Source organism: Cupressus sempervirens, chromosome 9 (assembly GCF_028749045.1).
Source record: "Cupressus sempervirens isolate cs-2001-9-10 chromosome 9, ASM2874904v1, whole genome shotgun sequence".
NCBI classification, from domain to species: domain Eukaryota; kingdom Viridiplantae; phylum Streptophyta; class Pinopsida; order Cupressales; family Cupressaceae; genus Cupressus; species Cupressus sempervirens.
This window is the reverse complement of record NC_143126.1, coordinates 819,466,173-819,538,261: the sequence shown is the minus strand read 5'-3', so window position 1 is coordinate 819,538,261 and position 72,089 is coordinate 819,466,173. Positions and strand designations below refer to the sequence as shown.

The 72,089-nt window shown below is 35.3% G+C and overlaps 1 pseudogene; it reads right to left on the bottom strand.

The window, feature by feature from the left end:
- Positions 1-17,628: 17,628 nt before the first annotated feature.
- LOC149541208 (DEAD-box ATP-dependent RNA helicase 15-like) lies at positions 17,629-49,733 on the bottom strand (annotated as a pseudogene).
- Between the last annotated feature and the right edge of the window lie 22,356 nt (positions 49,734-72,089).

Genomic DNA, 72,089 nt, shown 5'->3' with positions numbered 1-72,089 from the left:
GTATTAGAAAGTGATATTTCAACTTGGGTGGCAATGGATAGGAAAGCCCTAGGTGATATATGTTTGGGGGTAGATGATAAGATCATGTATCAAATCAAGAAGTGTTCTACATCTAAGGAAGTTGGGCATACCCTCGAAAACCTTTATGGTAAAGTTTCTGAAGAGGACGTGTTCAAAATTGAAGATGAGCTTGTATCCTTAGATCCTAAGTCATATGACTCCATATAAGATTTCATCATCAAGGTGAATGAGCTAAGGACGAAGCTTACTAATTGTGGGAGTTCTATCAAAGATGACAGATTGATTTATCTCATACATAACAAGCTGCCATCGGAGTATTCCACATTTGTATTTTCTTTTTAACACCTCAAAGACTACCTTAGGATCTACCTACAAGAAAGTCACTTTTGATGAATATATTAAACTGTTGGATGATGAAGAAAATAAGTTGAAATCAATGGGGATTTTCAAATCACCTTAGTCTAAAGCATTGGTGGCCAACAATGAGGGTTCTCAAAATTCAGCTGGACAATCTTCAAATAAAGGAAAGGGTAAGAAGAAATGGAAGAACAAATCAGAGGATGTAGAAAATACAACACCACAATCCAATCAACAAGGCAAGTCCTCGAATTCCAACAAGAAAGGGGACAACAATAAGAAGAAGAAGAAGTGTGCTTATTGCAAGAAATCGAGACATGAAGAGCATGAGTGTTATCTTAAGAAGATTGATGAGTTGACCAACATCATGAGGAAACATAATGTTCCATTGCCTAATGCTTACAAGGAGAAAGGGTCTTCTTCAAATTCAAAGGGTAAAGGGAAAGCACTCATGGAAAACTCAAACTCTTCAAAGGAATGGATATTTGATTCAGGTGCCTCATATCATATGGGTTCTTCAAAGGAGCATTTCTCTTCAATGAAGCATTCCAAGATACCACACATCTTCATGGGAAATGATAGCAAAATGGAAGTTGAAAAAAAAATGTGGAAATGGCAAATGGAGAGTTTCAAGGTGTTCTCTATGTTCCAAACCTAAGTTCCAATCTCCTATCAATCTACCAAATCACTCACCTAGGAGATGGACATAGAGTTGAGTTCCTTCCAAACTCAGTAAAAGTGCACAGTCTTAAAGACAATTCCTTGGTTGCAATGGGAAAAGTGAATCATAAAAAAAGGTTGTACTCTTTCTCCCATTTTGTGCCCAAGTCTCCTTTAAAGGCCTTGTTATCACAATCTAATTCAAACATGCAATTATGGCATGAGCGATATGGTCATCTTGACTTCCACTATCTTCAGTAACTTTTCACAAACCAAATGGTAAAAGGTCTACCTCAAATTAAATTTTCCAAGGGTGAATGTTCAACAGATTTAGTGGATATGCATCCAGAAGGGAAGTTACAAAGAGGGAAGTCTTCAAGAGCACCAGGTGTTCTACAAATGGTTCACATGGTATTAGTAGGTCCTTTTGCATTCAGCCAGGGTCGCTACATACTTACCTTTTTTGATGACTTTTCTAGGTTCACTTGGGTCTACTTTCTTCATAACAAGAATGAAGTGTTGGACAAGTTTCTAGACTTCAAGACTCATATAGAACGGAAATCTAGGAAAGCCATCAAAGTTCTCCAAAGGGATAATGGAAGCATGTATGTGAACAAAAGACTTATGGACTTTTACAAACTCAAGGGAATTGATCTTCAGACTCTACCAACATTCAGTCCGCATAAGACAGATGTTGTAGCATTGAGGATTTGAACTCTTAAGTCTATGGCAAGTTGCATGATACATGCAAATTCTCTAGATCCATCATTAGAAGTCGAAGCAATCTATAGTGCCACTCACATTCTTAATCATTCTCCTCATCCAACCTTAGATGGAAAAACTCCTTTTGAGGCATGGTGTGGCAGAAAACCTATTGTGACACACTTCAGAGTCTTCGGTTGTCCTGCATGGGCAAAGATATCTTCCAAGGGATGCAAGACACAGTCATCTTGGCCTTGTACTTTCATTGGTTATGAAGATAGTGTGAAAGAATACAGACTCTTGGATCTTGAGACACATCAAATATTTATGGAGAAGGATGTATACTTTGAGGAAAGTTCACCCAGTTTGTCTTCTACTCCTCTCCACACATCATACAGTGTGGAAACTGATAGTGACACCAATGATAGCGCTTCAATAGATTCAGACATGTGGGTTCTATCTATAGTTCCAGTGAGAGGTCACTCTGTCAGTGCAGTCTGCATGCATACATAGCCACAGTGATAGGTCTAGAATAACAAGGTACATCTAGTCATCCAGGTATAGGTTCAGTGACAGATTTGGGGGACAATATTAATGATCTGCCTCTTCTTCTTGATGCAGAATTACCTTCTGCAGTTGTCACAAGGGCTCCATCTAACTCTCTTGTTCATTCTCTACATGATTGATCCTCACAGGTTGAAGTGATTGTGGATACTTATGATCAATAGTTGCAATAGGATTCTTCATCAGTTGCAGAGACAAACAGTTCTTTGGGACAGGTTCTTTTGTCAGTTGAGCAGGTTTCAGAGACATCACTTATCCATGGGATTCTTCCCACACATAGCAGAAGCATCTCATTTGTACCCTTGGCATTGTTTCTTCCTAAGGGGAGGAACACCATTCTGTAGTCTTGGATCAGCTTCTTCATCAAAGCAGTCACTGTTTGATATTCTTCTTTTGGGGGGGGAGCCTATCATGTCTCTCTACCTCTTCTCGTCATTCTCTTATATATATATTGGATGTATGTCGTAATGGGGGGGTCATGATTACTCCATCCATCCATGCATCCCTATTCATCTCTCTTTTTGGGGGAGGGTTTTTCCCACGTGGTTTTCCCTCTTTCCCTGCTTTATGAGAGATTGCATATCATTATGTACATGGGTACCTAACATGGCCTAGTAGTCAGTGTAGACACCTAAAAATCCTTTAGAAAATAAAGTATTTTTATTTTCTGAAAAATTCTCGATGACATCATCATTTATTAATTAATTAATTATTTAATTAATTAATTAATTAATTATTTAATTAATTAATTAATTAATTATTTAATTAATTAATTAATTAATTTTTATGCCATTAAATCCTTTTATCTTAATTAAAAATATTTAATTAAGGAATCCCTCCCAAAAATGTTTAAATCTTATTTAAACATTATTTCCTTATTTATTAATTATTTAATTAATAAATTGACCAAAAATCCTAAAATAAATAAAAATTTTATTTTTTTCCCAAAAGTTGGCCAATTTCCTTATGACCAATAACCTCTTCCAAAATCTTCTAATCCTTCTTTAATTTTGATTAAAGGCTAATCCCATCATTTCCTACCCCTAATCCCAACTCAAAATATTTAATTAAGATTAAATATTAATCCTCATGTTTATTAAAAAAGTTTTAATAAATATCTCCTCAACCCAAACCCTTGAAATAAATAAAACTTTATTTATTTCCTAAAAATCTAATTTATCCTCATCCTAAGAAGTTCTAGACTCTTCTAGAAAGTCTTCATCCTCATCCTAGGAAATTCTAGACTATTCTAGAAAGTCTTTATCCTCATCCAAAATCTAGACTCTTCTAGAAGATGTCTTTAAACCTAATCCTAATCCCCTCCTAACCTTGTCACATTCCCTAAACATGGGTTAAGACTTACTAACCCAAGCCAAAGTTAACAAATATCTCCTCCTTCACCCACTCTCATTAAATGCCATCCACTTGCCTATCCCTAAGCTAATCCTAAACCATCCTAATCCATCCTCTAATCATTTGCACAAGCCTAAGCAAGCTTAAAACCTTCCTAATCAAGTCCAAGTCGAATTTGCTCTCATCACCCTCAAAATATCTCAACCATAAAACTTTATGAAGTCCACTAGGTCATAAATGACTCTTACAAGCCCTTTTATTGCTCTTACAAGTCATTATGAGGGTCTTTATGAAGATTTTATCTCTTGAGCCTCCTTTGTTGACTCATCATTGCCCTTTCCTCCATCCTCTCACCATGTGACATGTGTCACTCCTTGATTGGCTATAAGGAAGCACAATCCATGTGCTCTCCTCTCATGCAATCTGAGCCCTCCATAAGCTTTTTCACATCCTTGCATCCTAGCCCTTGATCCCTCAAGCCCTTTGCCTATTTAAGGAATCCTCTCCCAAGTCATTTGAACACAATCCATGAAGTAAAGTTATAATGCTATTTTGAGAGCCAAATCCATACTAAAGCCATCTATCCACACCAAAAATCTACAATCATCCATTGAAGCCCTTTTTGAAGCATAAAGCTTGAGCATACATCCTATCGATTTAGACAAAGCTACTCAACAAGAGAGCTTCTCATTGAGAGAGCCCATTAATGGCTCATATTCTCAATTGAGAGTTCATCTTAGTCTATCTTGAAGTTTATGAATTTTGTTTAGTTTGTAGAAGCTTTATTTAAATTTGGTTTCTATTAGCATACTAACATTACTCATATACATTTTGGCACGCCCGGTGGGACCCCGCATGGGTCATCTTCATTAGCTTTTTTAGTCAAGTTTTGTATGTCATTTGCTGATTTTGGCTAATTTTTCTTGTCTTTGTGATTGGTAGGATTGTATAAATTGGTTTTGTAGGTCCACATGAGCATGAAGAAGACAAAGGAACTCATAATCTATCTCATAGTGTTTGCAGATTTTTCAAGCTTATAGGTGGACAAAGCACTTGCAATTCTTCTTCCTCTTCTTGTCTATATTCTTCTTATTCCATCTACTTCTTCTTCTTCTTCTTGTGGGAGATCTTGGCCATTTTTTTTTTTAAGGAAGAAAAATCATACACACTTCTTTTTAGTGCTTAAAATGAACCCCCAAATCATACTTAAATCCATTAAAAAATTAAAAATTTGCAAAAAAGAAAAAATCTTTTAACAAAGTGAAACTAAACCAATCTAATCATTTGCATCCTTGCAACATCAAGGTTTTAGATGCATTCATGCAAAGTTAGGAACACTTCATTTTTGGAAATTTAAAAAGAACTTCAAGTTTCCATTTCAAAAGGTTCAAAATCAACACTAAGTGCACACTAAAATCTAAATCAAACTCAAAGCATCAATCAAGGATAAAATGAACCTCATTTGCAAATATGTTAAAGTTCTTTTAAAAATCTCATGAAAACTAAGAGTCCTAAATGGTTGCCAAAAATTGTCCTAAAAGCTTTGTTATTTGTTCCAAACAAATGTCTTGTTGCAAAATCTTGAATGTTTCTTAGGTTTTTCATGCATCAAAACAATCTAGGAATATCATTTTTGGGCTTAAAACATGCAAACTAGAACACAAAATCTTGAATGAAAAGAAAAGTCCAAAGAGTCATTTTCACTTTTGAGTCCAAAACAATCTTGAATGATCTAAGGTTAAAACAAAGCACTTCAAAGTTCTTAAAACAACACACAAAATCTCAATCTTGAATGCTCAAAGGAAAAAACTTGAATGTTTAATCACTTGTCTTTGAATGCATGTTGCTAAAATCACTCTTGAATGCCATGGATTAAAATCAAATTTTCCTTGAATGCACATTAATCTCGCTCACACTTCATTTGGACATAAAAATTGGACAAATCTTGACGTGGAGGGCCTCCGGGCGCGCGCTTGAAATTGAATCTCACACACCTTTGTTTTGGGCTTAAAATAAACTCACACTCAATCTTGAATGCCTTAAAGAAAATTAATCGATACTTGATGTGGAGGGCCTCTGGGCGTGCGAGTTTGCTTTTTTTGACCCTAACTCTTCTTAATGTTTGCATTCTTCGATTGATTTACTTTTGTTGGCGCTTCAAGTTGGAATAAACATTGTATCTTAAACATGAGTGCTTGCAAAGTCTAGATCAAAAAACTTAAGCGTCAGTTGGTAAAAGAACAAGCGTGTTTTTTAGCCCAAGATCATCCAAGTCTTCTCTCCCCTTGTCGTCTTTCGAGACCATCTTGGGTGCATAAGATTAGGATCCAAAATCTTGTCTTAGCTTTTTAGGAGGCCTGCTTGGGGATTTCATCACCCCTTGGGACGACCTCAACTCCAGCGTTTCGGCGGAGTATAAAAATTGGGAGGTGAATCCAAAGACACCTCTCTTGGAATCAAGATTTTGTCACTCAGGCTAAGCCTCAAGGAACTTTATACCCTTGAGAAGTGAAAGAGGAGAAGTGGGTTACCGCTCCTCTCGGCTGTGTGACATCTTTTTGGTTTCATCTACGGATTTGGGCCTCACGTACCTTGTGTATATCGAGGACTCCCTAGCAAAACCAAATTTCATCCTTGTAGAAAGCTTCCTAGGATGTTGGTGTGTTTGACATGCTTGCTGAAAACTTTTGTCTGCTTGTTTGTTCATAGCTTTTGAATGAATGTTTGCCAATTTTGGTCAAAATCCCAGAAAAGTAGAAATCTCCCAGCTCAAGGCATACTTAGCGTAGTCACTGCCTTATCAAAAAATTATCCAAGCTCCCCCACTGCAACCAAATCTATCTAGTTCTTTGCCTTAGAACAATCCCAAATCCAAAGTCCATCCAAATCATTCCCCTAGCCAGCTAGCAACCCAATCCAAAATCACACCCAAGCCTTTAGAGAGTTGTTGTCATTCTGCTAGAATTTGCTATCTAATCAATCCGACCAATCCACCAACCTCACCAAGGTTATCCCTTTGACAGAGCTTTGTCTAGGGTAATCTAGCTTTGTCACTTGCATCCCTCATCACCTTGAGCTAAAGGTTGGGATCCACAAGTGGTCAATCTCGTGTCATGCCCATAGGATCATTAGTCTATCCTCAAGTTGACACAGCCACCACCAAATCCAGCACATAGGAAAGCAAAACTCTCACTTTTTGACAGCATACCCTTGAAGTCTTCCACCCACAAGACAGCCAAAAAACTCTAGTCAATCCTCCTTAGGTCTGTCATGTAGCTTTGACTCTCCCTAGGAAATCTTTCATCAGCCAATTCAAAATCTAGGCTTAATCCAAATCCAACCATGAGCTTCCGTGTTCATCCATATGCAAGACCCCATCCCCATCAAACTCATCATCAAAGCATGAAGTACCAATCCTATCATGATGTGTTTGGTCGCATTGTCCTTGCTCCCGCCACCTCCTATTCCAATGATGATGAAAATCTTGTTGACTATGACGGGTATATTGAAAGCCTTAGAAACATTCCCCCAAGCATCCCCCAAAATCCAAGAGTTATTCCAAACTATCTAGTCATGCCATCCGACATTCCAGCTTTCCCTCCATCACCCCATCAACCAAGCTTCCAATCTTCCACCCCCATCACACCAGCTATTCCTGTCAATCCACCTCCACCTTCGACACATGAGTCTCCAAGGAATCTCCTAGAGGAAATACAAGAAAAGTCGCCTCCAACAGTCGATAAGCCATGTCATCTAATCCAATCATGTGAAGTAGTCAGTGATGAAGCTTCCCCATCTATAATATCACCTCCATCTCCCATAGCTATCATCCCCATACCATCCATCAAATTGCTTAAAATCCTTCCACTTCCCGCAAGCATCAAAATCCCACCACCTGTCAAATCCCTCCAAATCCTATCCACATCGCCTCCAAGCATTTCCCAAATCTCTCGTAATGACCCTTATGCATCCATCTTCTACTCACCCATCTCCACTACTAAATCTCCCATCTATCCATCCGCTGTCTTTGAAGAATCCATCCCTTCACCTCCTATTGCACCATCCACTCCAAACCAATCCTATCAAGATCCTGCCCAAAAGCATGTTGACATCCCCCAAAGCATAAATGAAGATATCATCGTACCATGTCTTCCATCCATAGTGCAGTCACCATCTCCTCCATCTCCAAAACCTCAAGCCATATCTCCTCCACTACAAGATATCTTGTCATCCCACCAGCTACATCAAGATCCTATCCTTCCATCTCCCCCGCTCCATGCTTCCATCTTACCACCTATCCAAGCTATTCCACCATCTATAATCTACCCTCTTGGTTCACTTACATTCATCCACGGTGGCCCTCTCTCAGCAGAAGAATTAAGAACAGTATCTCCCCATTGCAATACACCTAATAAATCACTTCTACCATTTTCTGCAAGCAAAAAGTTTCCTCAGCTTGTTAAAATGCTCAATCGATGGCATTATCAAGGTCAAGGTTTAGGACCACAAGAGCAAGGAATTAGAGAGCCTATTATTGCACAAAAAAATCTAGGATTTCATGGTCTTGGATATGTACACAAAGGCTCACCATCTAAAGGTGTTGGTACACCACACCCCCAAACCAAGCCTATCTCCAAGCCCACAATGCCAGCCTCCCATCACTCCTTCAAGAAATCTTATGTCATCCCCCCTCCACCATCTTTGCAACCCAAAACAACCTACCATATCCCCCCTTCATCCGCTAAATCCATTTTGGGTCCCTATGTCCCAAAATCTACCATCCTCCATCCTCCTATCAACCATCATAAAAATCCTATTCCATCCATTTCTATGCAAGATCAACAAAGGCACATATCAGGGCACATCATCCATCATCATCCCCCTACATGCTCTTTCATATCCTCTCCATCTCACAAAGCTTCTCCTAACCATCTTCCCAAAGCTTACCACAGCAATGTGAAAGCCAACTTCAAAATGCATAAAGCTAAAAATCCACATCCGAGGCAATCATATGTCTATTCTAAAAGACATACTCCAAAAAGGCAAAATCCAATCAAAGAATGCAAAACAATGCAACAGCCTATGAAAAGAAAATCCAAAACCATGTGGATCCCCAAGAAAAAAGTTGAAACCCAATGCATAATGGCATCCACCATTGCTAATCCCCCATCTAGTGACTCATGTCCCCCATCTCCTAACTCCATCTTGGGTGCCTATATCCCCGAGCACGCTTCCAAAAATCCTCCATCACGCCCGCATCTACCATATATCCCCCATATGCTCTTTTCACACCCGTCCCAACATGTGCCAATGTTGCTCTTGCAAGCATCCCCATCTCATGCTCCTTTCCAACCTTTTCATCCCTCCATCTCCTACCATCAATCCCATCTAATCCAATCTATTGCATAAATCACACATCCGGTGTACCAACAACTAGCAACAAAATTGAACATTCCAACAGACAGTGAAAAATCCCAAAAAAGCCAAAAATAGCTGAAGAAAGCCAAAATCATTCCAGCTAAGTCCAAAGTCAAAAAGTCAAAAAAAAAAATATAAAGAAAAATAAAGCATCCACTGGTGAAAACTTGGCAATTCAAGCGCCTTGGACAAGTACCATGATGAAAACTTGGCAAACAAGCGTCATGCGTAATCCCACCATCCCTAGCTTAGCCTATCACCCTCATGCTTTTGGTCATCTCTTGACATCCAACTCCATCTTCCAATCTATCCACCTATCCTCCATCCTCCAGCTTCCATCTCACACCATCCACTAATCTCATGTAGTTTCAGCCAATCATCTCAGCTATCATCCATCTCCCTAGCCCCTTTAGCTTTTTCCATCCTAGCTTCAATCCTATCACATCCATCATAAGACCTCCTTCCGCATGTTACCTTCTGATTGGGGGCAGTATATTCCTTGGAGATCTTGTCTTGTCCATCCTCCCTTGTCATTGGTATCTAGCTCTAGGCTATCCTCATGCAAACCCAATGTCATCTCTTTATATCCATCATAATCCTAGCTATCTACCATCCTATCCAACCATCTCATCCTGCTCCTCTAGTTATCCTTGGTCACAAAATCTCTCATCATCATTGGATGCATCCTACCAAATCCATATCTTTCGCTATCACCCCACCCTTAGCTTTCGCATCTTGCACAACATCAAACCATCCCGCTATCCTATCATCCTGAGCTTTTGCCTGCTTGTAACTATCTTGGTCTGTTAGCTTGTACCATATCTTGATTAGCTCACTTGTAAATATCTTGGTTTGTCAGCTTGTACATCCTCTTTAGCTTAGTACCATTGTATCTATCCAGCGTTCATGTCAGTTCATCCTGGATCAGCATCTTGCACCCATTGCACATCTTGGTTAGCTATTCCAATGCATCCTTTAGCTAGATTTCCTGTCACCAAAGTGTTATCTTTCTTAGTTCAGCTTGCCAGACGCATCACTCATCCAAATCCACCAGCTTAGGTGCTCTCCGATAGGTCCTTGCAGGATATAGCTTTCCTCATGTCTGATCTTGGTCCGTTAGTACCTCGTCCTACCCATCTCATTGGCAAATGGTTCTCTTTTGGATTTTCACTTTCTTTTGATTTGGGATCTTCCCTTTTGGGTCTTGAAGTATCTTTTCCAAGCAATCTCCTTGTTCCCTCCTCAAGGTTGCCACAATCTTCCATATCATGGTATGCTGCGAATGGGGCAATTAGAGTGTAAGGTCTTGATCAGGTCTTTTGCTTATTTTCTTTTTCTGCTTGTGGGTTACCTAGTGTCGTTTCCACGCTGCTTCCTCTGGGATTCATGTGTGATATTGGGGCAATCCTTGTGTGTTTTTTTTGAGTCAGTTTGTCAGTCCTCTGGATGGTTGGTAAAAAGGCCTTGATGTTCTTGGTAACCCTGGCAATTAACCAATAGTCCTATAGAAAATCTAGTGCTCAACTACATGGTGGTACTTCTCTTTAAAGTATCCCCCCGCTCAAAAAGCTTCAATGGTTTTCCTTCATCTCCATTATCCCCCATCCATATCCAGCATTTGTCTCTCCTACCCCAGCTTATGCATCAGTATCTCTTTGAATCACTCATCACTCTTAGCTTTAGGGATCCACAATCCTAGTCTTAGGGATCCACCAATCCAAATCAATCCACCAAGCCTCATCTTTTGAGATCCACAATCCTAGTCCTAGGGATCTCCGAAACCCATCTTCCACCAATCTGACTCTTTGAAATCCTGTTGCATCAGCTTTATAATCCCCTCATCCATCTCCCTATCCTGGATTCCTTTTTATAGCGCTCTGCTCCTTCATCCTCCACCTTCCCTAAAGTCTTAAGCTTGCTTCCTCTTCTGCATCTGATTCTCCTTTATCATTCTCCCATAGTGAGAGTTTGAGCTAATTCAACCCCTTCTCTTTGCCAATCTGAGTTTCCTTGCTCATCCCAGATTCTTGTATTTTTCAAGAAGCCACCAAGCCTCGCTTTCTCTCCCCGCTGCCTTCTTGAGGGGGCATCTCATAGTCCATTCTCTCCTCTTCTGCTCTAGCCTTGGGCATCTTATTTTCTTATCTTTGATGTCATGCCACTTGCGGCATCACATCAAAGAGGGGCAAAATGTAGACACCTAAAAATCCTTTAGAAAATAAAGTATTTTTATTTTCTGAAAAATTCTCGATGACATCATCATTTATTAATTAATTAATTATTTAATTAATTAATTAATTAATTATTATGCCATTAAATCCTTTTATCTTAATTAAAAATATTTAATTAAGGAATCCCTCCCAAAAATGTTTAAATCTTATTTAAACATTATTTCCTTATTTATTAATTATTTAATTAATAAATTGACCAAAAATCCTAAAATAAATAAAAAATTTATTTTTTTCCCAAAAGTTGGCCAATTTCCTTATGACCAATAACCTCTTCCAAAATCTTCTAATCCTTCTTTAATTTTGATTAAAGGTTAATCCCATCATTTCCTACCCCTAATCCCAACTCAAAATATTTAATTAAGATTAAATATTAATCCTCATGTTTATTAAAAAAGTTTTAATAAATATCTCCTCAACCCAAACCCTTGAAATAAATAAAACTTTATTTATTTCCTAAAAATCTAATTTATCCTCATCCTAAGAAGTTCTAGACTCTTCTAGAAAGTCTTCATCCTCATCCTAGGAAATTCTAGACTATTCTAGAAAGTCTTTATCCTCATCCAAAATCTAGACTCTTCTAGAAGATGTCTTTAAACCTAATCCTAATCCCCTCCTAACCTTGTCACATTCCCTAAACATGGGTTAAAACTTACTAACCCAAGCCAAAGTTAACAAATATCTCCTCCTTCACCCACTCTCATTAAATGCCATCCACTTGCCTATCCCTAAGCTAATCCTAAACCATCCTAATCCATCCTCTAATCATTTGCACAAGCCTAAGCAAGCTTAAAACCTTCCTAATCAAGTCCAAGTCGAATTTGCTCTCATCACCCTCAAAATATCTCAACCATAAAACTTTATGAAGTCCACTAGGTCATAAATGACTCTTACAAGCCCTTTTATTGCTCTTACAAGTCATTATGAGGGTCTTTATGAAGATTTTATCTCTTGAGCCTCCTTTGTTGACTCATCATTGCCCTTTCCTCCATCCTCTCACCATGTGACATGTGTCACTCCTTGATTGGCTATAAGGAAGCACAATCCATGTGCTCTCCTCTCATGCAATCTGAGCCCTCCATAAGCTTTTTCACATCCTTGCATCCTAGCCCTTGATCCCTCAAGCCCTTTGCCTATTTAAGGAATCCTCTCCCAATTCATTTGAACACAATCCATGAAGTAAAGTTATAATGCTATTTTGAGAGCCAAATCCATACTAAAGCCATCTATCCACACCAAAAATCTACAATCATCCATTGAAGCCCTTTTTGAAGCATAAAGCTTGAGCATACATCCTATCTATTTAGACAAAGCTACTCAATAAGAGAGCTTCTTATTGAGAGAGCCCATTAATGGCTCATATTTTCAATTAAGAGCTCATCTTAGTCTATCTTGAAGTTTATGAATTTTGTTTAGTTTGTAGAAGCTTTATTTAAATTTGGTTTCTATTAGCATACTAACATTTTCTCATATACAGTCAGGACCCATTATGCATATCATCTTAGATTTTGTAAGCTTAAGGGCATTCCCCTAAGTTACACTTAAGGGAGGGTGTTGGTGTAAATAAGTATTTACTTATTACACTTACCTAAGTTTACTTAGGTTAATGCATTATTTAATTATTTTGCATTATTTTATTATTTATTTAGGTGAGATACTTAAGAGTTTGTGTACTCTCATTGATGTATGCAACTCTAATTATGCACATGGTGTCTACAACATAGGAGTATGCATCATTCACTGAGTTGTCATGATGACAACACAATTATCCACACTCCTTATTTAGCACATGTTGTCTACACCACTGATTTGTGTGCTACACCATTGTAGGCTTATCCTCACATCATCGCACTTAATTTCATGCTTAATGGAGGATAACCCATATCTGGTGGACATGTTCTTGGTTGTATGACTTATCATGATGTTGACTTCTATGCATTCTAGAAGCTCTCCTGAGGCTTTTATATACAGGCACTCCTAGTGTACTCTCAAGCTAGCATATTGAATGAATATCGTCATTCTGATCATACTTTCTCTATTTTTGGTCTACTATGTGCTTGTGTTTGAGTTCCTTGGTCTTGAGTGAATTATGGCCTAAGCCAAATTCTTACAATAGTATCAACATCAATAACCAAAGAATTATCCTTTGCTTGGACATTTGAACTAATTGACAAGCAATCATCTGCATTTCAACCTTTAGCTAATTGTAGCCTTTCTAAAATTTAGTTTTCTCTAAAACTTCCTATTTGAGTCCAAGCATCTTCTATACTATACGTATTTTACCATAGGTGGCGTATGTTCTCATTGGCATTCAAAAAAATTTGTTTAGCAACATGTGTATCATTACTTGTTGTAGTCATTTCTTTGAGGTCTTTATGAACTTTAATTCATATAGACTCCTTTTTATTTGTTCTATCTTTTATTTGACCTTCATTCTCTTAATATCAATAATATCAATTTCATTGTATATCATTTTTCTTCTCCAATAAATTTAAGGCTATTTTTTATTATTTCTTTGACCATTTTGCTACTTTTCCATAGGACTATTATTTGTAGATCTTTCCAGTAATATTCTTATTGCTCTTTGAATTAAGGTCAAAACAATTATCTATTGTGTTCAATGGCTGAGTTGAACTTTTTATCATAGATTTGAAAGAAGAAATCAAGACTCTTACATGTTCTTTAAGTTGATCTTTATTATGTTTATTTTTCTTAATTTGTACTACCAGTTTAGTTGTTAAAACTTGGAAATTGTGAATATCCCCTTCATGTGAAGAAGGATTGAGATCAACTTTGGTGATATTTGAAATGTCTAAGAAGCAATTCCTTCCATTTTCTAAATGCACGAAAAATGAGGTTAAAGACAACTCCAAGAAACTTTAGAAAATAGTCTATTTTATCTGGCAAAAAATAGTCAAACCCTTTAATGAGCAGCTGGCCTAAAGTTTCAAGCAATTAGCCTAGAAATTAATCACCCTATTTTTTGGGCAAAAATTAGATTAAAAAATTACAGATGTTTCCATGAAAAAATCTGCCAAAATCATAGTTCCACGAGGCTTGGGAGATAGGGGGACATAGGGATGGGAGGGCCAAGGGCTTTAATTTGTTGATGGTGAGGGGACAGTGAGGGGATGACATAGGAGAAATGATGGAGGGGGTGGCATGATATAAAAATTGAGGTGAATTGAAATTTTCAAGGCACAATCTGCAATATGACATCTCTGCAATGCCCAATGAAAGACAAACTAATTTTTTGATGTTAAAGGTTGCCTTAGTATGTAATGGCATGTGCTACATAGCAAGTGACTTCAGGGGTGTCAATAGAGGTGGCAAAGGTGGTGGTTTTGCACTTATCTATCAATCTAAAACAACCAGCTTCACATTCCCATGAGTGTTGGAATGAGACTAGAGTATTAATATCTTTTTCTTTAAAAAAATATAGAAAAAAAGTAAAATATATAGATCTCTTAACAAACTTGAAGGATGCCTAACACAAGTATAAATATTCCAAATCCTCTATGTGCATGGACATTGGAATCCAATTTATTGTACGATGCTACTCCAAGAACTATGCCTACCACCCTGAAGATGAATCCAAAGACCTAAATACCAACATGCAGATAGTACCAAGCTAGATCCTATTGTTGAAAGTAGCGTGCTATGGTTGCACACAACAATGATTCCATTTATGTTGAAACCTTGCTGTCATGGAAGATCTTCACGTGCATCCTCATGGTGGTTGATTCACGACCCTCCAATAGAAAGGATGCTAATGCCAATATTTGAAATTTGGAAAATTTGTCTTTCTTGAACACCAGCACTAATTCTATTGGAAGGTCGCTAGGAGTTTTCATTATTAAATCTCCCATTAGCCACGATAGGTTCATAACAAATTGCTAGAGCACCAAGTAGCCACCTAATGCTAGACAAGGGCTCACCATTAGATCAACTTCAAAATCGCTGAATAGACACGCTATACAATGGCAACTACTACCAAGCCTCTTCCAAAATTGCGTTGGTCCAAGAAGATGATCTAAGAGAGAGTCCACAAGCTGGCATTCATTAGGGGATTCACTCGCTCTATTTTTATTTTTTAAACCTCATAGTTTGGTCAAAATTTTGACCATCTCATGGTTTTCCACCAACAATTGGTCAAAATTTTGAACAACCCATTGAAAGTTTTCGGCCAAGAATTGGTGGAAATTTCGACCAATTCTTAAAAATTTTCTACCAATATTTGGTCAAAATCTTCACTAATTCTTGAAAGTTTTCAACCAAAAATTGGTAGACATTTCAACCAATTCTTGAAATTTTTTCTACCAATGGTCAAAATTTCCACTAATTCTTGAAATTTTTTGACCAAAAATTGGTTGAAACTTCGACGAATTCTTGAAATTTTTCTACCCATATTTTGTCAAAATTTTGACCAATTCTTGAAAGTTTTCGATCAATATTTGGACAAAATTTAAACCAAAAATGGCAAATCAGAGTTAGCAAAGACAAAAAAAAAATTGACGAATGTATTCATCAAAATTTCAACCAACCTACAAGTTTTTCAAAATTTCCATGAGAAAAATTGCCACAAACTACTTGGTCAAAATTTTGACCAAAATTCATCAAAAATTGAGTTCAAATTTACTAGTGTGTATGAACAATATGACAATAGTTATAGAGGAATTATCAGTACAGGTAATTGACAGAGCAGAATAGAGCATGGTAGTAAAATAAATTGTATGACTTAAGGAATTATTTTGGAAATAAAATAATTACTTAACTATGATGGGTCGACATCTTAGCGTGTGGAAGCTTCAAGGCTGACTAATCAAAAGTTTTGATAATTTGCAAGGTATAAGTAAAGATCATATCTTGTGCAGCTAGGAAGAAGTGAATATGTGATGTGAACTATTGTGAATGAAGTTTATGTTATATGTGATCTTTATATGATGCATGATCTGGTCACTAGTAAATTTGGACTCAATTTTTGACGAATTTTGGTCAAAATTTTGACCAAGTAATTTGTGCCAATTTTTCTCGTCAAAATTTTTACCAACTTGTAGGTTGGTCAAAATTTTGACAAATACATTTGTCAAAAAGTCTGTCTCTGGTCACTTTGATTTGCCATTTTTGGTTCAAATTTTGACCAAATATTGGTAGAAAAAATTCAAGAATTGATCAAAATTTCCACCAATTTTTGGTTGAAAACTTTCAAGAATTGGTCAAAATTTCCACCAATTTTTGGTCGAAAACTTTCAAGAATTGGTCAAAATTTTGACCAAATATTAGTAGAAAAATTTCAAGAATTGGTCAAATTTTTGACCAATTGTTGGTGGAAAATCATGACGAGATGGTCAAAGTTTCAATCAAACTATGAGGTTTAAAAAAAAATAGAGCAGCTAAATCCCCAACGAATTCCTACCTATGGACTCTCTCTTAGATCATCTTCTTGGACCAGTGAGGCTTGGTAGTGGTTGCCATTGTATAGTACATCTGTTCAACAATTTTGAAGTTGATCCAATGGTGAGCCCTCATCTAGCATCAAGGTTTCACATGAAGATCTTCCATGACAACAAGGTTTCAACATAATTGGAATCTCAATCCTTCTTCACATGAAGGGGATATTCACAATTTTTGAGTTTTAGCAACTAAACTGGTAGTAAAAAAAATTTCAAAAACATACTAAAGATCAACTTAAAGAACATGTAAGAGTCTTGATTTCTTCTCTCAAATATATGATGTCGTATTTCTTTCTTAATGTTGGTTTTCTTTGTAGCAATGAATCGCCAAGAGAATGACCTTCAATGAGAGACCTGGCTAGGACATTGAAGAACCTCAAGGAATCATTGATAGGAGGTCCAACTGCTTCTAATTTAACACCAACTATATCAAAGCTCCTAGGCAATACCAATGCCACGAAACCATTGGCCTCTACTAGTCAAGGTTCTTCATTTTACCTTATGACTTCCTTGAAACCTTTGTACAGAGTTAATCTACATGAAAACTCACATATTAAAATTCTATTTCTAAAACTATCACAAGAAACACATTAGTATTTGTTAAACATAATTAAATCAAATGCTTAAGAGAAATTTTCATGAACCATCAAGAATTTTAAAAAGCACAATCCTTTTTATCCCAAATATTGTCATAAATAATGTATATATGACAACTGCAAAAAGCTTTATTTATGAACGAAGTAGCTAGCAATGTGAGATGACAGAATTATACAAATTAAATTCAATTGCATATCCCAGATTAAAGAGCAAAGGGAATTGTTACATTAAGTACCATGGTAGATTCAAAAATAAAAACACCATCAAACATACCTTTATTCTTGTGGCATTCCAGAATGAATGTAGATTGATGGAAAGTTGCACTCCACAAGAAGCTTGTTCAGCTCTATAGCTCTATTAACAGTGTTGAAAAATATCACAACTTGATTGAAGTCCAGTGCATCAAATAGATCATTCAGCATCTGATTCTTCTCCAGCTCACTCAATTTGATGTAGTGTTGGAAGAATCTCAAGACATAAATACCAGACACAACAAAAGAGAGAATGGTTTGCTATTTTATCAGACATTATTAAACTCAAATAAATTCAATACCTAAACTAAACCATGAAGTGTCAATTTTGCCTCATCATCAATGTATATCTCCATAGGCTATAAACGGAAACAAATGTGTGTAACATTAGGTGGTGTGATCACCATCAAGAGCCAATAATGCCACAACAATCCCCTCATTGATCCAAGGAGTACATGTTGAATGAAAAGTACTGAAAAGGTTCAACTAGCGGCTTTGTGGTCCAATATACCATCCCTAAATTTTGAATTTAATACTTTGCTATATCATTGAATTAATTATTTGTATTTTTGTTACAAAACCAATAACAGAGGCCACATGTAACCCATGTCTCCACCATGTACAATGAACGAAAGTTGGCTACCAGAGAAAATGCAGCTCTGCACTACCTCTAAGGTAGCTCCATTCTTGCAAATGCAAAGAAAAGGATTTAGGTAACGTGCAATCCCAACTTTGGAATTATAATAAAACTATGGTAGTCCAGTATTGATGATCGATGATGAGAAAGCAGAAGAAAACAAGGGCTTGGCTAAGAAATAGAGAATTTTAGGGAAACATGAATCACCTTTGCAAATGTGTGCTACCAACTTATGGCCAAAACATGAATCACCTTTGCAAGGGTTAAATAAACATCTTAAGATCAATACTACAGAAATAAGCATAACTAGTATTCCACCTAAATAAAGCCAATTTAAATGAACTAACTAGTTTCCCCAATCATTAAAGAAATATGTAATGTAGGATTAAATAGGTCAACTTATACAAAAGACATTACATCTTGCATGAATCTCTTGCAGATAGGCTGAATCTCCTTGCTCAGAGTGGCAGAGAACATCATAACTTGCTTGTCATGAGGGGTCATCTTGAAAATCTTCTAGACATCTCTCTGCATGTCTACAACATTAAAAAAAATCAAAAACCATACTAAATAGACTATGTAATCAGAATCTATTTAAAAAGATATTTACTGACATACCAAGTGATTCCAATGTTCTATCACACTCATCAAGGATAAAATGTTTGACATTTTTGAGACTCAAATCTTTTTCCCTTGCTAGAGTAAGTATCCTTCTAGGAGTACCCACCACTATGCGTGGACACTCATTTTTTAGCAATGCTTTATGGAATTTAATGTTTACCCCTCATTTTTTAGCAATGCTTTATGGACTTTAATGTTTACCCCTCAAGTTTGTTAAATAAGTGATAAATCTCTCAAATTCATGGCATATCTACAATATAAAACAGAAATGGTAAGAAACCATTATTAATGGGGATCCTTATACAAACCTTCAGATGGTGTCGTGTCCTTATCAAAACCTTCTAAATTGTCAAACAAATGGGGATCCAATGGATTACTAGGGGAATGCCATCTAGAAAAAATTATATTAGAATTCCAATGAAACTAGAAGTAACAAGTACATCTCTAACATATAGTAGACCAGGCAACTATTCCTCTGAACAAAAAATACCATCCATTCTTAGAGATTCAATATTAAACTTTTCAATGGCAGAAAATATACTCTTGGACATATTCAGTGTTCCAGCCTCTGATGGTGTGTTGTAGTATTTTCCCTTGCAATTTCCTCATCTCCAATTTTATGATCTTTGAAATGTAATAATCAATAATGAAGGAAATCAATGAGACACAACATTAAAGAAGCATAGCAAGCCAAAACTGCAAAGGTTGCAAAAAAAAAGGGTCTTTTCTTTGGGGAAAACCATTTGAATTACAATGCAGCTCTTCCATTCCCCTATCTACACTTTACTTTTTTCAAAGACAACTACTGAGAAAATTATAGCAACAAAATTCTAAATTAATATTAAAATGAAAGAATAGAAAACTACATCTTTATCATTTTGGTATTTGGTTATACTCATAGGGTTATGTGAGCACTAAAAATCATGGAGAACAACATCCATAAGTAATGAATCTAATGTCAAATATCGTGCCTTGGTAAATACTTTTAAAAGACATTACAGATTCACCAGTAAACTTACATCCATTATGGAAACTTGAACTTTTCGATTCTAAAATGCCATGGCAACATCAGGATTTTCCATGATAATCACCTCTTCTGGTGTGAGTCTTATTTGTTCTGCATAGAATAACCACACAAAATAAAAAAATCAAGATATCGAAATCAAGGCTTCCATGCATGATATTTCAGCGACAACAGTATATTCCTAAATCAAATAACACGCAAAAGAGGCTATGGAGTGTCTAAGGTAAACAAGACAGAGCTAATAATGATAAAAATATAAGTTATGATTGAGCCTTTCAAAGGTTCCCCATAACACAATCATCCTACGGCTCAAATATAGAGGTTATACTCATGATATTCTAAGACATTCAAATTCTTGATCTCAGACAATGTCTAGGTATTCTTCCTATTTCCTCAAAGGTGGTAAACACAGAGTATCAAAAGTTAATATTTTGAACTTCGAAACTAAAAATAATCTCATTTGGAAATATCAAGATCAGACAATAACCAAAAAAAAATCATCATCAGCTTCAAATGAAATGTAGAAACATTAAGAAAAGATATTCCTATTGCTGAAATGTGGACCCACTTGAGGCCAACATGCACAATTAAAGAATGTGATTAATAAAATAATGTATGTGACAACAAGAATATTTCTCAATCGCATGTTTGGCAATTATAAAGATATTGCTTTCACAATAACACTGAGTGATACATGGAAAGAGGGATAGATATTATTGATGGAGTATAAACTCTTTAATCACTTTACCTCAGAATTATTGAGTGTAACTTTGAGTTCGCAGGAAACCTTACCAATGATGTAATGACTGGATAGATATCTTCAATAATCATTGGAAGTACCAAAGTGGTGCATAGGAAAGATACTTCTTGCAAAGACCTAAATGTTTCTGTGTGATATCCCAACAAGGGTTATATTATTCCTCAGACTTGGCAATTAAAAGCCTATGAGACCTAACGTGGGAAGTAGCAGATTGCCAACAATTTCATGATATCCACAATTGCATATTGGTGAATAATTTTATTCCCTATGCTTACAAGGGTCATTTCTCTAGAAGTCAAAATTAACTTGATTAAAGGATAAAAAATATTACCTTTCTTATGTCTCGTTGGTGTATTGATGCAATATAAAACATTTCCAGATTGTAAAATTTAATGGTAAGACATTCATATTGATGTTATGATGGATTGGCAGATAATTCAATATTGATGAGGATTAATTAATATCTTTTGTTGAAGATTTTGTATAGCTATACAATTCAATGTCAATGGTTGTTTGGAAAGATTGGCTAAATCTGAAGAAATTATCACTAAAATAGGTCAACTACCAAATTTAAGATGTGTAATAGATCCATATAGTGTTGACAACGAGCTCAGAATTTTGTGTATTGGCTAGGTTTTATCAAGGAGAAGATGAAAGTGGCTAATAACAGGAAGAGCCCTAGGGACTAGAAGGAGATGGGTCCTATTTTTTCCCTTGTATTTTAATAGAATTGTTGCTACAATTAAAATTGTGACTGTGCCTGTGGCAGCTCCTACCAGGCCAATGGACATTAGAGGAATTGCCATGTCCATGACAATATACATATTTTGTTGAGTGTAGACACATATTTATCAAGTCTTGAGATCAATTAAAGAATAAAATCAAGGAAAGTTGTGAACACAAAATCAAAGGCACCATAATGTGTAGGGAAAGATGTGTTTCTCTTCAGGAATTGGGCAATCACCACTGCTTTCTAAGGTTTTAAAAGAAGAATTCTAGCCTACATATTATATGCTCTCAAATCATATATAACTTGTTATAAATTCATTCTAAAAAAAAAAATAAGACTAAGGGTAAATGTTCTTTTTAAATTGTAGATCAATCTCAAAACATAGACATTTGCACTATGACATTCAACCGAATATATAAGACATGTTATTGGAATGGTTAAACCTTGCATAAAAATTGACAATTTGTGCACACATTTCCAAGTCTAATTCAAAATAGGACACCAATTGTGAGTGCAAGTGCACTCGATTTTCTACTCATTATGCCAAAATGTAAGTTGAATAGTTTTCTCCTACCATTAATTGGAACTACCATTGAAAAAATGAATTGTGAAGAGGTATTGCAGTACTTCAACTTTTTGCAATTTTTTTCATCATAAAGATTTCAGATCATGCTACACATCTCTATGAATAATAGAAACTACAAGGTTTTGGTGTCTGAGGCGTGGAGGTTTGAACTACCTATTTCAAATTTCAATAAAAATATAGAAGATTGAAACACCAAACTCTGATCTATGACCTACTTAGTCATTTTAGGAATGACCCAATCAGGTCAATGATCTATCATTGTGGGTAATCTTTATCCCTTTTCCCACAAAATGAAAAGTGCATGAACTATCATCCAATTATCACAAAATTGATAGAGGATATTGATGATTTGCATTACAGGGATAGGGGTCAAGTTTTCTATATACTTCTTTATTATCAACATGAATGCCTAATGAGCAATATCGAAAGCCTAATTATGATTGTCTAGACAAAATCAATGTGTTTCCAAATAGGTTTAGTAGGAGAGGGGTGTTGGGATGCCCCTTTCTTCTTACTTATTTTCTTTTTGAAAAACTAAGAAAGAACCATGAAGATAGATGTTTGATGTTGTACAATCCCCATACAAGATCCTTTCACTACTACCTTCAAGTTGGGCAAGTCACACTAGAAATTAATACGATTTCTCATCATGAAGTGGTTTTAGTTGATGTTCAAGATAGAAATTGATGCAAAGGGAATGGTGGTGGTATCAAATACACAAGTAGACTTAATAAATTTTAGAGGTTTAGGCACTCTAGCCTACCCAAACCCTTGAGTGTTTCAAAAGAACTTGACTTTAACAAGGCTATTCCCCAAGGATCCTAAGAGATGTAATTGAGTTGTTAGTCTTCACTTTGCTTTTTTTCAATGTCTTCTAGTATCCCAACACAATCCTAGGCTCCTGCTTCACAAGGTCTTCTCAAAATGAACCCTAAAAGATCAATATTCTACCCACTAACCCTACTGCATACTTGAAATGTAAATAATCCTACCTTTTCTCAAGACACTTGGAAATATAATGATATTTTGCAGATACCCTTTACAGATTTCCTCAACATATCAAAAGCTTTTATATGACTTCTTTGGACCAACCCCACTATCTATAACAGATGCCCTGTTTTAATACACAAAATCAGCTAATCTAACAAAGGAAGTACAAGAAAGATCCCTCCTAATGACTCCAACTCCTAGATAGTACTTAGTTATGTCTTGAGATGATCAAATCCCAAAGGAATTAGGCTCCAGTACCCTACAAATGCAAAACCCCAAATTTGTCTTCAAAACCCTTACTCCTTAGGGCCTTCTCAAAGTTCGGTTTCCACACAAGCCTATACTCAATTGGTAATAAAATCACCTTCTATCCAACATGATAATAGGTCTTCAAACATAAAATATGTTCCTTGATAAACCAAAGCAGCCACTGTTATACTTCAGAACTCAATTTCATTGCAATTTTCCACCATTCTTCCTACACTCGGCTTCTCTCCAATCAATGTTGCATATGCAATATTAGTTAGTCTATAATACAAGTTATAAACTATCATTCCATGAATATTTGGCTTGAATATACAATAACTGGTATAACTACAACTGGAGTGACAACAATCTTAGTATAATGTGAAAAACATCAGCTAGCAATATATGAGAATATCCTATCAATGCATTTGGAAATCCAAATTGATCTGAGATTCAAAAGATGGAACTCGAATTGCAAGAATGTAATGGTTTTTTATTTTTGTTCTCTTCCCCAGTCCGTACACCCAATAGTCCCCTTTATAACATGGACTCTTTCCAATTTATAAGACTCTAAATAACTGATTCCAACCAACTATCATCTTTGAGATGGAAGGTTTAAAATTTTAAACAAAACAACTTAACATTTTCCCTCGATTTTGAACTAGGCATTATTTATTTGAATATTTGAATTTAAAATTTAAATCGGCTTATTAAACATTAAATCCCTTTTCTCATTATTAAAGTCTTTCCCCTAGTTTCCTAATATCCCTACTAGACTCGTCCTCAACCTATCCTAAAATCCTAGAGACCTTATTAAGAACATTATTGAAACTTGGACAGCATTGGTCGACTTACAAATTGATTGAAGAATGCATTATGTTAATAACATTATAGGTGCCAAGATCCTCCATTTGACCTGTTGTCCTAGTTTGTACATTCCATCCTTCGGATTTGCTTTGAAGGTCTTGAAAGTTTGCCTAGTCTTCTTCTCCAAATTGATTGTGTGAGATGCTCCTACACTAGAAATACAACTAGTGTTGAAGTAGAAGAATGGCTAAAAATTGAAAAGTATTTGGTGTCTGATGATGAGGATGAGGGGGAGGATTCACATAATCCTACCTGCACCTCCACTACACATTAATACAAGTTTCGTTGAAGCAGAATGGCTTGATATTGAAAAGTATCTTATGTTTGATGAGGAGGATGGATATAATCCCTCTCTACCTACACCTCCATCTCCACTATAAATTATAAGTGTTGCTAAATCAGCTGCAGTTCGTGACATAAATTTGAGTTTCTATTCTATGGTTTGTATAAATATTTCAATACATTGATTATATGTCAATATCCATTGCACTTACCTATACACATACCCAAATACTATCACTAATATAGTCAGACCCAAAGGACTTTCCGTCTAAAATAATTTTTGTATTAGTGTAACCCATATGTTTTCTAAAATAAGTTATTTCTAATGCATTATGTTTTAGATCCCATTAATTTTTTGGGCATGCTATCATAATATGGGAATCTTTTTGCAAAGACGAGTTTTTTTATAAAGAACAGCATTTGAAGCCATTGTTGAACCAAGGTTCACAAAGTTCAACATAATTAGATAGTTTGAACGGTTCAAATAATTCAATAAATCTGAGTTTAGATTCAGAAGATTGGTGAGTTTAAATTTTTGAGAGTTTCATAATTACTCAAAAACTACCATGTTTCAAAAAATAATAGAAAGATGCTCAACACGTCCAATACTAGTAATTTGGCAATAGACCCTGAACTGAAGGAGACATCAAATTTGGAAAATAGTTTGGTAAAGGTGGATCAAACTTGCAACTAGTTGCAATAAGGCTTGATACAACACCTACAAATGCTCCATGAATGACCATCTCTGATATTCAAGAAAAGATTCAAGTTATAAATGAAATATTCAAGTGCATGTTGAGCAATGACATTACACATAAAAAGGGACAAGATATCTTACCCGATATGCCCCACTCAAATAGATAGATGAGAATTTTAAAAGGCCTTGACTCAAGATAACGAGGGAAAATAGTTTTGTTCAATGTGATGAAAATATTTGCAAAAGATTTGTACACAATACAATTTCCCATGATCCAAAAAAATATAGTGGATAGATTATAAAAGATGTATTTAATAAACAATGTGGTCTCACCTTATCATGCATCTTGAAATCGATAATATAAACACATTCTACTAAAAGAGAACACTACTGCAAAACCAAAATAATAAAAAGTAATCATAAAAAGAGAAACAATTACATGGAAGATGAACACCTAGGGAGAAGATTCTTCTTACAAGGCTAACAAAACATTCTCAACTATTAGGTACATCTAAATTCTTGAGGCATACGTTCACTAAAGTTGTTGTCTTGATCATAACAACAACAAGAATTATCCATTTCTTCTTCAAAGATTCTATCTTGAATTATTTTTTCTTTCTCAGAAATTCTATCTCTGAATTATCCATTAATTGTTGCTAAGATTTTCCTTACTCTATTATTGGGAAAATAATTTTTCCTCCTTTTCTTCTACCCATTAACACTTTTAGACACTTATTAAATAAATTTGTTGGTTAAAAAATAGATATGCAAGCATATCAGTACATTGAGGACACACAATGGGAGAAAGTTCACCTCAATGGTATTCACCAACTTTTCAAATCAACAAGGAATCCATCAACAGTGTACAACACCATGCACTCCACAATAGAATGGAGTGATCAAACACATAAATAGGAAAAAATTTCAAATGGCTAAGTGTATAATGCATATCCAAAATGTACCATACCGTTACTGGGCAAAAGCAGTACAAACTACTATACACATTCTCAATTGATGTCCTAGTGAGTGTTTTCAAAATACTATTCCTAAAGAGTTTGGAAAGGTCTTAAGCCTGCCATTGATTATTTTTGTATTTTTGTGTCTATTTATTTTGCACTAGTTAAACATAACACTGAAGATAAACTAGATGTAAAAAGTTATAATTTCAACTTTGTTGTCTATAGTGAAAAATCAAAAGCATATTGTTTAATTGATGTCACTACTAATAAATTAGTTGTTAGTAGAAATGTAATTGTTCATTAAAGAAAAGAAATCCTACTTTGTAGATGATGATTCATGAAAGAGTTTGTAAGTGCAGAAGATGATTCATCAAGTAGCCAACATTTAGAGTCTGGTGATGACAATAATGAGGATAAACCACAACTCCCCTTAGATACAATAAGTTCTCCTCCAAGTCAATCTTTTGACTATCCACGAGAAATGCCCTGAACTCGTCTAAAATGGTTTGATAAAATCATCAAGGATGTGAAAGAAGATGGAAAAAAATGCTCAAATAAGACAAGTTGCAGAAGGAAATAGCCAAATTTGTTGAGCATGCAAATTTTGCCTGAATTCTAAAATTTAAACCAACCCAATTTAAACAAGTGTCTGGGTAAACCAAAATGGGAAGCTGCTATGAAAGTAGAACTTGATGCCTTGACAGAGAACAACACATGGAAGCTTTGTGAATTATCTCATGCAAAGAAGCCTACTAGTGGAAAATAAGCACACAATGTGAAATATAAATCAAATAGGCCCATTAACAAGTTCAAAGCTTCACTTGTTGCGAAAGGATATGCATAAGAAGGCTTAGGCTATGAGGAGACATATGCCTTTGTAGCCAAAATGATACCTTGTTTCATCTTTTGCAACCAAATTTGGGTGGCCTTTGTGATACATGGATGTAAAACTTTCATTCTTAAATGGTAACGTAAATGAAGAGGTCTACATGCTCCCACCATAGGAGTTTCAATAGCAAGGAACGGAAATCTATTTTGTATGTTAATAAAGCCCTTGTATGGACTAAAGCAATCTCCTAGAGCTCGGTATATTTAAGATTTGCACTCATTTTCAAAACTTTGGATTTAGAAAAAGTCTTTTAGATCCTAATATCTATGTCCAAGTTTTAAATGAGCTTCATTGTTCTCATTATATATGTGGATGACCTAGTGCAACCCAGCTTCATATGATCTTTTTTTGGTATTAGAATGATAGATCTTGGGCTCCATTATTGTCTAGGTGTATAATTTTGGCAAGGTAGTTCTATGGTTTTCATTTCTCATGCTAGGTATGCCAAAACACTTATGGAAAAGTTTTCAATGCTTGATTGTAATCATCTTGCTACACCAACAGAAGTTGAATTAAAGTTTCTTATCCATTCAAAGTGCTCTCTAGTTGATACAATCAGTTAGACACAATTTTTAGGTAGTTTGATCTACCTTACTACAATGAAGAGAGGCCTATGTTTTGCAATTGGCTACTTGTCCTATTCATGTGTAATCCAAAGACAAAAGACTGGCTTCCAGAAAGAAAAAAAAGCTTTGAAATTATCAAAGGTACCCCCTACCATGGTATATTGTATCAACACACGGATGACTCTCACTTAAAGAGTTGTACAAATGCAAATTGGGTAGGTTACATTGATGATTGTCAATTGACTACTAGATATATGTTCTCACTTCCTTCTAGAGCTATTTCTTGCTATAACAAATTACAACAGATTGTCAAACTATCATCTATAGAAGGTAAATATAAAGCAACATGTAGTACAGGTTGTGAATATGTTTGGTTATGTCAAGTTCTCTATGATCTTCATGTAGATAACAATGAGCTTGCACTGATTCTTTGTCATAACCAAAGCTTTTTGGTGCAAGAGCGTTTTAGGATCCATTGAGACCTCATTGGTACAATTGTCATGTTTAGTTTTAATAGCTTGTAATAAGATCATTTTGATAAGTAATGAGACCATTGAAGGTCCAAAGACAATTTGTGAGTGTAGAGATTTGGAGACAAACATTTGGAGGGGTTGCTTTGTAAAAGTGGCCTAATTGGGATAGTTATAAAGGTTGCAAGGTATTGGTTCTGGGTGATTGTCTAAAGTACCTCTATTTGATTTTTAGATATATTTTGTATCTCTAAAATGGGTATCTAAAATTGCAATTTTTTTTCCAAGTATTTAGGAAGGATTTTGAGTAAATTCAAAGTCCTCGTTTAGGAGGACTAGTAGGATTAAGGCCTACTTTGAGCAATTTGGGTCTTGGGGTTAGAACCCTAGAAATGATAGAGTGTAGAAATTTGTGACAAGTTGTTTTAAATGTGTTGAGATCTTTGAAAGTGCTGGGAAGACCATTGAAGTTGGAAACCCTAAGTGAGGGTATTGGATGAAACCCAGTGAAAGTGGAAGGTAGGTGTAGATTGGGAGATCAAAGATCTAATTACAAAAAGATTGTTTATTGTCCATTGTCAATTGGTCAAGACCAATAACCTCTACATCACTTTCTCAAGATGCTTAAGCATTCAGTGTATCCTAGTTGTACCAAACATATTGGATTTCATTATCATTATATTTGATAGCTTACATGCAACAATGTTGTCTGTCTTCAATATGGTCTCATCAAAGAATAAGTTGCTAACATAATGACAAAGCCACTCAGTCAATTAAAATTTGTCAACTTTAGGGATAACTTTGGAATTCTTCCAGGTTCTAGCATGTCAGGAAGCGAGTGACTCAATATATATTTTTTGTATTATGAAAGTGCTATCTTTACATTCTCATTAGAAAAGTTCTTATGTGTATCTGTGATTGTTGTAATGACAAAACCTATTGGGTTGTCATTAAGGGAGTTCATTGGTATATTTGCTAAATGTTCACACAATCAGTTTTAGGTTTGTTAATATAATGTGAGCTATTACAATTTCTTAGTTGTTCATTTTTGTGTTTGTTGACTTATTAACTTTCACGACAATGCCTAGATTTATTATTTCAGTTGATTTAGTGTTTGTATGAAGGGACTACTGGGCCTAGAAGGACATTTAAAGTAAATTGACTACATATCTAAAATTTTCTGAGTTCATATTTTAACTCTATCTTGTTTCAACATAATAATGGAAAAGGATTTCTAATTGATTTTTAGTTCTATTAAAGTAAAGCATATGTATTACTGCTATGTAAGTTTATAAACCTTCAAGAATATTTCAAAGCCTAATCTCAAAAGAACCTATTGAAGTAAACATAGAGTATAATGTCACATGAGTAGACATGAGAATCATCTTTATGGACTATCACACATCCCCTCCCCTTGCAAAAGTGGATGTTTGCAACTACCTATTTCAAGGAAAATACAAACTCACAATTCAAATTCAGTTCTAAACCTATTGGTTTATTAGTGTCTTATATTGGAAATTATTATGCAATATGTTAAAGATAAATTTCATGATTCTTTCACTAGGGAAGTGATTAAAATAGATTAGGTATATGACTCAACTCTTATTGGACAGAAGACTTGTTTGCACAGCCACTGCATTGCATTTTTTGTAGAAGTTGATGAAAGCCAACTTCACAGTGCGCCAAGATCACCTACATGCAAATAACCTGTCGAAGAGAAACTGAAGAAGGAAGGAACCAGAGCTTGAAGCAACAAAGAGAAATTACATTGCAACAATGAGAAATGAAATTGTTGTACAAAAATGCAAAGGGAGAGCTTGTTTATAAAGGCCTCTAGGAAGTTTGTAGAACAAGCTTAGAAAGTGCTAGAAAGTGCTAGGAGATAAGAATGACAACTAAGAATACGTCCATAAAAGGTGAGATATCCTCGATCAAGGTGAGAGGATAAGTATGACTAGATAGGAACAAACTCCCATGTTGTCAACAACTCATCAAGTACAACTATTAAATAAATGCATTAACCTAAGTAAACTTAAGTAAAAGAATAAATAATTATTTAATAAATAAATATTTATTCTTGTACTATGTAACTATAGTAGCCAATGAATTGTTTATCACTTCTTCAAAATTAAATGTTGTTAATCTATACAAAATTTAGATCTCAAACTGTAGACTTAATTTCTCCTCCTTAAGTGTATGTTAAACTAAATTGAGAAAACTATATACATATTTCTTTCTACATATGATAATTTGAAACAAATTACTTGAAAATGTACCTCATTCACTTGTGATTGATAAAATTATTAGTGGTTCTCAGGTAATCATGTTATCCTCTCAATCAAACATTAATTAAAATTGATAATTTGTGTCAATTTTTTTTATTTGATTCATAAATACTGAAACTCCATTTTACATGTCAAATTTTGAAGTTCGTTCTCTATGGGATGATGGCTGATGAGGATATGCACAAACAATGAAAGTATTTTTGTCTTGTGTTATTTTTTTTGTTGTTATTTAAATTTTATATGTTACTCTTTCATTTTTTATTTTTTATTTTTGCATTAAGATGTACAATACTATTGGATGTTTCTTAATCTTAATAGTTTTTCTTTTCACAACAAATCTTGTATTGTTTGTTGGATTTCTCTCTAAAAGTCACTAATTACTGACTTCCCATTAAGAATAATTACATGTGCTTTATTTTTTAGCATTTCTTAATCAACCATCATAATCATTATTTCAAATCCTAAACTTATTTTCTACTTTTAGGTTGTGAGTACATATATATTTATAATTTTTATATGTTTTTCATTGACCTACCAAAGTGGACCCCCCCCCCCCCCCCCCGACCCCCAAAAAAATTGTCATACCAATAATACTCAAATCCAAATTGGTAACTTAGATTGTATGCTTATCAAATTATTAGCTATAATTATTATTTTATTTTTTGGTGAGACTTGATATTTATATTAATAATAGCTAGTTTAAGGCTCTGGGAGGAAAGAAGCATAGAGAAAACCTTTGTTCCTTGCCTAAAAAATTAGAAAATATTAGTAGGAATATAAATCTACAAGATGAAGCATTGCTTTGATATTTATAAATGCTCTAAAAAAGCATAGAATATAAACCCACCAAAGACCTAAACATAGAATATCCCTCACAACATAATGAACCAATAATAGAAAAACCCAAATGTCCAACCCCAAAGACTAACATTATAATAGTTGCATTTTAATAATCATCTGTCTAGCAGAATGAGAATATATCTATGTGACCACCACCATTCAGGTATTGAGATAAGAAAACAAGCATTAGTAAAAGTTGAAGAATGATTACAATCAACCTTATCAAATAGTGACATTCGTCAATCTAGATATTAGATACAAATTTGGAACAGTCGGGTGTTGTTCTCATTGATTTCATTCAACACCCATATAAATCAATTGAGAAGTAGCTTACACAGTAGTAGATAACATAAAAAGCTAAGGTTTTCACCAAGATGTAGTATAATCCACATACTAGAGCTTCCAAGTTTTATTTCTGCCATTTCCATAATGATATTGTCAGAGCCAAATTCAAAGAATCACAACACAATAGATGTTGAAGGAGATTAAAAAATGTTGCTTCTCAATGAGATTGAAAAATCCATGACCATTTGTAGATGAAAACCCACAGAAATGAATACCCACAAAAATATGCAATATATATCACTAGTTGATTAAAGAGCCTCCATTTTTAACATAAGCATTAGCACCCTCAACAACTAATCTTAACAACCTTTTCAAGACTAAAAATAGAGGTTAGGGGGATTTTTTTAATATTCTCATATTTCTTTCCCTCCAAATGGCTCATATTAATGAGGTTGGAATACACTTCCCAAGGGACTAAGGAAACAAAATAGGCCAAGATTGAAATAGATCCCATAAATTATTTGGGAGAGGCATTAAAAGAAGAAGCTTCTACATAACAAAGTGCCAACACTACTAAGAAAAAGGGAAATTTAGAAAAAGATGGTCAACTATTTCAACCTCATCATTGCATTGAACACATAGGAATGCATTTGTAATGTTCAACCTTTCCAATCTATCACCTGTTAAGGTTAATTTTTCAATGCCAACCAAGAGAAACAACTAGCCTAGAAAACACAACATTATCCAACAAAAATAATGAGCTCGATGTTTTCTCTTAATGGTTTGATTGTGTTGAATCACCATGCAGCCATAGTTTACTAAATACTTACAATCCTTAAGGGCTTTTATCATCTCTTTACAATTCTATGTAGACGCTTAAAATTGTCCCAAACACTATATTAATTCATCTAATATTTCCTTTGACATTATAATTAATTATTTAAATAATTATATTCGTCATATTCTTCTACTTATTTAATTAAATTTATTTAATTAAATAGGTTCGTTTGTCCTAATGTATTTGAATTTAATTTAAATACTTCCCCTCTAATGTATTGAATTTATTTAATGCATAGTGCTCCATAAATCGCCTTTTAAATGAATTTTAATTTATTTAAGTCACTTTGCTTTATTAAATTATTTAACCCTATGATTATTTAACTTAATCCTAATCCCATCCTAAAACCTAGTCTACACCCATCACTCTCATCCTTCTAAGCCTACCCACTACTTAATCCTACTTTATTATCCTTAACATATTTAAATCACCTTTTTAGCTCCTAAGTGTTTGCTCACACATGTGTGAGAAGCTTATGATCCAATAAAGCTTCCACTTTATTTACACCTCTTACACCTTTGTCACTCACTCCTTCCCCCAAGGTTGCTTAGACATGTGTGAGCACACCTTGAGCCTCTCAATCATAAAGACTCTTTTTGACTTTTGCATGGCTTGTCCTTAAGCTCATGTGTCTCCCTTGTGACACCTATGTGGATGCCACATAGATGCCACCTCCCCAAGGCCTCTCTCAAACCTATAAATAGAGCTCTTGTCTCAAGCATTTTTCATCTCCCTCATTTGCATTGTTATCATGTTAGTTTAGAATTAGAGCTTTGTAGTGATCTTGGTGATTTTATGCATTGTTAGTAACCCCTTGGTAGTTGTTAGATTTCATTTCATTTTTATTGTTAATCTAGTTTTATTTCTTGCATCCACATTGATATACTTTGAGTGCTTTCAAGCATGATTGCTTCCATAGCCATTGCTTGATGTATTCTCCATTCATCTTAGTATAGTCTCATTATCATTGCATATCATTTATCAATCATCGGGATTCATAGTTGTGTTTGGGAGAGCACATCCACATCCCTCATACTTAAGCACACCATTTTAATCTTTGATATGCACATGCTACTAATGTTTACTTGTTTATGCGTGCTCTCGATAGGTTAGGTTTTCACACATACATTCTACTAGAAATGAGTGAATTGAAAAATGTAGCCTCATTAGGGAGGATAGGAAGGTTAGTAAAATATTTCCATATCACTTTACCTAAAAGTAAATCATTTGCAGATATATAATCATCCACCTTAGATCCCCAACAATTAATGGTGATGAAGCTTACATCCCTAAGTACCACATTAGAAGTGAAAGGTAGAAATCCATTACATGAATCAATCCAAAACTTAACATTATCTCCACTATGAACTTCCCATGACACATATGAGGTGTCACACCCCTTGAAGACATTATAAATTCCATATTACAGATCCTTTAGGTGGATCCAACATAGTAATAACCCTTGAGGAGTCCATAGAATCCAAGTATTTTTCTTGTAATAATCTACACTATTTCATATACTATTTGGAGCACATTTTCCATACTAATTTCCCACCAAAAACTATATTTCTAATAGAAATATCATGCAAGACAACCCCACTAGCTTCATGAGTATAAATAATATCATTAAGTGATACTAATGAAATTTCTTTTCCCCACTCAAATTTGCAGACCATAAGATTTCCCTAATAAGTTTCTCAATTTGTTGAATAATCATTTCCAAAGCTTGAAAAATAGAGATATAATAATTAGGAATAGTAAAGAGGACTATCTTAATAAGGAGAATTCTACTAGATAATGATAGCCATCGAACCTTCCAAGTTGAAATTATGTTTTTAGTTCTTTTAATGATTAGGTTCTTATGGCTAGGCTTATTAACACCCAGAAAGAAGGGGACACCAAGGTAGGTAGAAGGGAATTCGTCCAAGGGGAAGCCTAGAATGCACATGATACTATATGTGGGTGGTTGAGGGATATTGAAAATATAATATTTTTATTTTTGCACATTAACCTTTTAGCTAGAGACATTTATATAAAGGTCTAGCACCATTTTTATCTTAATAGCCTCAACAAGTAATGTGTGTGTTGGAAGTCTTGATTGGACACAAAGATACTGAGAGGGGGTGAGAGGGGGGGTGAGAGGGGTGAACTAGGATCTATAACACTTTAATCTTTTCAAAAAATCTAGAATGCATTCACCATATTTACCATCTCATATCAAATTGCTTATGCATTTATAACTTATATAATCAATTTGCAATAACATGTAGATCTAATTTATCAATCACATACATGAAAATCAATCACACAACACAAATATTTTGATTACCCAGAAACACTTCAGAAAGAAGGTAAAACTAGGGTGGGGATGACACTCACAAATCTTCACTGCTGCAGTAATAAAGTTAACTTGTTAGGGTTACAATGTTTGACCATATCAATGATCTACTCTGTGAGGGGTCTGGCCTATTAAAAGTTTTTGAGACTGTTAGATCTGACTTTGTTAGAGGATTTCACACTTATAACAAAGTAAGGACTTTGTTAGGAGATTTAAAAAGATCTGTTAAGACCACTATGTTAAGAGATTTACCCTGACTCAATCTGTTTAAACTAATTCAATACTTGATCCTCAGTTTGCTCTGATAAGATGATGTTGGATCTCCTCTTTCCAATCATCATCCTTATCTTTGATCTGATAAAGCTTTTATGCCCTTCACTACTTGACTAGTTCACTTGCTCCATTATGGAATAACATAATTATTTTCCTCTTCTGCAATGTTCACACATTCACACTCGAATTGCATGAATAGCTTGTCCACTCCTTCATAATACCATTCACTTACCCATACTCATGCTTATCTCTTAAATTAGATCTAGTTCTCCCCTATTTAAAGATTTTCATAAAGAGTTTTCTAGATGCTTCCTTGTTTCATCTCTCCATCTAATTCATTCATTATACAACTGTTGAAAACAATTGTTCAATTATATATTTTCTTTGATGTTACACAAAATGTCAACTCTTTACCAGTTAGTGTCTGTCGAGCTCACTCGAGCGGTGAAGACAATTTTCAGTGTCTTCCAAGCGTTCTAGAGATAATCAAGTTTAGAGTTTGTGTCTATCAAGTTCACTCAGTTACCAAAGGGATTTTAGTTCAGGATGTAGTGTTAATTGAGTTCACTCGGTTACCAAAGGAAGTATGAAGAAAGCATTTTATGAGTTAGTGTTGACTGAGCTGGGTCAGCTAATGAAGGATTTTCTTGAGTTAACATATTTAGTTTGATTAATTTATTTGTTAAGTCTAGCTGACTTAAGGGATGAATATTGAATATTTGAAAGTTTAATCAAGATGACTTGATAAGGTAAATGATATAAGTATAAGGTGAAGTTTTGGGATTATATGTAGAGAAGCATGGGATTGAAAAGATAAATCAAAGAAGTGAATTAGAAGGATATCAAAGTATCCTGAGTTGATCGAGCTACAAAAAATTTTCTGATCAAGGAGGATCAAGTATCCAATCCGGAATAAAGATCTAAAATTAGAAATAGAGTTGCATAAACAATTAGGTCATATCATTGTTACTCTCTAATAATTGTAGTAGTGAATCAAATCTCTTAATAGAGTTAGCTTAACAACTATTTGCAGAATCCTCTAACAAGGTGGCATTTCTAGATTGAAGTGTCTAAAGACCTCTAACAAGTCCACTCCTAATAGGGTGATTTAAATATTTTAATAGGGTCACACATCAAATGTGTTTTGTAGCCTTTAATAGGGTTGGCTCCTAATAGAGCTCACTTTAAAAGAGTGAAAAATAGTAACTAATTACAATTGATGGTTTTTCCCAAATTGGGTTTCCATGTTAAATCCTAGTGTCACATGTGTTCATGTTATTTGCTTTATGTTTATGTAACTAAGTTAATTAATGTTTATCACATTTAATATCATAAGATCTACATGTTCAATGTTAACCAAGTAAAAATCCATGTATTTAGTTTTCACTGAGTTATTGTGTTAACTGAGTGATTCATTGCTAACCGAGTTACATCAATATTTTAGTTTTAGCAGAGTTAGATTTTGAATTGTATTGACATCTTAAGGGATCTTGGATTTGTTTTTGCAGTAATTGATTCACCTCTCCCCTCTCAGTTACTCATCTTATATTTTGAACAATTGGTATTAGAGCTTTTGGTGCTTGCAAAGAAGGTTTCAAAGACCTAATCTAAAGATCAAGATGTCTTACAAAAGGGATATCCCTAAGTTGAACATAGATAATTTGAAGGCATGACAGGAACTCATGAGAGTGCATTTGACAACCATTGGAGACTCAAGCCTAAAGTACCTAGATACCAAATATGTGGCACCTACTAGAACTATGACTATTGAAGAAATTATAGAAAAGAAGGATCATAACATTATGATGATTGATATTGCCTTGACTCTCAATTATGTTGAATTTGATGAAGTCAAAGATTGTGGTACTTCTTATAAGATGTGGATCAAACTAAAGGCTATCTATGGAGGTGATGAAAATGTAAGGAGAGCTAAGGAAGAAAGTCTTAGAGGTCAATTTAATCAAATTAAGATGAGAAGATGAAAAAATTTCAAAATATAGTGAAAGAATAAAAGCCAGTGTGTGTGCAATCAGAGCCTCGGGAGGAAAGATAGACAATGAGAGTGTGGTAAGAAAGGTACTCAAAACACTTCTTCCTATCTATGCAATTAGAGTTTCAACAATTCAAGAGATGATATGTAATCCCAATAATTATATAACTTTGGATGCACTAGTGCAAAGGTTGACAACCTTTGAGTTAGATAATTATGATAACTATGTTCCTAACTCTAGCAACATTGAGTCTGCATTTCAAGCCAAGCTATCCTCAAGAAGCAATTTGTAAAATGTAAAAGGAAATTAGACAATGAAGATGAAGATGGTTTTGATGATGATCTTGAAGTCATTGAAGCATTACTTGCAAGAAGATTTCCCAAGGGAAAAGGGAAGTACAAAGGCAAAATTCCTTTGATCTTCTTTTCTTCTGAAGAAGTTGGTCACATTGTTGCAAGGTGTCCAAACAAAGAAGGCAAAGAAGAAAATAATATTGACAAGTACAAAAGCAATACATATTTGAAAAGCTAAAAGTAATACAAGGATAAAGGTAAGAAATCTTGCTACATTGCTAAAGATTCTAATAGTAGTGAAGAAGATGAAATGGTCTAAATTGTTGTGAAGGATGAATCCGAATGAGAATGATAAGATGGCCTTTATCTCACATGTTAGTAAGAATGATACATGGATCATAGATAGTGGTTGTTCTCACCATATGACTGGTGATAAATCTAAATTTAAGAACTTGGTACACTATGATGGTGGAAGTGTTATATTTGGCAATGATGAACCATGCTATGTGAAAGGAAAAGGTTGTATTGCACTAACCAATGATCTCAAATGTGATAATAATTATTGGGTTGAAGGACTAAAACATAATCGACTTAGTGTGGATCAAGTGAACAACATTGGATTCAAGGTAGAATTCATGAATGGAAAGGCCAATCTGCTAAATGGGAAAGAAAATCTGGTTGGGATTGATAATCAAACAAAAGGTAATCTATTCTACCTAGATCTAACTGAAAGTTCATGTTTCATAGCTCAAGAAGAAGAAAACTAGTTATGGCACAAAAGGTTATGTCATGTAAATTTTGATAACTTGATCAACATAAACAAAAATAGAAGAGTGAGAGGCATTCCAAGCCTCAGGAAATCTGACATGGGCATGTACAAGAAATGTCAAATTGGTAAGATGGGAAAGACAAGTTTTAAAAACAAAAATTATCATTTTGAAGAAGTACTAGAGTTGGTTCATACAGATCTTTGTGGACCCATTAGCAAAGCAAGCTATTGTGGAGATAAGCACTTTATTTTATTTGTTGATGATTATTCTAGAATGATGATAGTAATCTAATTGAAGAATAGATCAAAAGCTTTTCAAAAGTTCAAGTGGTATCTAGCAAGAGTAGAAAAAGAAACAGGAAAGAAACTGAAATGTTAAAGATTAGATAGAGGAGGAGAATTCATTTGTAATGAATTCAATGTATTATGCAATGAGAAAGGAACCAAAAGGAAAGTGTATGCACCTGGTACACCTTAGCAGAATGACATAGTTGAGAGAAGGAATAGATCAATCATGGACTATGTAAGAACCCTGATGATAGAGAAGAAAATTGCTATCAAAAATTGGAAGGAAGAAATCAACACTATAATTCATACCTTGAACTGAGTACAACTGAAGAAAGATTTAGGTAAAACACCTTATGAATTATGGTCTGGGTATAAACCTAATATTTGTTATTTCAAAGTATTTGGAAGCAAATGTTATATTCTAAAGGAGTCAAGAAAAGGAAAATTGATGTGAAAAGTGATAAAGACATATTTATGGGATACTCCAATAAGAGAAAAGCATACAAATGTTTGTATCTATCTACTCATAAAGTTATAGAAAGCAAACATGATAAGATTGATGATTTTGTAGAAAAGAGTGAAGAAAAAAGTAGTAAGGAACTTGAAAACTATAGAAACTTTGTTTACTATGAGCCTAACACTGCACCTAATGCAATTGGGAATCAACAGTCTTCACCACCTTAGTCCCTAAAATCCCTAGTTCAACCTGAGTCATAGTTTGAAGGACCTAAGTCATGGTTTGAAGAACCCAAGTTTTAGCTAATGGAAACCTAGTTATAGTATAAAGGACCCGATTCATAGTCAGTGGGACCTGAGCATGATTCAAAAGATCATGGTGAACCTAGTGATTTCAAAAAGAAGGAGCCCAAACTCACTGGATATGTCAAAAGGCATCAAGCACTTTAAAAAATCATTGGAGATCAGTTAGTTGGTACAATGACAAGGAACAAATATAAAGGTACATGTTTGCTTATTGAATTTGAACCTAGAATTGTAAAAGATGCATTAGAGAATGAAAGCTAGATTAAAGCAATGAATGAAGAGATTGATCAGATTGAAAGGAACAAAACTTGGACTCATGTTCCTAGACCAAAGGATAAAAATGTAATAGACACAAAATGGGTATTCAAAAATAAGTTGAATGAGAATGGAGAAGTTTCAAGAAACAAGGAAAGGCTAGTTTGGAAGGGTTATGCTAAAGAGGAAGGTATTGACTATGGAGAAAATTTTGCTCCTATTGCTAGACTAGAAGATGTTAGAACACTCCTTGCATATGCAACACACAAAGGATTCAAAGTATATCAGATGGATGTGAAATCAACATTCCTAAATAGAATCTTAGAAGTGGAAGTCTACATTGAGCAAGCAGAAGGTTTCATTGATCCTAGCAAAAGGGACATGGTTTGCAGATTACAAAAAGCTTTGTATGGTCTCAAACAAGCCCCTAGAGCCTTGTATGAAAGGTTATATAATTATCTCATAAAGATTGGTTTTTAAAGAACTAATGATAACAATATTCTATACATCAAAGAAAGGCTAGATAAGAAGATTGTATTGTTTAAAATATTTGTAGATGATACATTATTTACTAGAAATGATTATTTATGCAAAAAAAAATTCTAATGAAATGAGTAAGGAATTTGAAATGTAAATGTTTGGAGAGATCAAATTCTTTTTTGGCTTGCAAATTCAATAGAAGAAGGATGGTATCTACATTACTCAATCAAACTACATCAAGGAGATATTGAAGAATTTTGGAATGGAGGATTCTAGACTAGTTGCAACACCTATGTCTACTGAACATAAGCTTTCCAAAGAAGATTATTCAAAATAGGTAGATCAGACTACATACATATCAATTATTGTAGAACTTTAATATGTAGTGCACACAAGACCTAATCTAGCATTAGAAGTTGGTATGGTGGCTAGATTTTTCGCTAATCCAAAAGAAAATCATATGATGGCAATCAAAAGAATCGTGAGGTATCTAAAGGCAACTGAAGATTATGGTTTGTGGTATAAGAAAGGAGGAAACTATAAATTGAAAGCACTCACTGATGTTGACTAGGGAGGAAGTATTGATGATAGAAAGAGCACTAGTGGTAGATCATTCTTTCTTAGAAAGAGGCTTGTATCTTACAAGCAAGAAGGAGAGCTATATCTCTTAGTCTATTGCAGAAGTAGAATATGTTGTTGCAGCAGTCAATTGCTGAAATATTATTTGGTTCAAACAATTGTTGATAGGTATGAAGGAAGAAATCAAGGATCCAGTTGTTTTTTCATATGATAACACTAGTGAAATTAACATTTCAAATAATCCTAAGATGCATACCAAAACCAATCACATTGCAATAAAGTATCATTGCTTGAGAGAATTGGTGGAAGACAAGGAGGTAAGATTGGACTATGTGAATACAAAAGAATATATTGCAGACATATTCACCAAGAAATTACCTAAGGATGTATTTTTGTATCTAAGAGGTAAGCTAGGGGTCATTCTCCTATTTGAAGCTCATTAAACAATGTTTAGTGATGCATCAACCAAGCACATGAAGATCACTCAAGTTTATGTAGTATTATAAAGAGCATATTGCATATGAATTAGTACATCAGGTACATGGGAAGTTCATTGAATGTTATCTTTGGCATAAGATGTCATAGAGGGAGAGTTTGCTATCAATATCAATAAATTTTATGATTTTTTATGTTTTTGGCATGAGTTGTCAAAAAGAGAGATTTTTCTGCCAAGTAAGATGAAGAGTAAATAAGGAAAGTTTGTTGACAAAAGGAGAAACTACAATTAGAGTAATCAGAGAATCATTTCAAAGGGAGAGATTGATGTCAGAGATAGTTCACATGGATAGAGGGAGTTATCATAGATGAGAATCAGAATGAAACTAAGGATATTATCCTTACTTTTATTTTGCTCTAAAATTTCAATGTCTTATGACATGTTATGTTAACATCAATACCAAAGAGGGAGATCATTGAAAACAATTGTTTGATTGTATATTTTCTTTAATGTTACACAAAATGTCAAGTCTTTACGAGTTAGTGTCTACCAAGTTCATGTAGGAGATGAAGACAGTTTCTAGTGTTTGCCAAGCATTCAAGAGATAGTAAATTTCAGAGTCAGTGTCTACTGAGTTCACTTGGTTAACAAAGGGATTGAAAATAATTTTTTGATTGTATATTGTCTTTAATGTTACACAAATTTTCAAGTCTTTACCAATCAGTGTCTGCCAAGCTCACTTAGGAGATGAAGATAGTTTCTAATGTTTACCAAGCATTCCAGAGATAGTAAATTTTAGAGTCAGTGTCTACCAAGTTCACTTGGTTACCAAAGGGAATTCAATTCAAGATGCAGTGTTAACCAAGTTCACTTGGTTACCAAAGGAGGTTTGAAGAAGTCTTTTCTGAGTTAGTGTTGACCGAGATGGGTTAGCTAACAAATGATTTTCTTGAGTCAACATATTTAGTTTGATGAATTTATTTGTTAAGTCTAGCTGACTTAAGGGATGAATATTGAGTATTTGAAAGTGCATTCAAGTCAAATTGACAAGGTTAATGATATAAGTAAAAGGTGAAGTTGTGGGATTGAATGTAGAGAAGCACGAGATTGAAAAGATAAATAAAGGAAGTGAATTGGAAGGATATCAGAGTATCCTTAGTTGATCTAGCTGCAAATTTTTATCTGATCAAGTATTCAAGCTAGAACACAGATATGAAATCAGAAATATAGTTGTATCAACAATCAAGTTGTATCATTGTTACTCTCTAATAATTATAGTAGTGAATCAAATCTCTTAACAGAGTTGGCTTAACAACTATTTGCAAAATCCTCTCACAAGGTGGTATTTCTAGATTGGAGTATCTAAAGACCTCTAACAAGAACACTCCTAATAGGGTGATTTAAATATTTTAATAGGGTCACACCTAATTTTGTGTTTTGTAACCTTTAATAGGGTTGGCACCTAATAGGGCTCAATTCAGAAGAGTAAAAGATAATAACTAGTTGCAATTGGTGGTTTTTCCCAAATTGGGTTTCCACATTAAATCCTAGTGTCACATGTGTTCATGTTATTTTCTTTATGTTTCTCCAACTAAGTTAATTAAGGTTAATCACATTTAATATCATAAGATCTACATGTTTAGTGTTAACCAGGTAACAATGCATATATTCAGTATTAACCAAGTTACTGTGTTAACCAAGTGATTCAATGCTAACTGAGTTACAACAGTATTTCAGCTTCAATAAACTTTGATTTTGAATTGTACTGACATCTTAAGGGATCTTAGATTTGGTTTTGTGGTAACTAATTCACCCCTCCCCTCTCAGTTACTCCTCTTATATTTTCAACAAGAACATAGGGATTTTTGATCCACGTCATAAAATTTGTAAAACTCTATGTAACAAACTCTATAAATATTAAATATTATGTCCATGTCAACTTTTTAATGGTTTACCTCAAAGTTTGCATCATTCTTGACTTGAATGTAACTTTTCTATTGCTCAACACTTCTTGTTTCTAACACTCGACACTCCCTGTATATGCTGCTAACACTTGGTCACTACTATGCTCAATACCTTCTGTATAACTCAGCTTCAACATACTTGAGCTGCTATATTTACATTACACTTGACTTATATTGAAAATACTTGGTGACCACATACTTTCTCTGCTCCTATAGATCTCAGCATATACAATTTATATACATAACTTGGCCTATATAGAGTAGCTTGGTCGCAGTGATGACTATCTAACTTTGCCTAGTAAATGACTAAGTGTTTGACACTAATAGACAATAATAGTTTAAGAGACCAACAATCCCCCTATTTGACATTAGTGGAAAAATACTTTTTCATGATTACATCATTACAAATATGAGTACTCCCCCTAATCCTATGAATTAGTTCAAAAATAGAACTATAAAACTTTTGTCTTATGCCAAATAAACAAATAATGAACAATATATACACATGACTCTATGTAGTCTGATTGTTTTAGTTTCATTCTCTATCTTCTACATTCTAATTGCCTTCTAAACTTCTAAACTCTGTTACATTCACCTTGTTCTTTATTTTCTTTTCTCAATTCAAAATATGTAATCATCATTACATTCCCCCTTGTTTTTGTCACTTGTGGCTGTTGTTGGGTTTTAATGGGCGAAATCAAACCATATTTTTCAATAAAAGGTTATAAATTTGGGTGATCATAGCCAACGCATGATCCCAAATGGTTCTTTCTGATTCCAAAGTATGATTTCACAACTATATCCTAGTTGCCAAATCAATTAAACTGTGAACCACTAAAAGATTGTGATCTTCATTAATAAGATCTTGGGTTGTTTTGATTTCTTTCTACATAACCTCCAAGTGGGGTATCAACTTTGTTTGAATAGAGATCAACTGTGATCTCCTACTATTTTTAGCTATTTGAAGTTCAACCAATTTTTCTTGAGCATCCAACAACTTTTTGTAGTGTTGTGAACTAAATTAAGCTAGTTGCAAAAGAGTGTTTCTTGCTATCATCATCTCAGCTTGAATATGTTGGATGTTGGCCCTAATTCACTTGTGCATCTTGGCATATCACATTAAATATTATATAAATTTTGTATTCTTTAAATTAGTTCTTCTGTGTTTTGTACACATTCCTGCAGTTGCACTTTCTATTTGGCAATTATTGTAGAAACTTTATCTACAACCTTATGTTCAAATTTATTTGCAAACCAATCCATCAAATTTTCATCAAATTCTATATCTCTAGCATTTATTTGTTCAATAATATTTACAAGTTGGGAAATTATTGGGGCTTGCCCATAAAAAATTTAAATATCAAATGCCTTAACAAAAATATCTTTAACATCATTTAATACTTGCTTCTGTTGTTGTTCTCTCTGTCATGCCCAAACTACGAGGGCAAGAACACAATTTTTTATTATTATTAATAATTAGAATGCTCAAAGTTCGATAAGGTTGAATCACATTACAAGAAAAGATTCTCTTCATTACATCTTAAGTTACATATCTTGTGAAGGCATACATCGTTAAAATATGATGCTCTCACTATTAGGTTGATATCGACAAAATTATGTTCTTACATTAACTTATAAAGATATGCAAAAATTACTTAAATAACAATGTACATGAATACAGGTTAAAAATTAATTGAAAATATCTAATCAAGATCAACTATAAAACTCTTCGACATTTATCGATTTTCAATCTAACCAATAATGAAAAGTCACTTAAAGAAAAATACAATTAACTAAAATTAAAACTGAATATAAATATCTAAAATTTATTAACATTAAACATTTCGAATATCCTAACATAATAAAAACTAATACTATTACAAAACAACTAACTACACTAAAATCTAGCCATAAATCTAGATTTAATTACATGATAAACTAACTTTAATTTAACTCTATGAAAATTTAAAAAGAAATAAAACATACTAAAACTTAAATTAAGAACTACTACTAATAAATAAATATTAGCATTTAAAAACAAATAACAATTTAAACAACATAAATAATAAACTAACTAAAACAATGTTAATAAATTAAACTAATTATACTAACAAATTAAAATTGCACTTGGAACTAACTAATTAAAATTACTAACTAATACTAATTTAAATATCATCAACTAAATCTATAAAACTTAAACTACATTAATTAACAACTAACCAAAATTAAAACTTAATATCAAAACTAACTACCATAATATACTAACCTAACACTAACCTACTTACTAACTAACACCTAAAACTAACTTAAAACTTATCTAAAACATAAATTAAACAATATAAATAAACAACTAATCTAACCCCCATACTCTAAGCTACCCCTACACACCTACACCCACCCCCACCCTACACTACCATGCACTTCCCAAGGGACAGATGCGCTTCCCAAGCGCTGTCCTTGGGACAGCGCTCTGCCCCAAACCTGCGCAGGCCTCCCAAGGTGGGTGACCCAAAATGAAGGCAGATTTTAATAAAATTTGTCAACTTTGTTTAAGTCCACCAAAAAAATAGGTGAGTGCTCAAAAACATAAGGGGATGGGACATGGGGGCAGGGTGACATCACCCCCCCCCCCCCATGATTATTATTGACTTTACACAAACATATTTTATAAAACCCTTTTAAAATATTCATTCCAAGGGTAACGTCCAAGGGGAGATGGTGACACATTTATGTCATAAAGTTTATTAGGTAAGTTTAGGATATTTAGTTTATATGATAAGTTATAATTTCTTGTTTATTTAATTACTATTTTTTAAAATTTTAAATACAATATTTACTAAAACAAAGAGGATAATAAGAGAATCTTTTAGATTCTCTGTTACCAAAAAGGTAAGAATTCTTTTCCCATACAAAAGACAGAGAGTTTTTACTCTCTTGCAACATTTTTTTTTTTTGAAATTTTTTCTAAGTATAGAATTACAAGGCAAAGTATATATTTCTTTTTGGTCTATATTTTAAGGTGTATTTTTTTTTAATAGATTTAAGACATTGATACCATAGTTTGAGTCACATTAATACCATAATCATTTGTTCTCCAATATAACTTGAATTGAAATAATTCGACCTTTGTCATTATTTTCTTTTTAATGAAAATCTATAAAGACTTGTTACAACCTTAACATACCAAGAATATGAATTATCTGTTTTATTCAATAATGCAATAATTGTTTGATTCTAATAATCATGAAAACTGACTCTACATGCATGATCGTAATTTTCGTTTTCAACATAAAAGAAAACTTGAAATTTTTCCAAATTGAACATCATCAATTCCATCCTATTTTTGATGTGCATCCATCTAAATTTAAATCACGATTAAATCACATGATAACCAATTATACTCAAACACCAATTTTATTGGCAAACCTGATTCAAAGGCTCAGCCAAGAAATAACCAGGAAGAAAACCCGGCTTCGTTGCCATTACAACAAAGTTTGAAATACAAATTTCATAGGATATCAATCCCAATTACAACAATTTAATTGAATTTTCTTCGTGACCCTCATCAAGGGATTCATAACAATTTCTGCAACACATTTCAAAAACCATGGAGGGAACAAAATCTGATCAGGTGACAACCAAGCATAACCAAGAGACAATCAAACATGCATATTCATACATGGTTTACACAATAGGATTCACAATGAATCAAAACTAGTGAAAGGTGGATTTTTCCAATAGGAGATGTCAAACACAACACCAAACCAGGTGCCCAATCGGAGCTATAAATCAAGAACTTCCATTCTTCCATTTTTACATGCCAAAACTCATACGTGGTTTGTGCTGACAGGTAGGGGCCCATAACACCCTACCCTCTCTCCCTCTTCTCATCTTGAGAAAAGACTCTGCACTGGTTGGAGTCCACCTAAAAAGACCTTTCCCAAAATTGGTCACTTCTACCCTATCCAAGGGTGAGTAATACCAAAACACCCATACAAGAAAGCTTCAAAATTGTAAACATAAACATGAAAGGAAATCATTCAAAATAACATGGTTTTCAAATCTTCCCAACATACCCACAATCATACAAGCATTCAAACATCAACAAGGTAGCATAAGCATGAAACAAACATGAAAATCTGAACAAGGGAGATGAGAATTCCTACCTGCACAAAGAGGTAATGGCAATGAACAAGTTTGAGTAGAGCTTTTCCCTTCCTTGCTCCAATCTTCCAAGACTCCTTTCTAAATGTAGAGATTGGGTAACAACCTCCACTACTCCAAGAAGGGCCTCTAAATAAGCCTCAAACTCAACCACCAAAAGGATCAATAACTTCTCCCACCCACCTACAAATCTAGAAGCTCCTAACTCAACCCATACTATGGTTAACCACTAAGTGGAGGTGAGGTGAGACAACTCATGGTAGCCATAGTCAATTTTCGCACAAAAGCAAAAAGAGACTTTTTGAGTGGCCTCAAAAGTCAATAAAAGGGGCTTAGGGGTTGAAAAAGACCCCCAACCCATACCCATACCCCGTGGGTATAAATATTTCATGTTTAAAAGCCTTAGGAATAGGTTTAGAGCCAAACAAAAGCTAGGAAATAAATTAGGACCAACTAACAACTCTAAAATGCAGATTAAGCACTAATCTGGATTAGGGATGACTAAACTCAATTAAAAACCAAATTAGCAAACTGACACTAACTTAAACCAACTTAGGTCCAAAGGTTACACAACTAACCCTAATCAGCACGCTGAAGAGCATACACAATTCACGAGTGTCAAGTGACACTATAAGAACACAGTTTATGAACATTAACATTTATTGATCACAAAAAGATACATACATACATCTCTCAAAAAATTTGATTACAAACAACAAGGTTTCCATAATGAGCACATAGAGATCAGTTCTGTTCCTCCGTCGATTTTCTCAGCTAAAATATCTGCACACTCATTGCACACATTAGTAGTCCCAAAAATCACATGTACATATGTATATACGTATCAAAAATTCACATAAATTGAAACATACATCAATCACAAAATCAGGGTTCCTCTCATCCTATTCAATTCTTAACCATTTAAAATATCTTAAACCAAAATGTTAATCCTACCTTTTACTTAATTCATCAACATACATATACATAAAACATTAAATGACGGACATCAAATATCTTAAAATAACATCACACAACATGAAATAATATGATATGTTTAAGTATCTGATAATGTCTTGACATCTCAAGTCATGAGTATCAAAAAGATAAAGTAACAACTAAGGCTACGAAGGGTCAGGGCGAGGCCTCACACTCTCCTCAATTCTTCTTGTCTCTTCTTCTTGGCCAAAATTTCTTGTAGGAAAATTGTTTTCTCAAGAGTGAGATTTTTCAAATCCAATTGTGGCACCTTAATAACTTTTAGACTAGCTTCAATATCTAGAGAGAGGTCCTTTCTTTCTTTCTTTTCTCTAGGTGTAGAGGTGTTGTTACTCAACACTGCTTTGGGAGATGGTGAGGGGGTATCACCACTTGATTGAGTTTGTGCATTTGTGCTAGAGACAACAATAGTAGCACTTGACTCTATTTTATTTTCCTCCTTATTTAACTCAATGTGAGGTCTTGACACTTTTGGTCCTTCTTGACATGTGGTAGGAATGTCTACACTAGTGTCTTTATCAACTTCTTCTACCTCTTGCTCCTCTTTTTTTGTATTTGAGGGCATCTCTAGAATATCAGGGGCGTCAACATGAACTGGTGACATATTGTCTTGTGGACTTGCCACACCTGGACTCATCGCATCACTGTCATCATCTTCTATAGTAGCTATCTCAATGTCTTTTTCTTATTTTGTGAGACCAAAAATACTCTTCCAGAGTAACTCATTCTTCTAAATTACAACATCAGCCTTATTTTGTAATCACATAAAAATTCTAAATTTATGAATGAATATGTTCCCGTATCTCTCCAAAAAAGTTTCCTTCTAATCTTGTGACAAATCAGACATAACCTTGGCTAATGTGATAATCCTAATGTTTTTCTCTTCTTCTTCTACCTATTGCCACCTTCTAACAAGTCTATTATATAAATCTGTAGGTATCTTCTTTTCTACTTCATTTGGAGTTAATTTTTTATTTTTCATCATATCTGTCATGTCCTCCTCAACTTTTTTTTCTATCATCATTATCCAATGTGTCATATTTCACAAATCTAAAACAGGATAAACCTGGTGATCTCCTTAGGTTTGCACATACCTCATCAATAGATTTGTTTCTTCTTGTGGGATTTCCTTTGACCAATCTTCTTCTATTTGGTTTTGGTCCACTAGTCTCATTAGTCTCTACTATTCTTTGTTTTATGATTATTCGGCACTAGCTGCTACTCTTGTCCTTGGTTTAAAAGGAGGTGGAGAAGAGAGGGGTGTCACCACTGCCTTATTTGTGATTCTTTTTTCCTTCTTTCTAGGTGGTGTGAAAACCACTAGGGATTTGTAACATACCCTACTAATTCTACCTTGAATTTTTTAGTTTTGATTCAGCAACATTTTGTCAAACAGTTGGTGTGCAAAGTCTGATTTGTAATTTCTGAGTTCTTGTTCAGATGTTATAATATTTCTCTGCCAAACAATGACCATATGATCTGAAGAATAGCAAGGACAAATATCTTGGCACTTGAACACTACTACAAATATGCAATGTAAAGAGTTCTTATGGACTGATCGTTAATGTTCCGTACACTTATCCTCTATTCAAGATATACAAACTTCATATAGCTGTGTACAAAAGTGACTGAGTTTGTAGTGCAAAGACTGTTACACAGTGACTGAATATGCAAAACTCTTTATAATTATGACACCTATACATTCAATGAACTATTATAATCAGGTGTAGAAGAACCTGGAAATAATATGATCGTTGTTGTTCAAAATTTGAGGATGGATGTCCAGTTCAGCAACCCATCTAATAGCTACTCGGTTAGGGTATGAAATATGACCTCCAAGTACACAGAATGAGGATTGTTCATGCGCACTATTCACATGCACTGTTCACGCGCATTGTTCACGCGCACTGTAGCAGCACTGTTTACCCACAAACCTGCTCCAAATCTCACCTCCAAATCTGTTGTCCATGCTGTTCAATGTCTGCAATGATAATCCTTTGGAAATGGAACAATTTCAATCTTACCTGTAGCTGAAAAATTGAAGCTGAATGCACACAGTATGAAGCTAATAGATTCTTAAATCCCTTGACTCTGTCTTCCAAGAGTGAAAGGATTGTCACCAATGGAGGATTTCGTCTCCAAAAGCCAGCAACCAAACCAACCAAACTAAGCTTGAATTTCATCAATTTCTTCATATCTCCACACCCCACTCATGGCTGTATATAAAGTCCTCTTAGAGGGTCGACCCCCACTCCACAAGCAATGTGGGATTAAATCTCATATTTGCATTTTAATATATTGTTTCCATTTATCACTTTAAAGTCCCAAGGAGATCATTTGGTGTCCCACTCTTGGGCACACATATATATAATAAAGTAACCTTATAATATTAATTTAATTGAAGTTACTTTATTAAATAACTTCCGGCATTAAAATTCCATAGCAAATGATCTCGAAACACCACAAATGATAGCTCGTTAGAAAGAGCTAAGAAAAACACATCCAACCCCATCATCAAAATTATCATCTGACTAGCCTGGCTGACTTACTAAAAATAGTAAGTCACATTGTAAATGCCTCCAAACGAACTTAGTTGGCCCCAGAACAAAATCGACTAGGCCAAAACACCACAAGATCCCGTCCATGTCCTTGTTAGCCCCCGGGACCACATAGAAGTAGGCTAACGACAACATATATCCAAACTGGTTAAACAGGGGACATTACAGTCCGCCCCTCTTGAAATTGCTTGTCCCCAAGCAATCTCAACTCTGGATGTTGAAGAACCTGCTCTGCCTCCCATGTTGCATCCTCAATAGGTAGGTTCCTCCACTTCACTAGGTACTCCCTGATAGTCCTCCTGCGAAGCACCCTCTCCCGGGTGTCAAGTATAGCTTCAGGAACCAAGATAAGCTTTCCCTCATCATCGAGAGGTGGCAATACTACTGAAGGCACCACATTGTGCCCCAATGCCTTTTTAAGGCGTGACACATGGAACACATTATGCACTTTACTGTCTGCAGGCAGTTCCAACTCATAAGCTACCTCGCCCACTCTCCTAATTACTCTGAATGGCTCATAGTAGCGCGGTTTCAATTTCTCTGTTCCACTCCTCTTGAGAGAGGACTGCCTATACGGCTGTAACATGAGGTACACCATGTCTCCCACCTCAAAAGACCTCTCAACCCTGTGCTGATCAGCATATTGCTTCTGCTGATTTTGTGCCTTTTGCAAGTTTTCCTTCAAGGATCGCATAATGTCCTGACACTCTTGCAAAAGATCCTTGGCCTTAGGCACCCTACTGTCCCCAAATAACAAATCCAAGAAATTAGGAGCATCATACCCGTATAGTGCCATAAAAGGGGACATTTGAATAGACATATGGTAAGAGGTATTATAGTAGTACTCCCCTAGATGTAGCCACTTCACCCAAGCCCTCTGCTGCCCTGCAATATAGTTTCGGAGATATCCCTCAACCCACTTGTTCACTATCTCTGTTTGCCCATCAGTTTGGGGGTGGTAACTGGTACTCGGAGTGAGCTCTGTTCCACATAACTTGAACAACTCCTGCCAAAAGTGGCTCATAAATCTGCTGTCTCTGTCACTGACTATGCTTCTTGGTATCCCATGTAGTCTGAATACCTCTCAAAAAAATAGTTCTGCTGTTTGTGTTGCTGAATACGTAGACGAAATTGCAAAGAAATGTGCAAATTTCGTCAATCTGTCTACCACAACAAAAATACAATCCCGACCCTGTGCCTTGGGGAGGCCTGTGATGAAATCCATGGAAATGCTATCCCACTTCTTCTCTGGTATGGGTAGGGGCTGTAGTAAACCACCTGGAAAGGAATGTTCCTGTTTGTTCTGCTGACATACTTGGCACTCTCTAAAAAATTGAAGCACCTCTGTTTTGAGTCCTTTCCAAGTGAAGCGCTCTCTCACCTGCCGATATGTCTTAAAGAATCCAGGATGTCCTGCCAATGGTGAATCATGAAACGCCCTCAAAATCTTCTGCTTCATAGCAGACCCGGGTACTAAATAAATCCTTTCCTTGTAGATGATCAGATCATTTACAACAGTGTATCGGCTATCCTGAATAGTTCCTTCAATAATACTAGATGCCCAACTATCCTTGGCATACTCTGCCAAGATCAACTCTCTCCAATCATCCATGACTATCCCAACAGCAAGGAAATGAGGCCTTCTGGATAAAGCATCTGCGACAATATTTTTCTTCCCTTTGACATAGACTATGTCGAAATCATAAGCTTGTAACTTACTCACCCATTTCTGTTGCCTGTCATTAAGATCCTTCTGCCCAAGGAAATGTTTCAAGCTGTTATGATCTGTTTTTACTGTGAATCGGCTCCCTACTAAATATTGCCTGAACTTAGCTAGCGCGTGCATGATTGCTAGCATTTCTTTGTCATAGATGCTGTAAGTTCTCTCAACACCTCGTAATTTCCTGCTCTCATATGCGATGGGATGTTTGTCCTGCATGAGGACAGCTCCTACGCCCTCTCCCGAGGCATCACACTGCAGCTCAAAAGGCCTGGTAAAATCTGGAATGGCTAAAACAGGACACGTACTCATCAGCTCCTTGAACCTGTCAAAACAATCCTGAGCCCTCTCTGACCACTTGAAACTGTCTCTCCGTGTCAAATCTGTAAGTGGTGCTGCTATCTGTGAAAATCCCTTCACAAATCTGCGGTAGAACCCACAAAGCCCGAGAAATCCCTTGAGTTGTGAAGTGTTCCTCGGCGGTGGCCAATCCAGAATGGCCCTGATCTTGTCTGGGTCAACCCGAACACTTCCTGCACTAATAATATGCCCTAGATAGAGCAACTCTGTCATCCTGAACTCGCATTTACTCATCTTGGCATATAATGACTCCCTCTCTAGAATACTGAGCACTATATCAATATGCTTCAAATGTTCCTCCCAAGTATGGCTGTATATCAGTATATCATCAAAGAATATCAACACAAAATTCCTCAGTTGATCTCTGAACACTCTATTCATACAAGACTGGAAAGTGGCGGGAGCATTAGTCAACCCAAAAGGCATGACTAAGAACTCAAAATGTCCGTAGTGGCATCTAAAAGCTGTCTTCTCCACATCCCCCTCTCTAACCCGTATCTGGTGGTAGCCAGATCTCAAATCAATCTTAGAGAAGTAGCATGCACCGTGCAATTCATCAATAAGCTCATCGATGCGCGGGATAGGGTATCGGTTCTTGATTGTCTTTTTGTTTAGCTCCCTATAATCAATGCACATCCTCATTGTACCATCCTTCTTCTTCACCAATACTACTGAAGAAGCAAAAGGACTCTTGCTTGGCCGTATGTGCCCCATGTCAATCAACTCCTTGATTGCCTTTTCTATTTCATCCTTATATCTCTTGGGGTGGCGGTAAGGTGTGATGATAACTGGCTTAGCCCCTTCCTCTAACTCAATAACATGCTCGATTCCCCTATCTGGGGGTCTCCCTGGAGGTATCTCATCAAACACCTTAGTATGTTTGGTTATTATTTTTTGTACATCAGGTGGATCCTCCTGTTTATGCTGCTCTGTCACCTTAGGCATTACTTTGAACTCTGTTGCCCACTGCACCTGATCATGTCTAAAGAAACTCTGCATTCGTTTGAGTGAGACCACTCGAAGTCTCCCATCTGACAAACCTCTGAGCACTATCTTCTTACCATTTGCCTCAAACCTCATTTCCATTTTCTGGAGGTTAAATGTAAACTCTTCCAGAGACTTCATCCAGTTCATCCCAAGCACCATATCCTGATCACCAATGTTGACCACAAAGAAATCTCCTGTCATGTCATAATCTCCCAAACGAAGCTGCAAGTTGGAGATTTTCTTGGTACAGTCAATTTTGAAGCCATCGGCAACCATCACCTTAAATCCCCTATGCTCCTCTGTAAGTAGCCCTCTGCGTGTCACAAACTTCTCATCAATGAAGTTATGTGTTGCCCCTGTATCAATGAGTGCCACAAATCTCTGTCCATCCAAAGTTCCCCTAACTCTGAAAGTGACGGCCTCCTGTATACTAGACAACTGAGCTATCGTGCCATCACTACGTGCTTCCTCATGTGAAGAATTATCATCATCTCCATCTGATTCTGATGACTGCTCTGAATCTCCATCCATTGACTCTTCAGCTGAAAAGTACTCCATCTGCTTAGCTTTTGCTTTCAATGGACACTTATGTGACAAATCCCAAGGCTCCCTGCAATGAAAACAAAGCTTCTTCTTCCTGAGATCATTAAGTGTTTCATTGTCCAACCTCTTACTTTCCTCCTTAGGTGGCTGAGGCTCTCTATGAAAAGGTTTCCTGTCCTTATCTTTCCTTGAAGGGAAACTCTTTGTCAGGAATTTATTTTTAGAAGCTGAAGAGGAATCCATGTCATGAGCTTTCTTAATGGCTTCCTGCAAAGTGGGAGGGTTGAGAGCTTTAATCCACCCTCTCAACGGATCAGCTAACCCATCCATAAATAGAACCAGTATCCTCCGTTCAGATACATCTGTTACTAACACTGCAAGTTTCTGAAACTCTGAAATGTATGTCTCCAATGATCCCCATTGTTTAAGCTGAGCTAACTCCTTGAAATGGAGTTCTGGATCCTTCTTATCAAAACGTTCAATCAGTCTCTCCGTGAACTCCACATATGAGGTAATGTGTGCATGACCCATAGTGACCATACCATGATGCCACCACTCGTGTGCTAACCCCTCCAGATGAATTGCTGCGTACTTAATAGCTTCTTCCTCAGGCATAGGGTTCAATTGAAAGTATGTGTCAAGCTTTTGAACCCAAGCTCTTTCTGAAGACTTCCCCGAGCCATCATAATATGGTAACTGAAGTTTCCCTACTTTCTTTCGTAGCTCATAGTTCTGGTTCCTGTCATGTCCACGTGGCATATGTTTCATCCGCACATCCATATACTCCCTAAAGGTAATTGCAGCAGTAAAATTTGGACCTCCAGCTTCCCAATCTCTCCTCAACTGGTCCTGTATATCAATGATCTGGGGTTCTGGTACGGGCTGCTCTGGAGCTCTAGGAGGGAATGTGGGAATCATGGGCCTCGAACTCACGGTCCTAGCTTGCTGAGGTGCATGACCGAAATTGTTCCCAACTTGTTCACCTCCATTATGTGTCCCATCCTGATTATTCCCATTCTGATTGTTACCATTCTGATTATTACCTCCACCCATGTTAGCATTCAACCCCATTTGATGAGCCATCATCTGCATCATAAGCTCCAATCTCTGATTCTGTTCCTGTGCCCTTTGTTCTGCTAATCGCTGTCCCTGTGCCAAGGTCTCTAATAATTGTAAAAATCTTTCCTCTCCAGGCTCTGGACCGGCATTCCCGCCTCCACCTAATCTTGTATTCCTGTCATCTTGGTCACCCATATTGCTGTCTTGATCAAAAAATACCTCCGCTGTGTCTGTATGACTGGATTCTATACCCCCCTGTACGGATGAACTAGACTGTTTGCTTTGCAGGTCTAAACTCCTACTTTGTCTTGCTCTGGTATTGCGGAAATTATAAGGCCCCTGTCGCATGCTCAAACATAAATGCTCTGATTTTAGTGTTTTGACAAAACACTTTCCCCTCTATCCGCCAGTTTCCAAACTTCCTATAAGACCTCCACAGGATGGCAGGACTTATAGCTCTGATACCACTGTAACATACCCTACTAATTCTACCTTGAATTTTTTAGTTTTGATTCAGCAACATTTTGTCAAACAGTTGGTGTGCAAAGTCTGATTTGTAATTTCTGAGTTCTTGTTCAGATGTTATAATATTTCTCTGCCAAACAATGACCATATGATCTGAAGAATAGCAAGGACAAATATCTTGGCACTTGAACACTACTACAAATATGCAATGTAAAGAGTTCTTATGGACTGATCGTTAATGTTCCGTACACTTATCCTCTATTCAAGATATACAAACTTCATATAGCTGTGTACAAAAGTGACTGAGTTTGTAGTGCAAAGACTGTTACACAGTGACTGAATATGCAAAACTCTTTATAATTATGACACCTATACATTCAATGAACTATTATAATCGGGTGTAGAAGAACCTGGAAATAATATGATCACTGTTGTTCGAAATTTGAGGATGGATGTCCAGTTCAACAACCCATCTAATAGCTGCTCGGTTAGGGTATGAAATATGACCTCCAAGTACACAGAATGAGGATTGTTCATGCGCACTATTCACATGCACTGTTCACGTGCACTGTTCACGCGCACTGTAGCAGCACTGTTTACCCACAAACCTGCTCCAAATCTCACCTCCAAATCTGTTGTCCATGCTGTTCAATGTCTGCAATGATAATCCTTTGGAAATGGAACAATTTCAATCTTATCTGTAGCTGAAAAATTGAAGCTGAATGCACACAGTATGAAGCTAATAGATTCTTAAATCCCTTGACTCTGTCTTCCAAGAGCGAAAGGATTGTCACCAATGGAGGATTTCGTCTCCAAAAGCCAGCAACCAAACCAACCAAACTAAGCTTGAATTTCATCAATTTCTTCATATCTCCACACCCCACTCATGGCTGTATATAAAGTCCTCTTAGAGGGTCGACCCCCACTCCACAAGCAATGTGGGATTAAATCTCATATTTGCATTTTAATATATTGTTTCCATTTATCACTTTAAAGTCCCAAGGAGATCATTTGGTGTCCCACTCTTGGGCACACATATATATAATAAAGTAACCTTATAATATTAATTTAATTGAAGTTACTTTATTAAATAACTTCCGGCATTAAAATTCCATAGCAAATGATCTCGAAACACCACAAATGATAGCTCATTAGAAAGAGCTAAGAAAAACACATCCAACCCCATCATCAAAATTATCATCCGACTAGCCTAGCTGACTTACTAAAAATAGTAAGTCACATTGTAAATGCCTCCAAACGAACTTAGTTGGCCCCAGAACAAAATCGACTAGGCCAAAACACCACAAGATCCCGTCCATGTCCTTGTTAGCCCCCGGGACCACATAGAAGTAGGCTAACGACAACATATATCCAAACTAGTTAAACAGGGGACATTACAGGATTCTCCCTTGACTTCTTTTTCTTCCTTTTCCTCATCACCACTGCCCTTTTCTTCATCTTCTCCTAGACCTTGTGTTATTTGCAATGTTTTATTGCTCTCTCCTTGTGGTGCAAGAGCACCTAGTCAAAGCTCCTTGTTTTGATTTCTAGTTTTTGTTTTGGTATGTACCAACTGTATCTAAGTCAAGAGTGTGAGTTTGGACCTTTCAAGGTCATGGTTGAGTTTGTTCCTAGGTGGAGTTGACTAGGTTCAATCCACTCTAGGTGGTTTGGTTTTATTGCTTTATGTTTGTTTGGTTTTAAGTTGTTAGGGGTTATGGGTCTTGGATCATAAAAGCCTAAGGAAGGTATGATTTTCAAACTATATTTTCCTCTTTGAGGTTTTTACATCCTCTTGCATAGACTAGGAGATCCTATTTTTCATTTGGAGTGAAAGATGAGAAAGATGTCAAAAAGATGTCAATTATCGTCAAAGTTGTCAAATAGGGAAAAGTGGTAAAAAAACATGTGGATTAATGCTCTAAAGGAAAAATTATTCCTATAAATCATAAATGGACCATGTTAGACCTATTAGGAAGATACCAAGTGATAGATGTCTTAATATTGCGAAAATGCAAAATTTATCAGCAACTTTGAAAAGTTGCATGACAATATTTGAGCAAGAATGGAAAATGTCATTGATTTGAGGTTGATAATTACTATAACTATCTAAAACCACTTGGTAGACTTATAAAACTATTAAATGACCCCATTCCAAGGGTTGGGAATTGTAAAAAGTAAAATTCTGCACTTGGATCCACGAAATACAATTCAAAATTTGAATATTTTTGCATTTCTTGACTGCATGTATGAACTAATGGATTGAAAGACTAATTTTTGTATTGGATTCTTATTTCTCTTGTTGTTAAAGTACTTTTCATTTTATACTTCAATTTTTTTAGAGTTCATTTGTACATAGTCCGTTCACTATTTTTGTTTTAGCATTTTTTGATAAAATGGCTCCCCCATGAGTTCCTATTGTGGATTCATCATGAACTTAAGAAGAATGGAAGTGGAGCTAGTTTACATAAGGTATATATATTCCTGGGCCCTAAAAATATGCATAGATATTTTTCATGTGAAGCCCTAGGAAACTCACAGTCACTTGGTTAGGTGTTCACAATGCATAAAAGGAGCTTTTGGAGGTTTGAATGTGATACCATGATATGAAGAATAGAGAGGGATTAGTAATGTTTCTATTTACAAGAGGAAAAAGTTTCAAAAAAAATTGTGTTAAGACTTTGATTAGACCCTAGTCAATATTGTTATTCATAATGTGAAACCCTTGATTATAGGCATAAAAATTGCTTTTAGGTGTATGGATGGTTTGGGAACTTGAGACCCACAAAATATTTTAGCTTTTACAAAAGGGTACTCAAATCCATGATTGTATTTCCACCTTGTTTAAAGACATTTTGAGATATAGTCCAAAAACCCAAGTTGGAGGGCTAATTCAATTATACTTGTTTTGACAGTTTTGGAGTAGATGTAAATAACTTGAGAAAACTTGTGGGATTTGTGTCCAAAATCCTAGGTGAATTCTAACACCTCATTTATGAGTTCCTCACTCCATATAGTTGAAGAAATGCTCAAAAAAAACCTAGGAAATGAAGTTGGCAAGTTAGTTTGAAGAGACATTTGGTGAGTATAAGAAGTAAAATCCTTGGCGTATCTAGATAGTGAAGAGTTGGGGGATAGGAAAGAGACCCTCTAGATTTTAAGGCATCCAAGTGGATCCTTTTAGGCTTGGAGGAAGCCTAAGTAAGTCCTAGAGAAGAGTATGACTAAGTAAGCAAACTATTTAGTATTACATCACCTTGGGTGCCTAGCTTTGCCTCTAGGTCTTCAATCATTTTCTTACTTTTCTTTCCTTGGAAGTTATCTTGACATCTGTCATGATTCTTTCCTTAGCTTATTCATACTTCCCAAAAGGTTCTTCTTCATTGTCAATTTCTTCTTTTAATAATGCAACAATGTTTGCATTCATAATCTCACTGTCAATCTCATAATCAAATATTTCTAACCATGCCTTTCTAGGCTTAACTGCCTCCACATATGTATTGTTTGTGTCTACCAAGAAACATACATCATTATAATGTTTCATTACCAAATCTTCTGGTATCATTATCCTCATTCTCATTCTCTGTCTAAATTCTTCAAAATATGTATCCATAACATTCTCAAAATTCTCTCCCAATTAAGTTATATACTCATTAATTTATCTTATTACAGGTTTTCCTAATTTCCAAACAATGTTTCCAATAGTAGCAAAATATTTCTAAAAGCAAAAGAAAATACACATGATAAGTGAACCAAACTCATACATTGACTTCTTTGCCTCCCCAATAGCTGTCATTTTTCCTAATAATTATTACTTTTGCAACTTGGCAACATCATATTCATGATCTTTCATGAATATCTTCCTTGCTTGATCCATTTCCATACATGGCACATTGTTCAATCTGCTTGATTGATAGAATTTGTGAGAAATCACTCTCACTGTAAATATGATCAATAGATTGGAAATATTTGTGATGGACAACCCTCGTCCATTTCACTTGGAACCTTTGTTTGCTTAAAATTCTTCTCAACTTAGAATTCTTATTGTCTTCTTGTTTAATGTAGGATTGCCAGTAACCTTGTGAATTATCTTCTTAGTTATTTCAACTAGTCCATTATGTAGCCAAAATTTCATGTCGTGGATCCTGCTCAAAATAATCTTGATCCATTCAATCTTGAAATTTCTTGGAAATTCAAGGGCATGATTTAATCCTTTCTTCTCAACAATTTTGAATTCTTCCTTCAAAACTCCTTCATCACATAACTTCTCATATGCTTTATGAATTTCATAATTGCCTACTTCTCTAATTTTACACATGTCGCAACTCTACACATCATGTGTCATGATTACCTTGGGTGGTATTGAGGATAATGCACCCATTGAGTCACCTTTCATTGCAATCTTAGGAATAACATGAAATTTGGGTGGAGGACAAGCATCACTCTTCACTAACTGAATCTTACTAACCTCTATTTCTTGACTCTTTCCTACAAATGATAAAGTTGCATGACATTTTCTCTTTGTTAAGGCTCAAAAAATTTCTTCCTTTGGATCACTTGACACAACTCAAATCTTTACTCGATCACTCTTCTTTGTCTCAAATTTGCTCTTAAATCACCTTAGGATCTCTTTTATTGCTCAAATCACTCAGTGCTCTTGAATTGTGTATGCAAGGTATAAATAATGCCTTTAATTTTTTTTAATATACTTCCTTTTGCTTGTTTTATGGTCTCCATTAATGTTGTATACTTAGGTAGGTGGAAGCCAACTATCTCGTTCAACATTGTGTCTTCGAACTAGATCTTTACTATACAACTCAGTCTTTTTAATCTAACTCGCACTCTTTATCAATTTAACTTCTAAAGTACTCGGTCCATATTGCAATGCTCAATCAATATAGAAAATTTTATTGATGTTTGATAGTGTCTATATACATGATTCTTTTGCATTGATTCTTTCATAAATCTAGTCTAATGCATCATTACTTATGCCAATATGAACTTTAGCATATTTTATGTTAGTAATTGATGTAAGATGTATCATTAGATATACAGTTCCATACATACCTTTCTTACTTAGTTTGAGATGATGTGATCACCTTCTCCATTCAATTGGGTGATCTCAACTCCATTTGTTCCAATGTTTCCATCTTCTACATTTTTCTTGCATGTTTGATTCATCTGCTTTCTTGTTTTCTCAATATCCACTTTGCCTTTACCCTTGGTGTTGTTGTGATTTGTTGTTGGTACTTGACTTTTGTAGTATTTGTTTGAATGTCCAAACTTATGACATTTGGAACAAATATTATTAGGTGCATGGTTTTTCCTTTGATTAGTCTAGTAGGGTTTTGTTTGAGATCTACATTCATATGATCTATGTTCGTACTTTTGACAATTGTAATAATAGCCTTTAAATCTAGGTGTAGCAGATACATTCTTCATTCTAGACCTACACTCATGTATTTGATGCCCTTACTTCTTACCGTAAAAACAATAACCAGTAAACTTAGGTTTAGGATTTTGCATACCATTTTTGCTTCAACCAATGTTTGCAGTATGACCAAGTTTTCCACAATGATAACATGTTGGTTTTTCCTCTGACTTTGCATTTCTTAGTTCTCCATTCTTGGATGATTCTCCTTGCTCGGTCGATGAATTTCCTCATCTAGTAGTGTTGCCAAATGACCTCATAAGTTCTTAAAAGAATTTTTTTGATTCATTTGGCTTGTTGAATCTTTCCACACATTACTTTTCAGTTATTAGTTTATTCTTTAGTATGTCCTTTTGTGACATCAGATTTTCTATTTCCACATCCTTCCTATTCAACTCTTGATTTGCAAGCATCAATTGATTCATCATGTCAAGTTGAGTGTTTGTGAGCTTTTGTACATCAAATATCCTTTCTTCAAGTCTAGGTTCTATTGTATGCACCCTAAAATGGTCGCCTAGACTACCAACCCCCATTACTCAATTTATCAAATTTCCTGAACCAATGGATTGCAATATTTTATTAAATCACTTCAAATCAATTTCTTTGATCAAATTGCAATTAATTCAATTATTTCAACATTTCCTAAGGTTTGATCATTTTATCCTAAATCTTATTTATAAGAATTTTCCTTAGGGAAAAATTCACCCAAGAACCAAGAACTCAAACACAAGCACAATTGTAGATCAGAAAGAGTATGATCAGAATATTGATATGTATTTGATTCAATATGAATGAAAGTACACTAGGAGTGGCTGTATATAAAGGCCTCTAAGATGCATCTAGAATGCTTAAGAATCAAATACATGATAATTCATACAACCAGGCACATGTCCACTAGATATGGGTTATTCTCCATTAAGCACGAAAGTAAGTGTGATGATGAGAGGATAAGTCCGCAATGGTGTGTCACGTAAATTTATGTTGTAGACACCATGTGCTAAATTAGGAGTGTGAATAACTATGTTGTCTACATGATAACTTAGTGAATGATGCAAACTCCAGTGTTGTAGATACCATGTGCTAAATTAGAGTTGCATACTTCTGTGTTATCAACATGACAACTCATGAAAGTACACAAACTCCAGAGTGTCTCAAAAAATAAATAATAAAATAATGCAATATAATATAATAATGAATTAACCTAAGTAAACTTAAGTAAAGTGTAAATAGTAAATACGTATTTACACCAACACCCCCCCTTAAGTGCAACTTAGGGGAATGCCCTTAAGCTTACGAAAACTAGGATGAAATGCATAATGGGTCATGGCTACTAGGCCATGTTAGGTACCCATGTACATAATAAAATGCAATCTCTCATAAAGTAGAGAAAGAGGGAAAACCCCATGGGAAAAACCCTCCCCCAAAAAGAGAGATGAAAAGACAAGATGCATGGATGGATGGAGTAATCAAGACCCCCCCCATTATGACATATATCAAGTATATACAATAGTGAAGAATGAGAAGAACAAGACCTCATAAGAGAAAAAAGTGCCCCCCATAAGAAAGAAGAGGAAGAGAGACAAGGTAGTCCCCTAATGAAGAGTGTCGACCAATGATTGTTGCTCCAAGGAAGAAGTTGGTCCATGAGTGTAGAATGATGCTCCTCCCCTTTGGAAGAAACAAAGACAAAGGTACAATCCTGAAGATGTATGGTGGCCCTAAAACCTGCTCAAGTGTCCCTGTGTTGATGCTGATGGTCACCCCTTCCAACAGTGCTGAAAAGAACGAATGTAGATCTGGCAAGGATGTCTATAGAACTTGTCCCAATTAGCCAACAGTCTCCTCAACTGATAAAGAGACCTCTGAAAATTGCTATTCATAAGGATCCACAATCACGTCAACTGTAAAGATTGATCATGTACAAAATGGACATGAGGGTCGAAGTGAGCCCTCACAACAACTATAAAAGGATCACCTTCATCAAAGAGAAGATGTAAATCATCAAAGCTATCTCCCAAATCTATGGTGTGTGACTCCTTTTCCATGTAGTCATCTTCTATTGTTGGAGCTGGAAAACAAAGTGTACACTGTTGTGCTAGACCTTTCACTGTGGCAATTTATGCATGTGGACTAGACTAATATCGTGACCTCTTGCTACAACTGTCAATAGAACCCCACATATTTGAATATGTTGAAGCACTATCATTGGTCTCACTATCAGTTTCCATATTGTATGAAGTGTGAAGAGTATTAGAGGATAAGCTAGGTGAAATTTCCTCAAAGTGGACATCCTTCTTCACAAAAATCTCATGAGTCTTTGGATCCATAAGTTTGTATGCCTTAGCACCATCTTCATAACTGATGAAAGAACAAGGCCTAGCTAGTGGTGCCTTGCATCCCCTGGAAGATATGTTTTCCCATGTTGGACAATCGAAGATTCTGAAGTGACTCAAAACTGGTTTTCTTCTGCACCATGCCTTAAAAAGAGTCTTCCCATCTAGGGCATTATGAGGATACCTATTAAGTATGTGGTAGCATTGCTAATGGCTTCAACTTCAAGTGTAGGATCAAGAGACTTGGCTTTAATCATGCAACTTGTCATGGACTTAAGAGTTCTAATCCTCATAGCTGCAACATCTATTTTGTATGGATTGAATGCTAGTAGATTTTGAAGATCAATTCCCTCAAGTTTGCAAAAGTCCTTAAGTCTTATGTTCACATATCTTCTTTCATTGTCCATTCATAGAAACTTGATGGCTTTCCTTGTTTTCTATTCAACCTGACTCTAAAAGGCTTGAAGCTTATCAACCAATTCATTCTTATGATGAAGGAAGTAGACCCATGTGAAGCGTGAAAATTCATCAGTGAAAGTAAGGATGTAGCAACCCTGGCTGACTAATATCACTGCAAAAGGACCTGCTAAAATCATGTGAACCAACTGAAGAACAATTGGTGCTCTAGAAGACTTTCCTTTATCATACTTCTCCTTGAGATGCATAATTATTGAACATGATGAACACTCACCCTTAGAAAAGTTGATGTTAGGTAGACCTTTGACCATGTGTTTTGAGTAAAGTTGTTGAAGATGGCAAAAGGCAAGATGACCAAACCGCTCATGCCATAGGTTGATTTGTGAATTAGATTGAGTTAACAAGGCATGTGAATGAGACTTAGGCACAAATTGGGAGAAGGAATAAAGCCTCTTGTCATGGTTGACTTTTCCCACTACAACCAATGAATCATCTTTTAGACTTTGCACCATTACTAAATCTGGAAGGAACTCAACATTGTTTCCATCTCCAAGGTGAGTGATTTGGTAAATTGAGAGGAGATTAGAGCTTAGGTTTGGAACATAGAGAATGTCTTTGAATTCTCATTTTCCATTTCCACATGTCCTTTCCCTTCAAATTTCATTTTAGTATCATCTCCCACAAAGATGTGCGATACCTGTGACTGCTTCAATGAAGAAAAGTCTCCCTTTGAAGAACCCATATGATAGGAGGCACCTAAGTCAAGAATCCATTCCGATGAAGAACTTGTATTTGTCATAAGTGCTTGCCCTTTTCCCTTTGAAGAGGTTGGAGTTGAATCATTGGAAGTACCTAGCACTTGAATTTTGTTCTTCTTGAGTAAGTTTTCCAACTCATCGATTCTTTTAGTCTTGTAATGATGCTCATCATGATTTGGCTTTTTGCAATATGCACAAAAAAAATTGTCCTTTTCATTACTTCCCTTCTTGTTGGAAGAAAAACTACCTTGCTGTGAGGAGGATTGTTGTGTCTCAGATTGTGATTTCTACTTCCAATGTTTCTTCTTGATGTTGTTAGAACTTTTTCCTCCTTGACTTGATTGGTGCTCATCACTAGCCACCAATGCTTTGTCCTTTGATGTCATCAGAAGTCCCAAATATATCAACTAAGATTGTTCAACAATCAACATCTCTGCAAATGTATCAAATGTAGGCTTCTAAAAAGAACTTCCCATGGTTAACCTATGAGTATTATAACTTGAAACAAAAGAAGCATACTCTGAAGGTAGCCTCTTTAGGATGTGATGAATCAACTTTTCATCCTTCATGGGATTTCCATAATCTTTAAGCAGTGCCCTATACTCATTGGCTTTGTTGATGTAATCTTGAATTGTGTCAAAGTTCTTTGGATCCAATAGAAGTAGATTGTCCTCAATCTGAAAACCCTTTTCCTCATCCACCTTACCATACAATGATTCAAGTTTGTCCCATGCAAGTTTGGATTCCTTGAAACTAGAAATGTGGAAGAAGAGATCTCTATGTACACAATTCCTGATAATTCCTAAAGCCTGTTGGTCTTGTTTTTTCCAATCAATGAGTTCTGTAGCATTAGTGGGTTTGGGAATTGAACCATCAACATGAAGACTTAAATCTTTTTCAATTAATCTACTCCATGCAATATCTTTCCATGTAGAATAATTATGTGAAGTTAAAAGTGGACATTTGGGTGAAACCATGATGCAAAAAATGAAAAGAGCACAAAAGATAGACACAAAACACAATACACAACCCCCCTTTTCACTCAACCAAAAGACCCCCCCAAAAAAGATGTTTTTGGCACTTTTTATGTAATGCGTGTACAATAGGCCAATTGTCAAAATGTACAAAGTGGACTTTTGATTTTTCTTTTCCAACTACCTTTTGAGGCCCAAATCTATCACTAAGCATTGTAGCTTAGATGTGCAATAATTCTGAAAAGCAATATAATGCAAAAAAAGCCCTAGTTCTGAAAGTGAGATTTTTGTCCACACAACCCTAGAATCTAACTACAAATCTAGAAAGTAGACAAAAATTAACGTATTTTTAAAAAAATAGAACGTATTTTCATGTCCAGATGAGCCCGTACGGAGCATTTGAAGTTGTAAAATGTAAGATTGAACAAGTACAATCACCAAAAGATGCAATTTCTAAAAAATCCTTGCACCAAAACCAAAAAAGAACACCACCACTAAAAAGTTCAAGAAATTCTACCCAAAATCAAAAAAATTGCACCTGATTTGGAGTTCAAATGATCGAATTATGGCCTCCCAAAGTTGGACTAAAAAATTAAAAATCAATCTGAAGATGGGTTTGGGTAGAAAACTAAGTGCTTAAATTTGATAGTCAAATGGCCATTACAACAGTTGTAAAATGCTTGAAAATGATGGCCAAACAACCATCAAATTAAACCTCATGTTCAGTTGACGTCAAGGAAAAAAATAACTGCCTGTAGACGTGGCAAGCTGACTGGGTGTACTGTCATATAGAAAGATGACACATGGCACTATATGGAAAAGGTGACAGGGTGACACATGTCACTTATGTGGCAAAATCTAGCTAACGTGGCACTGTGTTGTCAGCTAATTCAATGGGTTACTGGGCACTATCATAGTTATTGAGCTGTCAGCAAGTAGGGTCCACGTGGCAAGCCAGGTACCTTTAACATGGAGGTTGGAATTGCTTGGATGCTGTCAGTAGGGAAACTCCAATCACTCAAAAAATGGTCGTCATTGCGAAAGGTGGAATGGCTATCGAGGGCTAGAAAACAAAAAATGGTGGTCGATAAACTGAAGTTGTTGCCGAACAAAAAAGTTAAAGAAACACCGAGAAGAATTAAAAAAGGGGTTGTTGGAAAACCAATGCACTGGCAGGGATTGTTTGAAATTAATCCCACATGTATTAGGATAACACCCTGCGGGGTGTTCAATAACAAGAGGCCACGAGAGTTATTTAAACCAAAATAAGCCATCGTGGGATTGGCACTTGTTGCTGTCGGATTGTGGAAAAGTCCATCGGTGGAAGTTATGTCCGTTGTGATGTGTGTGACCAGCCAAAATTTAGAATATTTGATGTTGGATTAAATGCAAACTACTTGAAATTATCGTACGAGGTGGAATGTTCGCAAAGTGAAGGGTCAAGGTATGACTCCCCGATACCTGTACAAAAAAAAAAAATCTCTGCTACCCGAAGGGAAAAAAAATTTTGAAAAAATATAGACAAAAATAGTAGAGAAAAATAATAATTCCATATCTGAATTAAATTAAATTACAAATCTAAAAGATCATACCCAAACTTGCAAATCGGGGCCTTCGAGTACCAATTCGCAAAAAAAACTGCCTCGTGATCGACTTTGGCCTAGGGTAGCCAAATTTATAGCCAATCTTCACCAAATCAACATTTTGAATGCAATGATGAGGTCAAATTTGGCTCTAGACACTCCCAATTTTTGTGGTACTCTAGATTCAGGTCGAGGTGTTGAAGCAACAATGGTCACGAACGGCTATGTGAAGAGAGATTCTCCAAGCTCTAGTACCATGTAAGAATTTGCCTTAGGGAAAAATTCACCCAAGAACCAAGAACTCAAACACAAGCACAATTGTAGACCAGAAAGAGTATTATTAGAATATCAATATGTATTTGATTCAATATGAATGAAAGTATACTAGGAGTGGTTGTATATAAAGGCCTCCGAGATGCATCTAGAATGCCTAAGAATCAGCTACATGATAAGTCATACAACCAGGCACATGTCCACCAGATATGGGTTATCCTCCATTAAGCACAGAAGTAAGTGCGATGATAAGAGGATAAGCCTATAATGGTGTATCATGCAAATTTATGTTGTAGACACCATGTGCTAAATTAGGAGTGCAAATAACTGTGTTGTCTACATGACAACTCAGTGAATGATGCAAAGTCCAATGTTGTAGACACCATGTGCTGAATTAGAGTTGCGTATTTATGTGTTGTTAACATGACAACTCATGAAAATACACAAACTCCTAAGTGTCTCACAAAATAAATAATAAAATAATGCAATATAACAAAATAATTCATTAACCTAAGTAAACTTAAGTAAAGTGTAAATAGTAAATACGTATTTACACCAACATTATTTAATTTTAAAAAAACCTCTGTTTTAATTAAATAATTAATCCACATTTAATTAATTAAGAGAAAAACCTCTTTTTTTAATTTAGTTATATATTTCCTATTTAATTAAAAGAATTTGCTCCCTTTTAATTAAATAAAATCCCACATAAAAAAGGAAATTCAATAAATAAAAATTAAACTCACTTGAAAAAGAAAAATAATAAATTATAAATATATAAATCTTTTTTTTTATAAAAATTCTCTACACTTAAATGCACATATCTCTAAGTGGGATTCCTATTTTTCCTCTTTCCACTTTCTTCTCAAGCACTCATCTTTTCTCATTGGTGGAATTTCATTTCACATGGATCAAACTCTATTATCCCATATTAGTTGTGAGAAGCCTATCCCCTCCACATTTTCCTTTATAAGGAGCTCTCTCCTTCTCATGTTAATATAGAGCAATAGAGAGAGATATAGAGAAAATAGCTTATCGCTATAGTATTGTTATGCTATAGGTTTAGAGAGTGATTTTGGAAGAGTTTGAGCCTTAGGGTTTATACATTGGAGCTTCATTGCAACTTTTGTCTTCTTGTCTTATTCTCTCTTGCATCCATGGCTTCCATCATGAGGTTTCATCCTTTCATTTTCATATTATCTTAAAGTCATATTTATTTTCATAGATTAATATTGCATTGTTATTTCCTTTCATAGATTAGATTTCCTTTCTTGCATTGCTTTGCATTGTTATCATTTAGATTAGCTTGCATATTCATATTGTATTGATATTTTGATCTTTGAATATCTCATTTTATGGTGTACTTGCATGGGCACAAACTAGGTCAAATTAAGCACCTCCATCACAAACCCTTGTATTGCATGAATAGAGAGTTATGAGTTGTCATTCGAGACCTCATTCTTGAGTAGTCTTGGATATAATGACTCATAGAAGTGTGCTCAAATTTTAGGCATACATCTTTGGTATGCACCATGGGGAAACCCACCTTTACTTAGTGGTTTTAGATATTTTTGGACTTAACCCCCTTGTGCAGATTTGTTTGTAGACAAAAAAACCCTAGATCTGAAAGATTTGATCATATCTCCCAAATGGCTTGGTGTTTTAGTCTAAATTTGTTTTTGCATGGTCACAAAATATTAGAAAAGCTTCAATCCAATTTTTAGATTTTTTGAGGTATTTTCTATTTTTTATAATTTTTTCTTGATTTTTCATGAAAAATCATTTTAGGGCACAAATTAACAATTTTTTTGGAAAAGTCTGCATTTTTGGAAAGCTCTCTAAATTCTAAATATATTTGGGGCTTTGTATTTTGATTTTAGAGATCATATTAGGTCTCAATAATTTGATTTTTAAAAAAATGTTTTTGCATGGTCACGAAATATTAGAAAAGCTTCAATCCAATTTTCAGATTTTTTTCAAGTATTTTCTATTTTTAATAATTTTTTCTTAATTTTTGATCCAGGGGATGAAAATTACTGAAAAGTAAAATGTCCCCAATGCTCCAAGAATCAACATCATTACAAGTGTTCACAATTTTGACTCCAACATAACTTGAACGATCAAAATTGGAGTTCAAGTGCAAAAATTATGACTGGTCAAAATTTGGTCAAACTGGGACCAAAGGTCATAAAAGGGTGAAAAAATAATCATCTCAAAAGTATTTGACAATGGATTCCAAATGAAAGAGCTCATCAAAAGCTTTCCAATGGCGTTCGTTTCATCAAGAACGGAGATCGGATATAAAAGTTATGATGGTTTCAAATTCCAGTAAAAGTATGGATTTCGATGACATCAGCATGACATCACGAAATCATAAAGAGAGGGAAAACATTCAAATTTGAATTAAAATAGCTATTTAATTCGAATTAAAGGAATGAGATAATGGGAGTTGAACTCCTAACCATTGGCCTCCAAAAATTAAGGCCAACCAATGGGCTATTTATGGCATATGTGATATTAACGGAAGAGTTGTTATCTATTCATAACAAATCCGCCCAAGCTTATTTAATTAGGGGTATTTGTTGAAAACAAACCCTTAATTTTGGTGTCAAATCATATCCAAATAATGGTAAAAGGGGTAAATTCGAAATATGTAACCAAAATGGGGGATTTTGTTAGTTAATTGTTTTAGCCCATTTTTGGGTAAATTTGATGTATAAAATGGGGGTAGTAGGCTTTGGAAAGGCATCCAGGTGATGAGAAGGAGATTATGATTTTGGAGACTTGATGATTATTCCTGCACATTGGAGAGTAATGCTGCAATTGTGCTTGAAGGGAAGATCTTGTACACTTGTAATTGGTTTTGGAGCAAATCGGATCGGTCCCCCTATTGGAGCTGGACCCGGAGACGTAGTCCATACGGATGAACTCCGAGATCAAATTGTTTGCGTCTTCTTTCTCTCATTGTCTCTTTTATCATCTTAATCTTTTTGTTCTCTTATTTCATTTACGTTAATTTGATTCGTTAAAAGTTTTAAATTAACTCTATGTAATAAATTAGCATTCCTCTGTAATAGTCCTAGATCCTAATCAGATCAAATTTGGTATCAGAGCTTTTGTTGGACTAGTATTGCAGATTTGAATGTTAACAAGATCCAGGATTGAGAAAGGCGAAGGAAAGCTTGAGGAATACAATCCTGAGATTGGAAAACGAAGGACTAAACCATCACCACAAATGGCAGACGAAGGTGGACAAGCTTCTCAAGATAAGAGTATTCAAAAGACTCTTCAGAATTTGCAGACAATGGTAGAAGTTTTGGTACGAGAAAGAGAAGAGAAGATGCAAAGACGTGCAGCTCGAAAGGACAAAGGGAAAAAGAAAGGTGCTGATCGTGATCCACCAAAGACACCTCCTTCTTCTCCTTCTTCTCCCTCTTCTCCTTCTTCCCCCTCTTCTCCTGCTTCTACCCATTCTGAGTCTTCTAATATTTTCAAAGGAGGACATAGGCCTTGAATTAAGTTGGATATAAAGTTTGACTTACCAAAATATTGTGGGGAGTTAAATGCCGAGAAACTAGATGATTGGATTCAGCAAGTAGAAGTCTACTATAGAGTTCAAAACCTTGTAGATGATGTTGACAGAATTCAGTTAGCCACTCTTCGTTTAGGTGGTGTAGCCCTAACTTGGTGGGAGAGTAGGTCTCAGAATGAAACTTCACAACATGGTAAGTTTAGTTTGTCTTGGTCAGAATTTGTTACTGCTTTAAAAAAGCAATTCTACCCCCTAGGCCATATGCAGCAGTTAATGATGAACTGGCAACATTTTAGGCAAGGGAAAGGTCAGTCTGTCCAGGATTACACCCATGAATTTTGCAAAAAGGCTATTTCATTAAATGTCCCATTGTATACCCAGGACACCTTACTCAAGTATATAGGTGGTCTTCATTCTTACCTAAGACATTCTATTCTCGTCCTGAATCCTTGTAATTTGGATGAAGTATGTGTCCAGGCAACACATTTAGAATCAAGGGGTAAGGGTACTTTCATTGATAAGTCTGATAAAAATCCATCTAAGTCTAAGGAAAAGTCCAAAGGAAAAGGAAAGGGTAAAAAGATAGCAACAGTAAAGAAAGAGGGTGAGAAACCCACATGCTCACATTGCAAGAAAGAAGGGCATGATGATACTAAGTGCTGGAAGTTACATCCTGAAAAGAGGCCAAAGCGATATGGTGGAAACAAGGGTAAACAGAAAACTGCTGCTGTAATTCAACAAGATCTTGGATCTGACTCCGGAGATGAGACAAAGATTGTTGCTACCGGGATTCAAGGTAAAGGAAAAGGTATATCTCTTTCATCAGCTCCAAGTTCTTCTAGCATAAGTGCAAGTACAAGTAAAGAATCTTCTCCTAAGAATGATAAGCAAAGGAATGAATTATTTCACATTCGAGTTGTTATCAAGCATAATAAGGTTGATACATTATTCAATATGGGTTCCCAAGTTAATTTGATATCTGAGGAAGTTGTTAAAAAGCTTAACTTGACTACAACACCTCATCCAAAACCATACCCTCTTGGATGGGTTTGCAATGATGCACAGTTACAGGTAACTAAACAATGCAAGTTAAGATTTGCTATCACTGCAAACTTTGTAGATGAGGTAGAAGCTGATGTAGTCCCTTTAGATATATGTGGTCTCATACTTGGGAGTCCCTATTTGTTTGATCGTCAAGCTATCTTTTATAGGGGGTAAAATAAATATCATTTGTTTAAAGACAAGATTGAATACATTGTACGGGCACATAAGGTTAAGACTAATCTGGCACTAGTTAATGCTGGTCAGATGAAAAGGTTAGTCAACTCTAGT